This window comes from Amborella trichopoda, chromosome 13 (assembly GCF_054954075.1).
Source record: "Amborella trichopoda isolate Santa Cruz 75 chromosome 13, AtrichopodaSantaCruz75HAP2 v2.0, whole genome shotgun sequence".
Lineage (NCBI taxonomy): Eukaryota > Viridiplantae > Streptophyta > Magnoliopsida > Amborellales > Amborellaceae > Amborella > Amborella trichopoda.
In genome coordinates, this window is record NC_142348.1 from 50290858 (window position 1) to 50362946 (window position 72089).

The window sequence follows — 72089 nt, forward strand, 5'->3', positions numbered from 1 at the left end:
CCTTATACTATAGATAAATGGTCTCATTGTATACAATCCCTAAAAATATTATGTTAGATTTGAAGTTGTAACATATTATTTTAGAACCTAAATATTGTGATGACCAAAGTTGAAAAATCTAAACCTTCTCTTTGTTGGATTTGTCACTATACTATAGATAAATAGTCTCATTGTATACAATCCCTAAAAATATTATGTTCGATTTGAAGTTGTAACATATTATTTTAGAACCTAAATATTGTGATCACCAAAGTTGAAAAATCTAAACCTTCTCTTTGTTGGATTTGTCACTTCTTTTTTTTATCCTTTTTCACGATTCTTTAACTAATTCAATGAATTTATTTAAGGGTGTGGTTTCTATAAGGTTGCAACCTCAAACAATCCAATTAAAGTGCACCTCCAACTTTTATCATAACAAGTAATTTTGGTGCAGAAGATTCATAAGATTATCTGATAATCTATTTTTATATTTAATTAGAAAATTTTAAATTTCAAAAATTGTTAAAATCAAGTAGATCTATAATATATGAAAATCTTGAAAATGGATGGTTTAGATAATGTGTTGCAAGTTATACTATTTCTGCAACTCAAAACCTTTTTTTTTTTTTTTTTCATATCCATATATCTTATTGTCGACATTAAAACAACCTATTCCGATGAATTTTTTAGGCGCATATGTAATTCTACATTTTAAGGTTGCAACCTTATATAAACTTATTTAAAGGTTGCAACATTATATAAACTTTTTTTTTTTTTTAATATGTTTAAAAAATAATATGATCAATTAGACTATTAGTCAGACCAATTTTGAGTGGACCTTGTCATTTCATTTATCAATGGTTATCAATGGCTAGCCAATTTTGAGTGGACCTTATCTTTTCACTTATCAATGGTTATCAATGGCTAGCCTATTCATTTTTTCGATCAGAACAAACACCCGTGCCCTTTTTCTCCATTGGTCCACTTTCTACAATGCTTCTATAGTAGGATGTTTCTATTGAGCACACTATACATTTCGATTGTATTTTTACGGAACTTTAAATATGTAATACCCATAATTTATAACTATTGAAATATTTACATAGCTGGATTTCCACAACTTGAGGTGCAGCATGTGATAACACACAACACAGTCATTTTCCCAGACAACTTGTCTCTCTAAGGATGGGTTTGTATGAGTCAGCCGACTCATATGTACACGTGCACACCCCCTCTAAAATTCACCTTACAGATGGATATTTTATCCAAAATTTTAGGGATTCATCATCTAAGCTAAGCAGATCATAAATATGAAAAAAAAAAAAAAAAAAAAATTTGAACTTTGAAATGTGCTCTTTTTTAGCACTGTCCGTACTTGATTTGACCCATGCATTTTACAGCAACACCCATTTTAAAGATGGACGTTGAAGAGTCAGCAGGCTCTTGCACCAACTCATAGAACAATTTTCCTTTTTATTTTTTTAACAATGAAAGAGTAAAGAATAAACAATTTTCCTTTTTATAATGATATTTTCGGTCCAACTGTGTATTATCACATGTTATTCAACTGTTTTATTGTCGTTATATATAGAGTTTATTTTCTATTTTATATTACTTTTTTCATTTCAATTTTAACTAAAGTTATTATGTATGCAAATGTAATTTTTCTTTTTCCGTTTTGGTAGTTCTGGATTTGAACCTGGACATAATGTTGAAATGGTGTATCATCATAACAAGCCCAAGCCCAAATCCTGCAACTACATCTGTACCACCTTTTTGTGTACTTCCTGAGGAATGTTACATAAATTTCTTGAATCATTGCTAGCATAATAAGCATGGAGAGAAAAATGCCCTCTCTCTCTCTCTCTCTCCCTCTCTCTCTCCATGCTACTTTAGTTCCTTTTGCTTGGAGAATTTTATAAGGTTACTATTATTTGTAAGAATGGCCATCTATCATTCAATTTTGTGCATTTTATATGTCCCTTGGAGAGATTAATTAAGTAAATTGCATAACCATAGTTGGTTATCTTAAAGGAAACTTGGTAGGTATGCACTGATTTGATCTTTCAACAAATCTTTTCACTCAAAGGGGACAAAAGCATTGTTGAAAGAATGGGTGTTTGTGCAATACAATAGGTACACATGGACACAAAGTGTTCAAACTTCATACTGTTCCTTGTAAAAGAAAGAGGCATATTAATTGTTGCTTAAAAAATCATACATGATTATATAATTTGTTGGATGTGGAATGGATCACATCACCCACTTCTCTCTCCTTTGAAAATTTTCACATTATTCCACATTTTATGGCCTCATTATCTCTCTCCCTCTCTCTCTCTTCTAATTGTTATGATCCTTAACAATCTCTCTCTTCTAATTGTTATGATCCTTAAAAATCTATCAGTGCAATCAAATTCGCTGTCTTTGGCATTTCTAGAGGAAGTCTTCAGGTTAGGTTTCACATCTAGATAAAAGCACACAACACACTTACTTCCTCTAGTAAATGACTACCTTTAGGTGGAACGTTTTTATATGAAATTTTGGGATTCACTTTAGAATCACTAGATAAATAGTTAAATGAAAATAAAGAATAGAATTAGAGTTCTAAACATTTAGAACTGATTGTCCAAAAATTACATTGCTTAATCATAGGGATTGTACACTATGAGACCATTTATGTTTGATATAAGGAGGTCACAACCACTTTGTAAAATTCAATAGATGAAAGTATATCACCTTGTTAGAGAAATTTTATTGTAGACTTTGTGCTGAAACAAAGACACATCCTTGACTATCCGATTAAAAATCTAAAGGTCAATAACGACTATGACCTCCTTGTATCCAAAGTACATGGTCTTATTGTATACATTTTGTTAATCATATAATGTTATATTTTTCAGGTGTATATAGCTTCCGTATGAGTTTTCATTTTTAGGGCAAGAAGAGAGACCCCCATTTTAACCGCCCAGAGCTCGTCTTCATTGATCTTACATGAATGGAGGGAACCCAAATAAGACCAAATAACGAATCCATTATGGTCATGGAGAAGCTCACCGAAACCAAACCGAGCCCCCTTAACACTCCTATCAAAGTTCAATTTAAACAAACCAACCGAAGGTTTAGTCCATACAAATCAGATTGACGGTTGACGGCAGCGTTTTAAAAAACGCCGAGTCGAACCGGACTCGCCCGGTTCGACTCGGAAATAGTGAAAAAGGAACCGGATCGCCCAAAAATCGGAAATCGTCCGGTTCTAGAGAGAACCGGACGATTCTGTACAGTGAATCGCCGATTCACTGTACGGAATCGGCGAGTCCGAACAGTGAATCGGCGATTCCGTACGGAATTTATTTATTTATTTATTTTTATTTATTTTTATTTTTTTTTTATTTTTTTTTTATTTTTTTTTTTTTTTTTTTTTTTTTTTTTTTTTTTTGGTAATCCATGATAGATTTTTTTGTAATCCATGATCGAATTTTTTGGTTTTTTGTAACCCATAATAGAATTTTTTGTAATCCATGATCGAAATGTTTGTTTTCTTTTCTTGTAATCCATGATCGATTTTTTTGTTTTTTTTTTTTTTTTTGTAACCCATGATAGAATTTTTTGTAATCCATGATCGAATGTTTTGTAATATATGATCGAAATGTTTGTTTTTTTTTTGTAATCCATGATCGAAATGTTTGTTTTCTTTTCTTGTAATCCATGATCGATTTTTTTGTTTTTTTTTTTTTTTTTGTAACCCATGATAGAATTTTTTGTAATCCATGATCGAATGTTTTGTAATATATGATCGAAATGTTTGTTTTTTTTTTGTAATCCATGATCGAAATGTTTGTTTGTTTTTTTTTAATCCATGATTGAATTTTTTGTTTTTTGCTTTTTTTGTAACCCATGATAGAGTTTTTTGTAATCCATGATTGAATTTTTTGTAATCCATGATCGAACTATTTTTTCTTTTTTTGTAATCCACGATTGAATTTTTTTGTTTTTTTTGTTTGTTTTTTTTTGTAATCCATGATCGAATTTTATGTAATCCATGATCGAATTTTATGTAATCCATGATCGAATTTTATGTAATCCATGATCGAATTTTATGTAATCCATGATTGAATTTTTTGAAAATTTGTGATTTTTTTTGTTTAATCCATGATCGAATTTTTTTTTGTAATCCATGATAGAATTTTTTGAAAATTTGTGATTTTTTTTATAATCCATGATCGATTTTTTTGAAAATTTGTTTTTTTTTTTTTTTAATCCATATTATTCAAAGAGAAAACGAGAGAGATGATGATTCTGAGGCCACCCTATCCCAGCCATATTATTCACATATCGAGTCCCAACAGCAACAGTGTAGGGATGAGCACGAAATACTGTAAATTAAATGCTGAATGGCGGTTCATGCAGGGAAAGAACATATCAATATTCGCATATTCATTCAAAAACATGAAAATTCTTAATGGAGTACCCTCATTTTTTATTGAATTCCTAAAAACCAATATTTATAATGAATTTTAATAATTTTTTCGGATTTTTTTGAAGCTTTATTCGGACCGATTCACCCGATTCCGATCCGGATCGCCGATTCGCCGATCCGGATCGCCGATTCGCCGATCCGGATCGGTTTTTGAAAAGCCCAATCCGGGTCACCGATCCGGTTTTTAAACCATTGGTTGACGGTGTTTGAGAAAGAGAAGGTCTTTGAAAGAAGAGAAAAGACGGAGAATAGGAACAATAAGAGGAAGAGAAGCGTAGGCCCACATGATGGCCATGCGCTGAATATCCGAAAGTAATGATGGAATATCCCTCGAACGACCCTCGAAGGTCTGCAAGTTTCCCTCTTTCCATAGCCAAAGAGAGGCAACAATTGTAAACTTCCAAAGGTTACATCCCAGAGAGGCAAAGGGGGGTTTACAAACCTGTTGAAGACAAATATTGGCATCTTGTGACAGAGCAGTCGAGCTATCAACCTTGGAAGCATCATACTTGCATCTAAGAAAGATGTAGTCAATGGTTTCCTCATTGTCCTTACAAATCTAACATACATTGGTGATAATCATACCTCTTCTACAGAGTTGATCAACAATGAGCAATCTCCTGTAAGCAAAAAGCCACAAGAAAGATCTAACTCTGAGAGGCGCCTTGCAATTACAAAATTTGGCGAGATACTTTTTATCCTTAATGTACCTATCCTTCCCAATTCTCTTTATAAAGAGATTTAATAGAGAACGATCTTGAAGACTCAAGACTCCAAATCAACCGATCTCTCTTCCACGGGATAAAACAAAAGGATTACAAGGAATCCATGAGGGTCAAGAATTGGGCTTCAACCTGATGATCCACCCTTCTGATAGAAAGTGTGACGTTCCAAACAGGTTTTCCATGAATAAGAGAAACCATGTCTGCAACCATAGCTCTTTTCTAATTGGACTTATTACAAAGATCTGAAAACATAAGTTTAAGAGGATAGTCCCCTAGCCACTTAGCTTGCCAGAATCTATTGTTCTAACCATCCTTAACCAGCCACCTTGAATAAGCCATAAAGAGGACTCTGACGCCTTGGATAGCTTTCCTGACCCTGGAAAGGTTACCAAAGCTTGATCTTCTCATCGCATAGGGACCATCAGGATCCAATCCATACTTGCTCAGAATAACATTAGCCCAAAATTGGTCTCCATGCATGGACAACCTCCACCACCATTTGGTGAGCAAGGAATCGTTGACTGCCCTGAATCTTCGGATACCGAGCCACCTAACGCTTTTGGTTGGCATACCGAGTCCCATCTGACCAGATCCATCTTTTTTTTTATTCTGAGATCTACTCAAGAGAAAATTGCTCATTAAAGCTTCAATTTTGGCAATAACAGACGCAGATGCCTGAAAGAGAGATAAATAATAAATAGGGGTGTTAGAGATAGTAGCATTGATCAAAGTCATTCTGCCAGCAAAAGACAGGTATCGGGCTTTCCAGCCATCCAATTTCGTCTGAGACCATTGAATGAGCGGATCCCAAAGGGATCTCAGGGCACTGCCATTAAGAAGAGGCAAGCCCAGATACTTGGTGAGAAATTGCTCCACTCCGCATCAAGCCAAGAAGCCCAGTTAGAAACTAACATGGTGTAGCAGTTAATACCAAAACGTTTGGACTGGTCCATATTATTACGAGATCTAGAGATTAATTCATAAAGCTTAAGGAAGAGTCAAATATTGTGGACATGATCATCAGATCCTTCCAAAAGGATTAGAATGTCATCCGCATGTTGCAGGTGGCTAATCAACAAACCATTAGGCCAAGTCAGCAAGCCCTTAATGCAGTTAAAGTCCACCAAACCCTACAACATTTTACTAAAAGCTTCAACCACTAGGGTAAAGAGGAAGGGAGAAAGATGATCCCCTTATCTAAAGCCCCTAACAAAAGTAACATGATAGAAAAATGAGCAGAAGAAAGACAACCCCGAATCTATCTTCTTCATCTCGAGACAAAACCCATGAGAGTCATAATGTTATCAAGGTAATCCCACTCCACTTGATCATAGGCATTTTCAAAATCAATCTGAAGCAATAAACCACCAAGACCCAAAAAATCAGTGGCATGGATGGTCTCTTGAGCAAGCAAGATACCATTACTAATATATTTATCTTTAATGAAAGCAGTTTGTGGTCCCTCGACGGCCTCATTGATCACCAAACGAAGACGGTTAGCCAGAACCTTAGCTAAAATCTTAAACAAACTTAAGAGAAGGCTGATAAGCTAAATATCTGTAAGGGAAGCAATAGGTCATTTTTTAGGGATAAGTGAGATAAAAGTGAAATTAATGGCATGGCACACGATCCCATCATTATAGAACTGGTTTGAACCAGTGAAAAATGTCGCTCTGAAGGATCTCCTAGTAACTTTTGGAAGAAAGCTACTGGGAAGCCATCAGGACTAGGGGCTTATCCCTAGGCAATCCAAAAATAATCTTTTTGATTTCGTTAAGGGAAAATTAATATTCTAGACTCTCAGCAGAAAATTCAGAGAGAGCCTTAACAGGCACATCTCCAAAGTCAAAGGGGAGCCTAGGCTCGGACAAAAATGGTTAACAATGTCATCATTGATAGCCGATGGATTATCCATCTCAACACCCTGGATAGATATTCTAGACAGACAGTTGGATCTATTCCACGAATTAGTAGTAGCATGGAAATGCTTGATATTATTATCTCATTTCTTAACCCACTTGGATCTGATATTGTAAGGAGTTTTGACTCTTTTTTTTATCATCATCAAAACCTTACCCCAACTATTTGGGATCGTTTACACGATACAATTGGGATAAGGCCCTAATGATGATGATTAAAAAGATGTTGAAAACCCTCACAATATCACTAAAAGAGTCAAAAACTACAAATTACATACTTGAAGGTATGATTTTAAATTTCTATCAAGTACGTCCCAAAAAAGAGCAAAAATGAATTTGATATTTTCAACATCTTTTTTATATTTTACCTAAATTAGCATAAAATCCAAAAAGAAATTACCAAAATATGCTCTTTCAACCCAAAAAAGAAATCTGTCTAAATTTCTGACTTTTGGAAAACACATACATGATTCAAGCCACGTGCAACCTCTTAATCCTCATGAGAAAAGCAAAGCAGAAGCACACGTAAGAAGAATATTAGGATGAGTGGTGGTGGGGGCAAGGAATATATGGTTAGGAAAAGGAACAAAAGCTAGGGCGGCTATGCATATTCCTTGTTTTTATTTATTAGATTTATTGCATCCAAAATAGTATTTATATCTAATATTTTTAGATGGTAATGACTATAATGCCCTTATTTTATTTTTTATTATTTTATTGGAAACAGATCGTATAGGCCGACATGCTTTTAGTAAAGTATAGGCTAGATGGTCTAGATTGAAGGAGAGATATGAATGGCCAAATTATGTGTTATTAATTATGAATTTTTCAACTTTTTTTTCGAGGAAGTAGCTGATTGATATCAAAATCTAAAAGCATGTTCTCAAATGTAATTTTTCTATCTTTTTGCCCTTTAGTGATATTGTAAGGATTTTAATCCCTTTTTTTGATATTTTCTTAAAGAATTAAGGATCCAGTGGGCTCCAAATTTTTCACGCATTTAGGTGTCATAGGCACTCAAAAAGGAAAAAAAAGGATTCCAACATCATTTTGGGTTTAGATAATCTCTTCTCTTTCGATCTGAACCCTGTGGCTTATATGTCTCTCTATATTATTTCAATTTTTTTTTCTTTTTGCAGTATGCTGGGGATTTGTGTTCCGTTTTGGAATATGAAATCTATTCCCAAGCTTGTGCAAATAAAAATTTAAAAACAAATAAAAGAAAAGAAGAAAAATAACTTTTTGTTAACTAATTGTGGAATGGTCCCCCTACCCGTGATATGATAAGAAGTCAAGAAAAAGGAAAAGCATATGTACAATGGTTTTCATTTTGTGAGTTTCTTTGTGGATTTATCATGTACTTTTATTCCCATACATATTGGCTACATCTATATTGAGCCTACGTTCTTAAAATGAGCCTCCCATTGGGTTCCCACGCCATTCTATTTTGTAAGTTTCTTTGAAGGCAGCTAAAGCTTTTCTTGTTCTTATTAGAGACTATTGTCAAAGGTCAAGACCCTTCCACGTTATTTTCACATTAAGATTCTATGTATTTGCTACCCAAAACATTCTCAATTTATACATAAGGTTGTAATATTAAACAATCAAAGGGCACCTCTAAATTTTATGAAAAGATGTATTTTTGGTGTGAAAAATTGTTTGGGTGGCTGAAGAATCTATTTTTATCTCTAATTATAAAATTCTAAACTCAAATAATAGTTCAAATAAAATAGTGAAAATAGACTATCCAGATAATATGCTGTAAGATGTATTATTTTTGGGATATGAAATCCCCTTTTTTTTTATATATTCATACATATCGATGTCGAGATGAATAATTATAGGGTTTTCCAACATCCAAACAACCTTATGGATTTTTGAGGTGCACCTTAATTCTACATTTTAAGATTGCAACCTTATATAAACTTTTTCCATTTATATTTATATTACATAACTCTATTATTTTCAAGGAAAAAGATTATACAAGCCAATGAGCTTGCAATGTAGCATAAGCCACTTTGAAAGCAGGGATACTATCATAAACTTTGTGCACGTCTCATCTAGGTAATCGAGAAAAGAAAAGAGAACAAATTCAAATTGTACAATAAGCAAGGGAAAATGAATTTTCTATTTTTGGTTGTGATTCTCGTTGAGTATAGGTTTTCTAGATGATGGATCTAGGCCTTTTAAGAACTCAAATATTTAAAAATATTTAAATCTTATATCTCAAATGGAAAATGTACAAAAGTTCAGTCCAATAATAAATAAATAAATACTCTTAACAATATGTTTTAGAGCTCAATATATACTGTAGCGATGAGCAATGGATTATAAATACATTATAAGACATGCTAATGTTAAGATAAAGGTCAAAAAGAGTGTTCTTAAGTTGACTCAATTCATTTCCCTTATGGTCCCTTCAGGAATCATGTGGTGACGGTATTCTAAAGCCATGTAAGGGAACCTCAATTAAATAAGAAAAAGGTTAAAATAAGGCTTAAAAACAAATCCGCATCTCAAATCTTACTTAATTACGGTATTGAAAAACCTTAAAATTGATCATCTCAACCATGATTATTATGGAAGTAAAAAAAAAAATTTTGAAGTCTAAAAATAGTCTATATTATAATATTTTATCTACACTGTCCATTTTTAGGAGCTCATATTTATGTGAGATCTATACCATTTTTGGGCTAAAAAATTTCATAATCGGTAGCAAAAAAAGATTTTAGAATCAGGGGTTTCCTATGACCCGAAGGTTTTTCTAAATAAACTTTCGAGGTGAAGCTTTACTCTTTTTTTTTTTTATAAAGCATACAAACTACATCCATTAAATAATAACATAAACATTTTTACTATTACCCAAGAAAACAATTTGAACATTTTGACTACTCAAGTAAAACGTAGATTTGAAACTAAAGTTTATACTATGCACTTACACTAATCAAAGAAATAAGGCTTATTTGGTGGTCCTGCAGGAGCACTGTGTAACTTGATTCCACTGCCCAGTCACCTAGTTAGAAGTAATTTTATTAAGCTAAAAATTTCAAAATCACAATTTTGGAAAGATTGATTTTGAGTTCAACCAGATCAAGGTCTAACTATCCAAATTTTATTTGGGAGGGCATTCTTAATTGAGGGATTCACACTTTTCCAACTCATTTATTTATTTTGAAAAATACTGTTTGAGTCGATGAAAGTCTTTACAAAATTATTAAGTCAAAATATACCAATGATGATTTATTTTTTTATTTTCATTTCATTCAAGTATTGTCTAAAAAAAATATTTTAAAAATATCCAAATTGCCCTTATTCAAGGTTCCATGTTGAAAACCCCAAACAAGAAAATATTGGTATCTCTTAAATGGATCAAATTACTAAAATTGCTTACTTATTCATGGTTCTTACTTCCCAAGCCTGAAAAAGGGTAGCTTAAGTATTTTTAAAATTTCTATTGAAAAGATACCCAAGTGAATGAAAGTGAAAAAGTAATCTTCTAATGATAATTTAGATATTTTGACATTGGATAATTAACGTTAGAGGTTATGACCCCTTAAATGACATTTTCCCATACTTTTAAAGGGAGAGCTTTCTATTGTGACCCTAACAACTTATAAATTATGTGTGACCCCACGTCTCAATCATTGGATTTGAGTAGACAGCTACAATTGTTCATGCCACAATGTCATAGTAACAACCTATTTAGATGAAATTTTGGGCATCCTATCATAAAATTATGGCAAAAAATAAAAAATATTTTTCATGAAAATAAATAATCAAAATATCTCTAAAAGTTTTAAAAGTCACCAAAAATAATTTTTATTTTTTATCATTTGTACCCTTGTCAAATCTATGCATGCTCCAAATTTTGATTCAAAATGAATTACAAAATAAAAATTACGAATAGAAAACTTGGAGCTGTGGAAGAGCCAACTTATGGCATTGTGACTCAAGCCATCTCGGCTAACTACTCAGATCTACCCCCACTATCTTGGGTCACATATACTATATATGGGGTGGGGTCATATAGACAGCTTTCAATGATATCTACTTACATGAATATGGTTTGAGAGTTTTTGGGTTCCAATAAATAATCCCAGGTGTTTGAACCGCCTGACCAAATACACAAATGGGATTTTGGAGGAGCACTAGAGCTTTTGCAACCAAACATTATGATGAAAACAAATGGTTAGGTAAATGAGCATAGATCCCTTTCTGGATTCTGAAATTTATATCGAGCAAAAAGAAAAAAAGGTCCTTCTTTTTTCTTGATTCTTACAAGAACGATTTCCAGTTTTCAACTTTCGGATTGGAAATTTCGATGAGTCTTGGATGTCACTCCTGAACCAGTAAATTCTTTCTCTCTCTATCTCTCTCTCTCTCTCTCTATATATATATATATATATATCTTATTTTACTGTTTTATGAGGTGCTATTGCATTACCGGCAGTGGTAGTCTTATTAAAATATACTAAATGGGCAGATTTAACTATTCAAACTGCGAAGACCAGGAGGTGGAATTTGCCTTGAGGGTTGGTAATTCAGGTATTGACTACCTGCAACTCCTTGGTTCAATTTTCATGACTTTTAGACTTTTTTTTTTCCTCCATTTTTTTGGTTTTTACTCGTCATCTTTTGGGGCGGCGTAAAGTCGGGGAAACACTTACAAAAAGTCCATCGAATCAATTTTATTGTTTTTTTTTTTTCGAACTTTTTGGAAAAATTGCATTTCGGTGTTGGTTTCATAGTAGGGAGGAAAAAATAATCAGGACCCACATGCAAAAGGATCCATAAAATCAATTTTACTGTAATATCCTTTCCGAATTTAATCTTCTTTCAATTCTTTAATGATTTTTTGGAAGACCCATTTGGATTTTTGATGGTAATTTGCTTTTGTGAATATGGATGGATGTAAAAAAAAAAAGGAGTTTTTGGGTGGTACTGGTGTTTGGCCCCCTTTTGACCTGGATATACGTATTTAGGAAGTCCTCTATGTGGTTTCTTCACTATTGAACCAACCCCAATGAATAGAAACTAAAAAGGACCATGGAATTGAAGAAAGTTCTTCTCTTTGAACGATTATTGTGAGAATTTTGTCTCTTTTTTCTGGGCTTTTCGGCTTCACCTTTCGATCTTTTCTTGGAGCTGGCTTATTTGTGTTTCTTTTGTTTTCTCTGGAGTTCCAATCTGTTTCAGGTGAGTATCATTTGCTCAGATAAATTTATCTGATCATGGGCTCCTTTTCTTTGGTGGGTTTCTTTTTCTGTTGTTAATTTGCCTTTTTTTTAAGAAATTGTTGCATCTATAGAGCTGGAAGAATCTTTGGCTTTTCGGGTCCCCTTTTTTCTTTATTTTTCTGAGATATTTATAGAAGGTTTTGGGGATTTATGCATCTTTCGTTTGAAATTTATTTAGATATTAGCAGTGGTGTATTATCTTTCAAAGTAAAAGATTAGAATTGGTATCCTGGCTAATGTTTTTGGAGAGACGAAGCAATCATCTTTTGGAATTCTGTATGTGTGGTGGGTCATTGTGGGGTTTTTCTTGTTCCTGAAGTTGTTTTTATCTATTCAGTCTTTTTTTTTTTTTTGGTAATTTCCTTCTGGTGAACTCCGTTGATTTATATTTTGTTGGGTTAGATTTGGAAACTGATGATGAATTAGTATCTCACAATCTGATTAACTCTATTTCTGAATTATATTCTTATGTTTTGGTTAAGTGACACTTCCGATTTGGGTGATTGTTTTGAATGGATGGTATTCATCATTACTTAAACATGTTAGCTTTCTTGAATGGAACAAATTTGTGCATGAAAACTGCAACTGATTTGTATAAAAAATTTTTCCACTTGTTTCTTTTCTAAAGCCCAACTTGTGCTTTTTATGGATTAAAGATCACTTTCAGGCCTATCTTCTCAAGAGTATTTGGAAATTGAAATTTTCGAGGTAGTTTTTTTTTTGGGTAAATAATTTCAAGGCAGTTGTTCATTAGATTTCTGTATACTCAACGGCATTTTGCATTCCTTTTTTTAAATAAATAGCAATTTTGGGATGTATTACAATTTTATGAAGCTTTGAAAATTTGTCTGAGGAAGCTGTTGCTACCAATCTTGGTGAATTGTTTGAGTTAATGCATTGATGTTATTGGATTTGTTTCTCTCATTATCTTGGTTGGTGACTGAATATAAATGCTTTTGTTTGCTTTGGCTGACTTTGGAAACTGCATTCTGTATCGACAAAAGCAGGAAAGAAAAATAATCAGGAAGGATTCTGAGAAAAAAAAAGTGTAGTTTTCGAAAATCAATTGTAACTGCTAAAGCACTTGCATCAAATCTATTCTGGTTAAATTCAATCCACTTGACAAACTAGAAAAATGGTTAAATTCAATCTATTCTGGTTAAATTCAATTTAATCTCAAAACACCAATAAAAAAAACACACGATCTTGAGTTGGTATAGTTGCAAATGGGTAGAATATTAAATAGTTCATGTCTTATGGGCATATTAACAATTTTCCCTATAATATATAGGATGGCTTAGAATCTCAGATTTGAGAATTGAGACTCACCCAAGTTGGTCATTCTCTTTGGAGAATTATGAAATTGCAATAATCACTGGCATTAGAAAAACGAAACCATGGTGGAGCATCACAAGCTGCTTTAAAACCAAATATTTTACTGAATACTTGGTAAAAAGAAACCCTTTAAAAGCAACAATACTTAATTAACTAGTGAAATTAACTGTTGCATTAACTAAATAATGTGTTAATGCACAATGTCAGACCCATATGTGATACATCGGGTCATGGTTACAGCTGTTAGATCTTGTATGAATCACAATGAATGCATTTTTAACAGAACTCATGTGGCAAATTTTGTTACTTAATTTTAAAAGGAAAAAAAAAAGTGGTACTTAGATATATGGATCCTTGTATGGTATTTCCATACCTGCGTAACCATCTTTTCTTCTGATGATAAATTAATACTATTTAATTTTGTGGTCATGGATTTAGCACACCTTGTGTGGATGCTCATCTGGATATTTTTTCATGGTCCATGAAACCTCTTGGCATGAGGTTTATCTTGTTGTTTTGCGGTAGAAACAAGTTTTGTAGCATCTCATTTGGTGTCTCTCTGATCAATTATGGGACATTTTCCTTCGTTTAGTGTGCCTTCTACTCTTCTTACTAGAAACATTTTATCTATTGAGTAATTCGGCATTCTGTGAATGTAGTTCTAAATTACTAAATACTAATTGTCATTGTTTCTCTTTCTATGAGTTTTTTTATGATGATCACACCTTGGATCTGGATTCACCTTTTTTCCTTATTTATTTATTTATCTTTCTCTAGTTTTGTCTAGCATGTTACCTTTATATTGTTCTCTATTTTGCCTTTAATATTTGGGCATACTTGTAGGGAAACTCGTGCAGGAGCATGATCAAAGGACATATCGCTTCATGGGGTGGCTGAACAAAATATTTAAAGGTTCTTCAAGCCATAAAATTTCTGAGGGTCAATATCAAGGGATTCTTGGAGACGACAAGCATGTTTGGAATGAAAATTCAAATTCCTGGGTAATGGCTACTAGCTTTATGGTTTATTGGATTTCTGTAGGACTTGATTTTGTACATTATAATTTGTTGTTCCATGACTAGAATGTGACAATGTGGACAAGTTACCTTTTTCTAGCAAATTTATGAAGATCACATTATTGTTTTCTTTTTATTTATTTTTGAATTGTAAATGAAGGCATAATTAATTAAAATTACTCATGGTGTTCCCATGACCACCTTGTCTAATGCAATGACCAAGTTCATACCACTGCTCCATTATTAAAGGTCAGAGATTTCACGCTGAAGCTCCATAACAAATTTATTAACAATTCCTCAACCAACATTGCAGTTATGCTTCTTTACATCTTATACTTCTCGATACTCTTTTCCATGCATTTAACGTTCATAATCTTATGTAGACACTCTAATATTGGCTGCTTTAGTGAAAGCGAAATGCTTACAATCACACAAAGAGTTACTCGTCACTCTCAAACTAATCTTTGCACTGAATTGGACCCTAATGAGGCTGCCTCCTAGTCACAGAGTTTATGAGGCCAATATCAGGGGATTTTGGGTATATGAACTACGAAGCGCATTCAGAAATAAAATTAGTTCTTGATAGTTCTCATGGTGGGTGACTAGTAGCATTATGAGTATTTAAATTTGTGGTGGTATTAATCGACTATGTGTTTTTTCTGTCAAGCACACTTATCTATTTCCACTGATAGTACCCTTTACCTTATGAAGGATTACTTGATACATATCCATGGATAATATCTAGAGTGTTGACATTACAAACTTTCTCATTTTCCTGTTCATTGTTAGCATACATGATTAGGAATTGAGGTTGGATATGGTTATCAGATAGGATTTGGCATGGGAAAGGGAGATGGCTTAGGAATAAAGTTGAATCTTGGGTTTCTGGACTGGGTTGGAAATAGTTGGCAGCAAGATACATGGCACATGTGCCATTGGTTGGACTTTCGATACATAGTGATGGGTAGTTTTACTTTGTTCCCTGTACTCAAATTCAATATTCCATGTTCTGTTCTGTATATCAGCATCTTCACGGTCATAAATATTATCAAATTGCATGATAAGCTTTTTGGCCGAAGTTCTAGATCTCCAATTGCACTTTCTTTTGCTTCCTACATATAATTTTGATATATATTGAGTAGTTTTTAGTGTTTACTGTTACTTCCTGCTGCATGCTATTAGATTATATTATTGGGTTTCTTTGACTTGCACTTTCTAATGAAGATTTTGAATATAGGATGAGCAAGCAAAGTATGAGAACGAAGAGCTAGATCGTGCTATTGCACTTTCTCTATCTGAAGAAGAGCAAAAGAAGGCAAATGGAATCAGTATGTCTGTCTTTGCATTTCACATATTTTTTGTCTTTTTTCATGAGCAGTTTTTCCTCTTGTTTTGGTTTGATTTTGTAATCCTAACTCATCTGACCTAATAGAGCATGCAGTTATGGATGCTTGGAAATATGCAACAATAATAGTTTATTTGCCTACAGCTTATTCTTGCCTATTGTCACATTCAAGCTATTTGGAAACTTCATTGATTGATCTTTACAAAATATGCGAGAATATGAAACTGCAGTAATAAAACTCGGATGTGTTATTTATCATGCTCCGACCATTCTCCTTTGCCATATAGTATTGATATTTAACTCATCAATTATTGTAAGAAAACTAACGTGTAACATCCTGTCATCCTCTTCTTTTTCATGTATTGGGTGGTTAATTTATCGGTGTTATATAAGATTGCAACCTTATCTGTAGAAGGAAGGTTCCAATGTTCGATACTGTCCATTTTAGTTGGACAGTCTAGATTTGACACGTCTTTTAAGACTTGTCAAAAAGTGGCATGTCTTTTAAGATTGTCTCAAATCTACACCATCCAAATAAAATTGATAGTACAGAGTACTGCAAGCTTGCTTCTACAAGTAAGGTTGCAATCTTATATAAATTTGTTCCTAACTTATTTTCCTTCTTATAGAGAGCAAAAATTGCTATATTAAACTTTTTCTTCTTGGAGTTATCTTTGTTGTTTTTTTGCTATATTTCAAGATTTTTTTGTTGCTTCATATGTATAAATGCTACCTTATGTTCTTATCCATGGGTGCATCTGTGCATGAATACTCAAGTGCATTTTCTTTTTAAATTATTAGATGGAAAGATTCCTTGAACTTTGCATGTGCATAGATATGTTTCTTCTAACTATATAGGTGGCAGATGGTAGGTTGTACAATCGAGCTAATGCATGCATGGAATTCCTTTGTATGATTTGCATGCTGTGAATGAACGCATGTATTAATGAATTTTTTTATCAGATTGTGGGTATTCATGGATGCGCTTTTCACCTTTCTTTTTATGTAGGTAATGGGTCCCATTTGGATGAAGATGAACAGCTAGCAAGAGCTCTACAAGAAAGCTTGAATTTGGAATCACCTGGGTCTGAGTCTCCTCCTCATGCAATTGAACCATCATATCAGCCTTCATCTTTTCCTTTCTCCACAGGGTTCAGGTATAAATAGTAAGTAGTCTATGATACATGCTTCAGTCATGTACTTTAGTCTTCCTTTTAACATTTTCTATTTCTGGATTTATACTAAAGCCTGCAGATCAGAGAAGCATGACAGATGACCTTGTCTTTGTTACAGATGCCTACTCATGTTTTGCCATAGTATTTCTTTCTATTCATTACAGATGTCGCATGAATATTTAAGTGTGGCTTCAATAGGCGTTAAGATGCGGGAAAGTAGGCTTAGGTGGGTTGGAATCGGTTAGGAGGTGCAATTTGGTTCAAGTAAAAGGCTGTAAAAGGGCAAGGGGAAGGCCCAAAAAGACATAGATATAAGTAGTGAGAAAAGATATGATGACTTTTAATTTTACTGAGAGTATGACCCTTGATAGAAAAGATTGGAGGAATAGGATTCATGTAGCAAACCCCAAATACTTGGGATAAGGCTTGGATGATCATGATGATGCATAAGAACTCCATCCTAAAGCCTATTTATGGTTGAGGGATGGCAATGGATGCTTGAACATGATTTTCCAATGTGATATTTTTTTATTTTTTGATAAATTTGATTGTTTCTTAGTTACCATTTGGCCAACGAACTCAAGAGTCATATGACATGGAAACTGGTTCCAACTCTATCCACAATTCCACATTTTCCCTGTAATACTGACATACCTGATCCATCTCTTGGACAAGTCCCAAGCCAATTACTAGTTCTATAGTTAGGTGTGGTGGTCAATGAACCTTGGAGACAAGGGGAAGGATGACCAATATTTTCTCAATTAGGTTGCTGGAAAGTAAATGTGTCTGAAATGGATATGGTGGGTAGCCAACCTTTTGACTTTCCAAAAAAAACCAACATAGGAACAATAGATAGACAGCAATGTCGCTCCTAAAGAAGAGAGTACTTCAAGTTTGATAGGAACATTGCATAAATGTGCAGAAGGACCCAAAAAACAAAAAAGAAAAAAAAAAACCAAAAAAGCAAATGCCCAGTCCCCTCCATGGCTATTGATCTTTTTCTGAAGGCCCAGAGGAATTCATTCTATTTTTAACAGCTTTTGTGTAGTTGACTTGGTGATGTACATTGTAGGATATGTGCGGGTTGCAACAGGGAGATTGGCTATGGACGCTTTCTTAGTTGCATGGGTGCAGTTTGGCATCCACAATGCTTTCGTTGCCGTGCTTGTAATGAGCCAATCTCCGAGTATGAGGTATTAATAGTAAATGTTAATTGACGACGGCACTCTCTTTAAGTACTAATTTGTCCTCACTTTTAACAATTTATTCCTGTGCATCTGAAAAAGTTGATAATTGAGCGATTTCTTGTATAGTATTTGAACAGTCTGTTTCAGATATGTATATCATCTGTCCTATACATTTTCTGGGCATAATTTGATGGTTTTCTTTTTTGCAGTTCTCCATGTCTGGGAATGATCCTTATCACAAGTCCTGCTACAAAGAACTTTATCACCCGAAATGTGATGTTTGCAAGGAATTTGTAAGTATCTCAGTATTAATTTTCGACTGTTCCTGCATTGATAACTGATTTTGCAAATCTTCTAATTTATATGTTCAGCAAGTTAATTTTCTCTCAAACATCTTTCATCCATTCATGCTAATTGGTTTCTCTAATTTTCTGGAAAGATAAGGAGTATGCTTGATGTAGTTTCTTGCAGTTTGTTCAGTTATTGGATCCTTTGGATATTCTTTCGACTTTCAGCTTCGAGTCTTAATTTGGTAAATATTATTTTATACAGATCCCAACAAATAGAGCTGGTTTAATTGAGTATAGAGCTCATCCCTTTTGGGGGCAGAGGTATTGTCCTTCACACGAGCATGATGATACACCTCGATGTTGCAGTTGTGAACGGATGGAGGTTAGATTGACATTGGCCATACTAGGTTTCTGGTTCATTTTCTTCACTTTTCTCAAACGTACTATGATTTTCTTGTGGTTTACCTGGATGTTCTGATTACAAAATGTTATGCTAATTGTGTTCCTTACATTTGCTCAATTTTCAGCCTAGAGATACGAAATATGTTACCCTAGATGATGGAAGAAAGCTTTGTCTTGAATGTTTGGATTCATCCATCATGGATACAAGTGAATGCCAACCTCTTTACATGGAGATACAGGACTTTTATGAAGGCTTAAACATGAAAGTGGAGCAGCAAATTCCTTTGCTGTTGGTTGAAAGACAAGCTCTAAATGAAGCCATGGAGGGAGAAAAGAGTGTAAGGCCCTTTCATATAGGCATCCTTGCAAAAGAGAATCTGTGGATTATCAAAAGAAAGAAGCACTATTCTAACTGCGTCTTCTTGAATTCTAATTGAGATGTAATTTGAATTTTTGTTTTTATATATCTTTTACTTTGAGCAGGGAACTCATCACTTGCCTGAGACAAGGGGCCTCTGCCTCTCTGAGGAGCAGACAGTCAGCACTGTAAGGATGCTTTTGTAGTGTTCTTGTGAGCTCCATTTGTTATTTTAAAAATGTGGGTAACCTATTGAGAGATTTATACTCATGTCCCCTTAAATTACCATTAATATAAAAATCACCTCCTCTTTGTTTTTTTTTTAACTTAACATTCGTACCCCTTTTTCCCTTTTATTGTTTTTCCCAAAATGCCCCCATGTTGGACCGAAGGTCCTAAGTGACGACAACTTCTGACCGAAGTCTAGAAGAATTCTTTTACTATAACTTCGGACCTTCAAGGTCTAAAGTGATTGGACTTCTGACCTACGGTCACAAGTGAATGACGTGCTCTCTAGAACACCTTCAAAGTCTAAAATCAGGAATTTTTCATTTCAGAAGTGGGGGTGTTTTGAGAAAATCTAAAAACCACAAAAAATGGGTATGAACCTACAAATACAAAAATCTGGGGAATTTTTATAGTAATGGATATTTAAGAGTGTAAATTTCTCTGAACTATAATCTACTATGAAAAATAGAGTCAGTCTGATGAATTAATGGTCAGTGATGGAGTGAATAAGACCCACGTTCTATCCATCACTTAATTGGACAGTGGACCACAGTTTTTGCAGTGCATCATGTTGTGGTATTATCTCTATTGGAAATTGGAAGCTGGTGAAGTGAAAATTGGTTTGTGATTTAAGTGCCATTTTCCCTCTGTGAATGTTAGATTCTGAGAAGGCCAAGATTTGGGATGGGAAACCGCATTGTGGATATGATAACAGAGCCATATAGGCTGACTCGCCAATGTGAAGTGACTGCCATTCTGATTTTGTATGGTCTTCCGAGGTACTAATTTTTTCCATTATGTTCTTTTTCATGCGATCTTCTCTGCTCTTTTCACAAAAGTAGCTGGAGTTAGGCCTAGTACTACTAGGGAGACTCCATTAGTGTAGTTCTTTTCTGCGCTTTCATAAGAGCAATTTTTTATAATTTTTTCATTATTTCTTTGATTAGAGTAACCAATGAGAATATATTGAGTTTTTGTGCCTAATTGGATTTTATCGTCATATACAGATTACTTACTGGGTCCATCCTGGCTCATGAGATGATGCATGCATGGCTGCGGCTTAATGGTCCTCCCTCGCTCCATGTTCCTGAGGCTTTTTTCTTGTTACGTAGTTATTATACTTGTGGGCATTGTTTTGGGCATGTAATTGTGTTTTGGTATTAGTTCATCTTAGTCATGGCAGTGATGAATATCAAAAGTTCATTGCTTTAGTCATTGTATGAGTGGGTGTGCACATGCTTATGTGCACTTGACCATGCCCGTGTGTGTGTGTGTGAGAGAGAGAGAGGTACAAGTTGGGCACTAAGTTCTGCCTTTTTTCACTTTTTTGACAGGGTACCGCACTCTCAGTCCTGATGTAGAAGAGGGCATATGCCAGGTATTGTCTCACATGTGGCTTGAGTCCGAGACCATGTCAGGATCAGGCAGCAATGTGGCTTCGTCATCATCAGCATCCTCCTCCTCCTCATCATCAAAGAAAGGTACAAGGTCTCAGTTTGAGAAGAAACTTGGAGATTTCTTCATCCATCAGATAGAGGCCGACTCTTCGCCAGCTTATGGTGATGGGTTTAGAGCAGGGAACCGTGCCGCGCTCCGCTATGGTCTACGGAGAACTCTGGACCATATTAGGTTGACCTGTAGCTTTCCGTACTGATGAAGTTTGGAGAGTGATTTGATACAGTGGCTCGGTAGCTTGGCCCTTGTGTTTGAGTTTAGGGCCTAGCATATAATTGGATATGAGAAAAATAGAAGGCAATAATGGTTTAGGGGGAATTGAACTGTAGTATTAGCGGTCCTGACTTTTTTGCAGCTGTTAGTGCTACTCAATGAAATTGTGGTATAATTGTTATACATGAATCGAATAAATTGGATGTTATAGTGAACTTGATTCTTGCAGCCTAGAGATGGGTTATATTTAAAGTTGTACTTTTGCATAATTTGCTTTGGATTGTTTTAAATGCTCAAAGTTTTGGATGTTTGTATGCTTGCTGAAGGGGGAATTGGGACTCTCTCTCTCTCTCTCCCTCTCTCTGTGTAATGTGTGTTCACATGCTCACCATCTATGCACTTGTACATACATCTTTTACATGTGCATATTCTTGCATACATGGCAGGGACTGTCTGAATACAATCTTGTTTTATGCATTGAACGGATGTATGTGTGTGTCATTGCACGTATTTCATTTAGCATTGCACAATTACATGGCCAAGCATGCGTGATTTCCCCATGCATGCTTGTATCCGTGCATAAATGGATGTGTAAGCCATGAAGCAACTTCATGTACATGCATGCATGTGAATTTGCATTTGTATTCTATGACAATAAGGCATGTATGAGCATGTTGTTAAAACATATGCCATCCAAATTCAATGAAGACAGTGCTACAAGCTAAGTCAAGCTGTACATTACATCAGCACGTCATTCTTTATTGCTGATATGTAGAAACACCAATTCTTTGACCGCTTCCATATTGCTCAAATCATCAGCTTGGCTCAAGCCAACCTATCTCTTCTCCTGGCTCATTTGATTCAGATGCCAGTCCCTGAATTTTTTCAATGGCAACAAGAAATCACATAAATGGAAAAGAAAATCCCATTTGTAATTGCAACTAAAAAGAAAAGTAAGTTCACTTTGAGATTTCAAAAAAAGGAAAAGAAAAAGGAATAGGAAAAGGAAATCATGACTTTATCAAGCTGCAGGATTGGGCAACAAGCTAAGCAAGTTTCACAATTTTCTTCACTGAACATAAGCAACAGAAAACAAAGAATCTTCATGTTCAGGTGCGTATCAGAGAAGGAAGCATTTTGTGAGAAAAGCGTTAATCTTAAACATATTAAAATGAAAATTAGAACCAGCAGCTGAGCTTACGGCTCAATGCAGGGATATTTTTGATGCAGAAGAAGCCAAAGAGAAGATTCCAAAACAAGCTTATATTTACACAAAAATTCATAACCCAAATACTAAAATATCCTCAGTTTTTAAAGAACTCTTCTTCTGAAAGCTACATAGTACTAAATTAAAAAGCAAAAATCAACTAACCAACACCTGCAACTATGAAACTCCGAGGGCACCCATATTCTCTTAGGTATTTTATCCATGGCAATCTCGTGCTTCCTTGTATTAGTGTTTCTTTTCTCCCTCTTTGCTTTAGAAACCCAATCCCAAACACTCACTAATCAAACTGATTTCTCCTGCGACTCAACAGAAAGCTGTCATACTTATGTCCTGTATCGTGCCCAAGTGCCCGAATTCTCAGACCTTGGAAATATCTCTGACCTCTTTGGAGTTAGTCGCTTATCTATCATGAGAGCAAGTAATCTCACCGCAGAAGTTGTTACTCTGTCACAAAACCAGCAGGTATTTGTTCCCATACTTTGTGGGTGCACAGGAAACCACTCATATGCCAATATATCATATCAGATCCAAAAATCTGATAGTTTTTACTTGGTTTCCACCTATAAATTTGAAAATTTAACAGATTATCAAGCAGTGGGGGATTTGAATCCAAATTTGAATCCAATCAATTTGTGGGTTGGAACCGAAGTGATTTTTCCAATCTATTGTAAGTGCCCTTCAAAAACCCAGGTGCAAAATGGCACAAATTTTTTGATTACTTATGTGTGGCAAAAAGGAGATAATATAGTTGAAGTGAGCAAAAGACTTAATACTTCAGTTGAAAGAATTGAAGACGCAAATAAATACAGGAATTTTACAGCTGCTATGGACCTTCCTGTGTTGATTCCAGTCGATCAATTGCCAGTTTTATCTCAGCCTCCTTCAGGTTCTACTCCTGATTCTTCCCTCTTACTCACTGATAACCATGATGACCACCAAGTTCTTATCATTTTTTTATCAGCTATGGTATCTTTCCTTGTACTAGTTTTGGGTTTTCTTGTTTTCCTAATTTACACACAGCATAAAAGATCAAAACCCTTGGTTCTTGAGGGATCGAGCTTTGAATCAATGATTCGAAGTAATCTGAAGAAAAATAATAAAGTCGAGAATTTGAGCCCAAGAACCCCAAAAGAAAAGAGATTAGTCGAAGTCTCAGACTGTTTTGATAAGCCAGTTGTGTACCAGAAGAGTAAAATTATGGTAGCAACCATGAATTTGAGTGAGGATTGCAGGATAGGGCGATCAGTTTACAAAGCCATAATTGATGGAAAATGTTTTGCGGTTAAGCAGTGCAGAGGACATATCACAGAGGAAATCAACATTCCACAGAAGTTTAACCATGTGAATTTGGTGAAGCTTGCTGGTATTTCCATGGAGTCAGAATGGAACTGCTTCTTGGTATATGAATTTGCAGAGAATGGGTCACTGGATAAGTGGTTATATCAGACGATCCTATCTCCACCAAGCTCTATAAGCTTCCTTTCATGGAGAACCAGATTGACAATAGCATTGGATGTTGCTAATGGCCTTCAATATATGCATGAACATACCAGACCAAGTATTGTTCATAGGGATATCAAAGCAAGAAATATTCTACTCACTGATCAACTTAAGGCCAAGATATCAAATTTTGCCACGGCTAGAGCTGTGACAAGCTCTGTGACCCCTAAAGTGGATGTTTATGGATTTGGGGTCCTTTTGTTAGAGCTTCTTTCAGGGAGGAAGAACATGGATACCCAAGAAGAGTGTGAAAAAGTGAATTTATTGAAGGAATTAAGAGGTATTTTGGAAGTTGAAGAGAGGAGAGAGGAGAGGTTAAGGCAGTGGTTAGACCCCAAGTTGCAGGGCTTTTATCATTTTGAAAGTGCTTTAAATTTGGCCACCATGGCAAGGGCATGTACATGGGAGAAAGCTTCTGAGAGACCAAGCATGGCAGAGATAGTTTTAAATCTCTCTGTTCTGATCCAGTCATGTCCTGATTCATTTGAGGCATCATGGGCTGCTCAAGAAGAAGCTACAGAGGACGATGAACACAATATCACACCAGTCAGAGCTCGCTGACAGAGACCCCGTTTCCAGATCTATCTGATTCATAAAAGAAATAATCTCTCTCTCTCTCTCGCTCTCTCTCTCTCTCTGCATGTTTATACAAATTAAATTTATCTTGTGTGTTGCTTCAAGGCTCTACTGGATGGGGGATAAATATGTAAATGTTTAGTTCCTGCAATATTATACTATGGAAAAGTTATTTGTTTCGTCTGTATGCAATTTATACCGTCAGATAGTGTGGATATTTGGGGAGAGCAGCCTAGGTTTGTTTCCGCTGATTAATCTTTGTGATACTATTCAAAATAAATCTCGATGAAATTTCATCATGAGCTAATATGAATATGTTACACTCAATTGATGAGACCTTTTCCTGGGTAGTTAATCAATGAGACTTTTGAGCAAAACCTGTTCTTCCTGCCAATAGCTTCCATAATTGAACCACCTGATCCAATTAAACAAAATTCAATTCAAACCAAATAATAGTCTTGTTTTTTGGGGAAATTTAAAGCAAAGGTATATTTAGACACGTATGATACGAAAATTACAATTTATCATTGAAATCAGGTCGTATTCAGTACACAAATTGAATAAATTTTATTCTTGGTTACACAAAACAAGTTTGAATTTCGACTAATCATCTCATTTAACTTGTGATCATTGGTATCTCATGCTACCAGATGAATTATTACACAATAACCATGAAGCCACATAGATTTTGGAAAGACACTGGAAAACCCCATTCATGCTTGGACGTCTTTCTGGTTCTTGCCTCAAACAAGCACCAATCAATTGAACCATGGCGAAAGCCAAATCCAATGGATAATTCCCATCCATCACAGGTTCCATCCATCCTTTAAGCTCCTCTTTGGCATTATCGTGCTCTATTAATTGGATTATAACCTCTGATAAGAGCACTTCTCCTTCTTGATGCTGCACAATTGACTCTCTCCCTGTGATCAACTCCAGTAGTACTACTCCAAAAGCATAAACATCCATCTGTGGAGTCACCAGCCCATTCTGCAAATGCTCAGGTGCCATATACCCTCTTCCATCAATGGCATTTCTCGCCTTCTTGGATCCTGCCAGCCTACAATCTGTGATCTTAGCCCTGAAATTTGTATCTAAAAGTATACTACTGCTGTTGACATTACCATGAGGATAAGGAATTCTTGCATGATTGTGGAAATACTGAAGCCCATTAGCCACATCCAAAGCAATTTGCACCCTTTTCATCCATTTTAAAGTCTTTGACCTATTTGGTTCATGGATCCAGTCACTTAAAGACCCATTCTCCATTAACTCATAGACAAGGTAGTAGCTGTCTTGGTTGAAACAGAGGCCTAAAAGCCTGACAACATTGAGATGGTTTATCTTTTCTGTCTTGATGGTTTCCTTTAAATCATATGTATTCACCTTTTTAATGGCCAAAACCGTACCATTTACATTGCCAAAATACACAGACCCCTTGATTCTGAACTCAGATGAGAACCCATTTGTAGCAGCATGAAAATCTCGGTACCTGTACACTTTTAGGCCATTATTGGTACCGAGATCATCCAAAAATTCTGTGAGTTTCTTCCTCTTTGAGCTCTCAGGCTTTGATGGATTCTCTTCATCGATAGCCTGACCTGATCTTTTCTTTCTATTATAGAAGCAAAAGAAATGGAGAAACACACAGCAAAGAATAAGGAGAGAAATCCCAACTCCTACTCCAAGCCCCACATATCACCCAATTCTTGAGATTTGGGTTGTGGAAGGAGGAGAGAGAGTAGGTGGAGGGGATATGATTCCATTAAAGAATGGCTCATCCTCTAAAGGAATCAAGAGTGTAGTGAGAGGGTAAATATCGGAGTTTTCCTTAGAGAGCTCATTGGCATCAAGAATACTCTCATGGATAACACTAAATTTCAAGCTCACACTAGAAATACTGTCACCCTGAATCACCGGATAGCTCAACAGATACTTCACACCTTTGTCAATTTACTTATTGCTTGGACAAGCACATTTCAGAGGAACCTTAATCTGTGAACCATTAGATAACTTTTTAGGCTCGACCTTGTAATACATATCTGAACAATGACAATTCACAGGGATGATCACCTCTTTTCCATCTTGAAAGATGGCAGAGAGAGAAACTGAATTGATACGAGCCAATTCATTGGATCAGACCCATAAAGCTCAGAAATGGCTTCGACTGAGTCATGGGGTTTTCAGGACCTGAAAATTTGGTAAGAATCGCAGGAAGGCTCTGCGTCAATGCAAGTGTAGCCATTGTTTGAAGAAGAATTGTTAGGAGAGACTTCTCCGTGATAAGGTTGCTGGGCTAGCAGGCATGGCAGAGAGAGGATGACACAGTGGAGGCAAAGGACGAGGCAATGGTGATCCATTTGGTGAAATGGGCTAGTAATTGGATCTTGTTTGACAAGAACTGGTGGATCACAAAAAGGACCTCTCTCTCTCTCTCTCTCTCTTGAATTAGCCTGTCACTGCTCTCTCTATCTCTCTGGTGAATTGTCACTGATATGGTGCTCACAAGGAGTGTATACAATCTGTGTCTTCGTTAGAATTGAAGGCGTTGGGATTGTGCCCATAACAAAGGTCGGATTAGCAAAAGAACTCTCTCCCCTGAACTGAGCTCCTTATCAGTAACCTTGGGTGGCAAGAAACCTGAAATCTCTCTCTCTCCCCGCTTCTAATTGATTCTCTTTTTCTCTCTCTAAATGACAAGGAACAGGAAAGCCTCCTCTGTTCTTGAATTTCCAAGGAAACAAATGTGGAGGTCTTTGCATGGGGATTGAAGGGTTTTCTAACGTGGGTTATAAGGGATGTGTTGTTGACTTCATCAAATCATATGAGTCGTTACATACAAAAAATTCAAAAAGATGAGATGAGAGAGAAACACAGAGAATAATCAGAAGGTGAGAAGAAAGAGAATACAGAGAAGAGGCCGCCATTCTATGAAACAGTCAACAACCAAAAAAAACTTCGTCAAGGCTTTTAATACTGTAGCCGTACCATCTAACTCGACATTGACTCCCAAGTACAAGTAGGTTTCGGAAAGAGGGGCTCCGTCGTGGCGGTAAGCACCCCCACACTTGGTTACCACCTTGTGTTTTCAATCCATTGACACCACTTATTAATATTTTTTAAAAAAATAACTTCTCGTCTATTTGAAAAAGCGGACAGGTCTTCCCCTCTAAATTACACAAAATAAAATAAAATAAAACCATACAAAGTTGGTTTCTCATCACCTCAAATTTTACAGGTCTTGTGGGAAAATGCAGTTTTGGTGCTATAAAACTAATAAATATCATCTCGATCTCGACAATAAGAGATTTGAAAAGAAAAAGAGTTTTTAGATCTAAAACTAGCCGTTTTAAAATATGTTTTCGAAGTTGTGTTCATAAGTAAGACATGTTTGCATGCCTTCAAATTCCATAATCATGGTGGATATAAAAATATGTTTTCGAAGTTGTGTTCATAAGTAAGACATGTTTGCATGCCTTCAAATTCCATAATCAATGGTTGATATAGATATGTAGGTCATCATAAGAGTTTATAGGCCTTAGCAGTATCTAAGGCAGGATTTTGCTGTGTAGCTGTAACATCGTAAAGAAACGGGCCTATCATAAAAACTAAATTTTCCTACTTTTTAAAAATTGCTGTGTAGCTGTAAAATCGTAAAGAAACGGCCCAATCATAAAAACTAAATTTTCCTACTTTTTAAAACTATTCTTCAAATTCTTCTTTGAGATGGGCATATCATAATAACCAGTTCTTTACACATAATAATAATAATGATAATGATAACGATAATCATGATAATGATGATGTTGATAATGATAATAGTAATAGTAATAATAATAACAATAATAATAACAATAATAATAATAATAATAATAATAGAAAAGTTTATATAGAGCCGAGGCTCTAAACAATCAATTTAGAGCCCACCTCACTAAAAGAGGTTGTTTTGATGCCCAACTATCATCAAATTGTTCATCTCGACACCAAGATGCATTGAGATGAGAAAAAAATTAATTTTAAGTTTTGAAAATGATGCATCTTGTAACACATTTTTAAACTGTTAATTTTCAAGATTTTCAAGTGTTCATATATCAGCTCGATCTACATTATTTTTTAAAACTTTAAATTTTATAATTATAAATAAAAATATATTTTAAAGTTATCACAAAAATTTTCAATATTAAATCTACTATTTGAAGGTGGGCTCTAGTTTGATTGTCTAGAGCCTTGGCTCTGTCCAAACCACGCCCATAATAATATGACGGGCATTATGAATGCAAATCCCTTATAATAAATATCCTTTTTCCTCACTTCCCTTGCACGTGTGAAGACTGCATGAGCAAAAGCCCCCTGATCCATTTGTGTGCTAGAAAATCTCAACCACATATAATAGAACTCAACCTAGGCCTCTAGAACTATCTTATTTTTGTCTATAGTGTCTTTCCAACTCCTGGAAAAAATAACATAATACCCATAGATGGCCTCTAGAACTATCATACTTTCGTCAATTATTTCTTTCCAACTCTTGGAAAAGATTAATGTAATACCAATATATGAAAGTTCATGGCATCGGTGATCCAATCGGAAATCGAGCGATCTAGATCAGGTATCGATTGTACTATTTCGGATCCACTAATAAATGAGATCCAAACAATTTGTTAAAGAAAATCGGATTGATGATGTCATCACCCGACGATTCGCTACAGTGTAACGTCATGGCCGCGAGTCTCTACAAAAAACCGGAGTTATTGAACAATATTGTTATAAAATTGTATTGGCTGGATCCAATTTACATCATCCAATAGGCGCTTCCACCGAATGTCACGCTCACCTCAAGCATTTCTACTTTCTTAGTACTGTTGAGGTCACCATTTTATAATGGCATAATCTTTGGATTTGGTATTACTTTTAGCCGTCTACATTTCTTTCCAAGAGCAAGTTCGTCATTGCTTCATTGGATGCCCCACGGTGGTATTGTACTTATTTTAGTTGTAAGGTCCTTTAATAGGCCATTTTGAGTTTTTTTTATTTTATTTTAGGTGAATAAGTCATTTTGAGATGGAAAAGGGTAAATGCAAAAATCCTAACCAGATCAGGGCGATGCCTAAAAGGAAAAGGGCTGGGCCTGGGCCCGGACCAAGTCTGGCCTGGCCCATATCCAGGTTTTGTTTTAAGAGGTGTTATCTGCATCAATTGACACACCAAACACTTTTTCTTTTGTGTGTTTGATAACTAAAGATTTTGGACGTGGGAGTTAAACCTCCCACTTTTGCATTTGATAACAGGGAGATTTCGAAGGTGGCACTCCACGCCCTTCCAAAACCCATTTCCTCATCGTTAAAATGCGTTGATTTTTCGAAGGCAGCCCTCCATTAAAAAAAAAAAGTTGAGGGAAGGGCGGTCTTCCACAGATGGTCTCCGTTTTTTTTTTTTGTGAGATTTAAATCAAGGATATATTTACACACAGAAGATATGAAAATCATAATTTATCATTGAAATCAGATCGTATTCAGTACAAAAATTCAATAAAATTTATTCTCGGTTATACAAAACAAGTTTGAATTTCGACTGATCGTCTCATTTAATCAGTGTTTATTTGTGTCTCATGCTTCCAGATGAATTATTAGACAATAACCATGAAGCCGCATAGATTTTGGAAAGACACTGGAAAACCCCATTCATGCTTGGACGTCTTTCTGGGTCTTGCCTCAAACAATCAGCAATCAATTGAGCCATGTCGAAAGCCATATCCAATGGATAATTCCCATCCATCACAGGGTCCATCCATCCTTTAAGCTCCTCTTTGGCATTATCGTGCTCTATTAATTGGATTATAACCTCTGATAAGAGCACTTCTCCTTCTTGATGCTGCACAATTGACTCTCTCCCTGTGATTAACTCCAGTAGTACTACTCCAAAAGCATAAACATCCATCTGTGGAGTCACCAGCCCATTCTGCAAATGCTCAGGTGCCGTATATCCTCTTCCATCAATGGCATTTCTCGCCTTTTTGGATCCTGCCAGCCTACAATCTGTGATCTTAGCCCTGAAATTTGTATCTAAAAGTATACTACTGCTGTTGACATTACCATGAGAGTAAGGAATTCTTGCATGATTGTGGAAATACTGAAGCCCATTAGCCACATCCAAAGCAATTTGCACCCTTTTCATCCATTTTAAAGTCTTTGACCTATTTGGTTCATGGATCCAATCACTTAAAGACCCATTCTCCATTAACTCATAGACAAGGTAGTAGCTGTCTTGGTTGAAACAGAGGCCTAAGAGCCTGACAACATTGAGATGGTTTATCTTTTCTGTCTTGATGGTTTCCTTTAAATCACATCTATTCACCTTTTTAATGGCCAAAACGATACCATTTACATTGCCAAAATACAAGGACCCCTTGATTCTGAACTCAGATGAGAACCCGTTTGTCGCAGCATGAAAATCTTGGTACCTGTACACTTTTAAGCCATTATTGGTACCAAGATCATCGAAAAATTCGGTGAGTTTCTTCTTCTTTGAGATCACAGGCTTTGATGGATTCTCGTCATCAATAACCTGACCTGATCTTTTCGTTCTATTATAGAAGCAAAAGAAATGGAGAAACACACAGCAAAGAATAAGGAGAGGAATCCCAACTCCTATTCCAAGCCCCACATAGAGCCCAATTCTTGAGATTTTGGTTGTGGAAGGAGGAGGAGAGAGAGTACGTGGAGGGGATATGATTCCATTAAAGAATGGCTCATCCTCTAAAGGAATCAAGAGTGTAGTGAGAGGGTAGATATCAGAGTTTTCTTTAGAGAGCTCATTGGCATCAAGAATAGTCTCTGGGCTAACACTAAATTTCAAGCTAACACTCGAAATACTGTCACCCTGAATCACTAGATAGCTCAACAGATACTTCACATCGTTCTCAATTTGCTTATTGCTTGGACAAGCACATTTCAGAGGAACCTTACTCTCTGAACCATTAGGTAACTTTTTAGGCTTGATCTCGTAATAGGTATCTGAACAATGGCAATTCACAGGGATGAACACCTCTTTTCCATCTTGAAAGATGGCAGAGAGAGAAACTGAATTGATACGAGCCAATTCAGAGGGATCAGACTCGAAAAGCTCAGAAATGGCTTCGACTGAGTCATGGGGTTTTCGGGACCTGAAAATTTGGTACGAATCGCAGGAAGGCTTTGAGTCAATGCAAGTGTAGCCATTGTTTGAAGAAGAATTGTTCGGAGAGAGTTCTCCTTGATAAGGTTGGTGGGCTAGCAGGCATTGCAGAGAGAGGATGACACAGAGGAGGCAAAGGACGTGACCCATTTGGTGAAATGGGCTGGTAATTGGATCTTGTTTTACAAGAACTGATGGATCACAAAAAGAACCTATCTCTCTCTCTCTCTCTCTCTCTCTGAACGATTCTATTTCTCTCTCTAAATGGCAAGGAACAGGAAATCCTCCTCTGTTTTTGAAGTTCCAAGGAAACAAATGTGGAGGTCTTTGCATGGGGATTGATGGGGTTTTAACGTGGGTTATAAGGGATGTGTTGTTGACTCAATCAAATCATTCATAAAATTCCAAATATAAGAAACGCAGAGAATAATCACAAGGTCAGTGGAGAGAGAGAGAGACAGAGAAAAGTTCCTCGTTTTGTAAAAGTCAATAAAGAAAAAAATTCGTCAACACTGAATATTCTAACGTACCCCTAAGTACAGAGTTCGTTTCGGGTAATGAATGGAACGACAGAGCGTGCACGCTGACGTTTGTTTGACAAGGGTGCCTAAATCCACATAGGATTACTCTGGTTTACGAAATTTATAAAGTTACACTTTTTGTTTTTGACCCAATATTAAAAATCCAATATTTTGTAATCCCACAGAACAGGAAACTCTAACATAGCAGTCACCAGTACCATTTACCAGGTTATGGTTTTACCATTTACACTTTCAAAAAACAAGCTAACTCCTAATCTATTTGAAAAAAACGGAAAAAGTTCTCTACTAAATTACCTAAAAAAAATACAAAGTTGGTTTCTCAGCACCTCAAAATTCTCTGATTTTGTGGGAAGATACAGTTTCGGTGCTGAAAAACTAGTAAATATCATCTTGATCTCAAAAATAAGGGATTTGAAAGGAAAAAGAGTTTTTAGATCTAAAAATACCCATATTGAATATGTTTTCTTGGTTGTCCATCCAAGTGTTCATAACTTTTATATATTTTCATCATTTTAACGTGTCAAATTTCATAATCAACGGTGGATACAAATATGCATGTCATCATGAGGGTTTCTAGGTTGCTGAGTTGCTTTAATATCATAAAAGCAACAGCCCTATCATAATAACTAAATTTTCCGACTTTTTAAATTTATTTTTCAAATTTTTCTTTCCCATAGCCCTATCATAATAATTTATTGTTTACACATTTTTAAAATGTTTTCCTAACTCTTCTTTTGTAAAAGAATCAAGAAAAATAAATAACAAATGGGTAGTGATTTACAATAATAATAATAGGACGGGCATTATTATTTATAGAAAAAAGTTTATATAAGGATGCAATCTTATAATGTAGGACCACGGACGCACCTTAAAAATCCAGCGGAAAAAATTTTAACCATTTTTTAAGGTTAAAATTTTATAATTAAAAATAAAAATAGATTTTGAGATAATCCTAAGAATATTTTATATCAAAATTATATACTATGATAAAATTTAAAGGTTCACCTTACTTCTACACCTACGGATGTCTCCGTTTGCCAACTGCACCCTTATTTATATGCATTCTTATTTACATGGATGAAACTATGTCAAACTTTGGTTTTTGGTATCCCACCGATGTTTTAGGTGAGAATAGCAAAAAAATGGTCCTCTAAAAGCCTTCGGAAAAAAACTAATCTTGCAGTAAAACCGTAGGAAAAAAACTAACTCCTAAACTATTTAAACGAAAAAGATAGGGGCTGTTGTCCCACCGAATTACCCAAAAAAAAAAAAAAAAAAAAGCTATGTCAAATTTTTTGATAAAAATGACTCCTGGGAATTTCCCCGCTTCTTCTTCCTTTGTCGTCATTTCCCTTGCACGTGAGAAGACCGCATGAACAAAAGGTCCTTAATCTGATCAATCCATTTGAATGCTGGAAAATCTCAACCATGGCCCACTGGTTAGTGGGAAAACCAAATATAGTACACCGCAACCATGGCCTCTAGAACTATCTTATTTATTTTTGTCTATAGTGTTTTTTTAAAACTCTTGGAAAAAAATAATACAAGACGAATAGATAAAAGTACATAGAAATGTTTTATTTCATTTTGATCATGCTTCATTCGGAGGCAATATCCACGGCCAATTGTAAATAGATTGTGGATGTATCAGGTAGCAGTGGCAATGGTTTGGGCGATCGGTCCGACCCTAAAAAAGAAGGGCCTGGGCCAGCCCAAGAGCCGGACTAGGGCTAAGGCTAGGACTAGGGTCAGTGCCAGCTCAATTCGGCCTGGCCCACTTTTTTTTCTTTTGCTCTCCTTCACTTATTTTTGGCCTGACCTAGCCTGGTCCTAACAAGGCCAAAGCCGTGGTTGGGCCGACCCTCTAGTGACAAAGGCTTGGCCCGTTGCCACCCAGGAGGCGTTAACTGCATCAACTGACACACCAAACACTTTTTATTTTGTGTGTTTTGATAACTTGAGATTTTGGATGTGGGACCTCCCACTTCTGCATTTGATAATAGGGAGATCTTGGAAGTGTAGCACTCCAAGCCCTTCCAAAAGCAATTTCCTCAACATTAAATTTGTTGGTTTTCGGAAGACTGCCCTTCATAAGAAATGATGGAAGGGCCGTCTTCTATAATAAGTGGGACACTCTACCTTCCTCTCCCAAACAAGGCGTGCATCAAATGCACCCTAACATTTTGACAACGTGAGCCGAGCCGAGCGATCTCTTTAGCAGATTAGGCATGCCCTATTGAACGAGGCTTGAGCATGCCTTTTAATAAGTTAGATATAGGACACATGTATTTATTTAAGACACATATGCGAGTATAAAAAATGTAAACTCTAAATATTATCTAGACCTAATACATCCATATAATACATAGGGGTGTTTGCATGTATTAAATTCTTTATATAATTTTTTATCCTTTTTCTCAAAGGAAATTGACTCTTTTGCTAATCATGTTTTTTTTATCAAGACGGATAGTACGTACCACATATAGTAATAATTAAATACATGAAGAAACAAGAAAAAAGCATTAAGGACAAGAGACCATCAAGAAAATTGAGTTTATATTTTATAACCAACTACTTTTTATTCGGACAATGCAAGAATTATAAACTTCAAAAAGAAATATTCATTAGGACGCCGTTTGGATACCTAGAAATATATTGTTTGTGAAATATATTATTGGTGTAATATATTACTGTGTAATACATTACCTACAAATGGATTGTTACTGTTTGGATAGTATTTAGATGCAACCTGGGAAATACAGGCCTACTATTTGGCTATGTCAGGAAGAAATATGGGAAATGCATTATCAATATTTTACTAGCACTTACCTAGAAACTATCATTTTTTTTTTTTTGGTCACAAAATTCCACTAAAATAAGAAACTAAAGTCATCATCACATCATTCTAAAAATATTTTCTAATAATAACATTATCACCATACCAAAAATTTTTTCAACTTGTACCATTGTAAAGTCATCATCACACAATTTCTTACTTATTTTGCATGCTTTTGGCACTTACATAGAATCCCATGTCTTCTAACATGATTAGACTTTGGAACACGATAAGTCATCGGAATAATATGATTGGAATAACATGTTTTCATTGTGATAAAGCTTCTTTTTATTTTTATTTTATAGAAGTCTTTCAAATGTCTATCTATATAATTCCAAATAAACAATAAATTTATGATACCAAATTAAAAATCTTTATGGTACGAGTTACAAAATGGGAATAAGTTTGATTAGTAAACTATAAGGTTTGGTAATTGCAGGAGAAAATTTTGAGGTATTCGAGAAAACTAAATAGGTATATTATTTCAATTGAGGTTTTACTAATCTATTATAAGGATTATGTTGGGTGAAATTTTTTATTATAAATGTGTTGTGTAATTTCTTATGTTGGGTGAAATATTTTATTATAATTATATTGTGTGATTTCTTATTGATTAGATATGCTAAGGAGAGTGGATATGCTAAGGAGAGAGGGAGAATGGAAAAAATCCAGATGAAAGAGTAAGGGGGTTTTAAAAATAAAAATAAAAAGTCAAGATGAGAGGAAGAGGTTTAAAGATAAAAAAAGGTTTAACAAAAAAATACAGATGAGAAAAAAGGATTAAAGAGAGAGGGAATACTTTATGCAAACCAGTTATTAGGGTTCAAGAAAGAGGGGATAGGTTTAGAAAGGGAGGAAACCAAGTCGGTGGTTGGCATTTTATTAAGATGGGATAAGGCAGAGACCCACACGAAAGATTTATAAATATTATCCGTCAAGCCCTTACTATAAAGAAAGCACCATGGGAGGAGAATACAAGCATGAGGAAGTGTTCTGTTTGTCAAAATGTTGGGCATGATAGACGTACTTGTCCAACTTTTAGAACTCAAGGATAAAAATATAATTATGCTTACAATTACAATGTAATATTATTATACTTCAATATTGTCTTGTGAATTTGAAATAATGCATCATCTAATCACTATTTTGCAACTTATGCAGGTCTGACATGGAAATTCCCACAATGGAGCCTGAAGCTTAGTGAAATCATATATAGACTTCGCTATGTACACGATTGGAGTTCTTTTTACAAGCCCAATGGTCAACCTTCAAGTTCATCATCTAAAAAAAAAAATTGTAAGCCCAATGCTTAACAATCAAGCTCATCATCTTAGAAATTTTTTGCAAGCCCAATACTAGTGGAGAAGACCTTGTATTGGAATGGAGCTTTGAAATGAAATTTTTGTATAGCTTCCATATGTTGCAAAGTGCATATTGAATAGCTTCAAAATGGAATTTTTGTAAAGGTTTCCATTTTGCAAATTGATGTTGCAAATCAAATTTTTGCAGAGCTTCGAAATGAAAATTGTGTATAGCTTCCATATGTTGGACCCATTAAGGGGAAAATTCCTTTTATGAATTTTTTTGGACCTATTGGTTCCCGCATTTTTCTTGTTGAATCTTTTTTAGGGGAAATTTTTGTATAGCTTCGAAATAGAAGTTTTGTATAGCTTCTATACGTTGCAAACAATATGTAGATATCTCACGCTATCCCATGACTTAGCTCTTTCTCTCTCTCTCTCCTACGAACTCTCTCAATAGTGTGCACTTTCAATAGTACTCTTTAGCTTCTAATACTAAAATAATAGTACTCCATATCAGTCACAAAAAAAAAAAACTCTTTATATGCACAATCATTTCATTGTCTCAACTCCCAATTCACCAGGAAAAAGACACAATGTGGGAAATAGAATTCATTTGAAAAATGTTATTGTCTTAAATAGATATTAATAATTTATAGAGTTTGATGGTAAGGCATTGCATCAAAATGTACTTGTAGAACTGAGTGTGTACATATCCAACTGCAAAAACTTTAATTACAAATATGTAAGATGCCCCTATCTAAGTACACCATTCTACTTCACCCTTGGTCAAAATTCCCATCTAGGTTCCCTAGGTATAATAAGACCGTGATACTGGTCTTCTCTGGACTTTGCTCTCCTTTTATCGTCTTCCTCGGCTTCACTCTCATTTCCTCCATTTTGCTCCTCACTATCCTTCTTGGTTTCACTATCCCCCTCACCCTTTCACTCTCCTTTCCTGCTTATGTGGTGCACACCAACCTGTTTTTACTATGCAAGAAAGAAAAGAGAAATATACAAGAAGAATCTATGCAATGAGAACTCAAAACATTAAAACTATTTTTACTCCGGACTTAGAAGCAATAGGAAGCACAGCATATGAACATCTGCACATTTGTGCACTATGCATGAATAAAGTAACAAACAGCAATAACATGCCATAAAGAGATGATTTTAAAAAATCATGCCATAAAGAGAGAGATGAGAGGTGGGTATCTGTTTTGGGCTCGAACAGTTATAGTTACTAGTTGATGATTGCAGCACTGCACTAGTTCATTTTTACCAAGGCTACTAAAATTTTTGGCAGCACTTTTCTTTTACTAATTCTGATTAGGATCAAAACTTTTTCATTCTAATTTTGTGGAATCAGAACCATTTGGATCAATTGAAAATCTTCGATCTGAATTTTGTGGCGTCAGAGCCACATAGGAGAAATGAAAAATCCAGGTGTGAAAATACCAATCTGATGTTTTTACTATCATGCACAACTATTGTTGGACCAAAACCAAGTGGCTACCAGAAATCTGCCCCATGTTATTGGCTGCTCTGATCCAACTCCAAAATTTGGTTAAAATTGGGTATTACCAGTTAACAATCCGGCGCAAACGGTGGCCCCTAGTCTAATGTCAATAGCATAGATTCCAATTGATAAAGGTTGGAAATTCAATAGCATTTATTCCAATTGAGAAAGGTAGGACCTTCTTCCAAGTTCACCTCTTGGTACATTAGTAATTTCCAGACAGTTCAAGGCATTAACTGGTGCAAAGACCAAACCCAATTTCCTTTTTTAACATAGAAATGGTATTACTTTGCTGAAATTTGAATCCTAACGTAGAAATTGTTTGCCTTTTGCAACACTAGGTGCATATGATAAACCTGGTTTAAAGACTGCTCCTTTGATGAATAGACAGCTTTAAATGAGCAAACTTTGTTGAATTGGGGGATTTGTTCAGGTGGGATAGAAACACTTGAGACTGAGACCTCTCTATTGCTTCATGAACAAACGAGGCTTCTTCAATCTGGTTTTTCTGATCTGTACACTGCATGCTCTCTCTTTCTATATCACTAATTTGTCTGCTCTACGTGCTCTCTCTCTCTCTCTCTCTCGTCCGAGAAGCCCTCTCTCCCACTGTACACTGTATGCTCTCTCTTTCTATATCACTAATTTGTCTACTCTGCATGCTCTCTCTCTCGTCCAAGAAGCCCTCTCTCCCACTTTTACCTGTGCGTATTCTCTTTATCTCTCACTGGTTTATCTCTCACTGGTTTCTCTGTTGTGCGTGCCCCCTTTTTCTTATCCCCTAAACTTTCTCTCTCTATTAGGGGCCATTGGTCTTTTGGGTTCCGATTGAGCCCGGGCCAAGTTTTGAATCTCAACCATCCATTTTAAAGTAGGTGAGTATAGAAAGCTTTCCCCATAAAATATACAATATCAAAAAAAAATGAAAATCAACCTACCTATGCAGAGCAAAAAAATATGATTGCCTTGGATAGTATTAGCATAGTCATATTTGTTGTATGTGAAGCACTTGTTAAAAGGTGAGAGAGAGATAATTGTGGCATATATGAGAGAGAGAGAGAGTTGTGACGTGCATGCATGTGAGAGAGAGTAATGTAGGTAAGAAAATTGTGGGAGGAGGAGAGAAAAAGTCGGAAGAAAAAAGATGAGAGAGAGATACGTAGGAGACAGGTATGTGGGACTAGAAGAGAAGGGAAAGGTTTCTATATTTCCCCAACAGCATAGAAGATCTATGCTTCCCCTGTCATCCAACTGTTCAATTTTGATCAAGAGAGCTACTCACCGTTTGATCTTAGATCCAATGTGTCAAAGTATTTTATTTTTATTTATTTTTATACAAATTGTATGAATATGAAATTTGGTACGTACCATCTTATCATTGGGGCGAACCTATAAAAAAATATTAAAAATAATTTTTCAATAAAATATAATGATCAAAATACCCCTTTAAACATTCAAAGGTATTTTGGTCATTTTATTTTATTGAAAATATTTTTTTGAATATTTTTTGCTAGTGCGAGTTTGATAGAGGATTGGATGTACAAAATTTGTTGTGAAAATAGTTTATAGCAAAAATTTTAAAAATAAAATAATGTAAAGATGTAGCATTGTGATTGGGGCAATCTTAGCCCTCCATTCAAAATGGACAGTTGGGGAAGTATATATGTTTTATTTTGTATGGTCATCTCTTTCTTCATGATTTACTCTCACTTCCTCCCATATTTATTTTTTCTTCCTATATTTATCTCTCTCATATTTCTCTTCCAGACAAGCTTTCTATGCTTCCCCTACCGTATAAAACTTATATACTTCACCTTATCCAACCGTCCACTCTGAACAGGGGGCTAAGATTGCCCCAATCACAATGTCACGTCTCTATATTATTTTAATTTTAATTTTTTTATATAAAATATTTTGACACCAAATTTTGGAGGTCCAATCTCTATTAAACTCGCACTAGAGAAAAATATATATGTATTAAAAAAAAAAAAGATTTATAGTCAAATAAAATGAACAAAATACCTCTTGAAATTATATTTTATCGAAAAATTATTTTTAATATTTTTATAGGTGCATCCCAATGAAAAGATGGCACATACTAAATTTCATAATAAAAAGAATTGTATAAAAAAAACTAAAAATAAAATACTTTGAGACGTCGGATCTAAGATCAAATGGTGAGTGGTTGATCAAAATTGGATGGTTGGATGGTAGGGATAGCATAGATCTTCTATGTTGTAAGGGAAGTATAGAAACATTTCCTTAAATTGGGAAGAAAAAAAAATTATTTAAATTGAAGAAAGAAGAAGATAATACATCACCACAATAAAAAACAGAGTTACCTAGAAGATAAGGTATTATCATACTAAAAAAGAAGTTATTTATTTTTGTACCTTTTGATGCATGTGGGAAAAAAGTATAATGAGAATGAGAATATAGAAACATGTGAGAGGAGGAAAAGACGAGTAAATTAAATTGGCTTTTAGTTGAGAAAGCGGAAATGAGGTGTCATCACACAAGCAATGGAGTTATCTGTTTGTATATATTTTCATGTATATAAGATAAAGAAAGAGCTAATATAGAAATGTAAGAGAGATGGAGAGATGACAAAGTGTCATCACACAACTAAATGAACTATCTATTTTTAATATTTGCATGCATATAGGATGCAAAGAGAGATAATATAAATACGTAGAAGAAATGGAAATAGTAAATTAAGAGAAATAAAAGAGAGCATATGTAGAAATGTGTGAGAAAAAAAGGGATAAGAATTGAATGAAAAAAGACAAGTGGCGTGATAATAAAAAGGGTGTTGCTCTCGTTTAATATATAATAGATAGTTAGATAGAAAAGATATTTTTCCTACAGTTAATTTTATATTTTGTATTTTATATGTGGCTGATTTAATATTGATTCTAATGAGAATTACAAATCGTGATCAGAATCGGTTAGGAGCCCTCCCAAATTTGTTGAATGGGCACAAAGTTGAGAATAAAATTAGATATGAAATTTGGCGGCTAGAGCATAAAGGTATGTCATTGGGTGGGCACAAAGTCGAAAATAAAATTTCTCTAACGATATGATATACTTTAAATTGTCAAGTTTTATATCTAATGGCTAAAGACAATTGTTCAGTCTTTGTGCTGAAAGTGAATAGTCTATATTATACAATCTCTTAAAATAAAGTATAATTAAGCAAAAATTTTTTTTTTCACTATGAAACTAATAAAATTGTTCAAATGGTTATCCAATGCATAGATGTAACCGCTCAAGTGATTCAGTATAAATCTTGGATCTCAAATTGAAACACAGAATCTTAATCCTTAAGTGATATTCAGCATTAAAAAAATAGAAGTTAGAAGTGTCATTTTCCTTATTTTTATGGAAAATAAAAGACTACCATGCTTTTAACTTGAGACTTTTGAGTTATATTATATGGAAATAAATTTTATTTACTAGGACTATACTTCTTAGGGATGACATATTTTTAGAACCCTAGTTTTGAAATGGCAAAAGAAAATCTCCAACAATAGAAATTCCTCATTAAAATTTTAAAAATTAAGATTGTGCATTCTTATTTTACTTAAATAAAAGATGTCCAAGATTAGATATTTATCTTAAGGCATGTTGGATGATAGTTTTGTATGGAATAAATTGTCTTATTTAAAATTAACATCATATGGATAATATTGTTTTGGAATTGCATATAAGGAGACCATTTACAGTTGATATAAGGACGTGACAATTACTTACAATTTGAAGGTGCACCTTCCTCTACAGCTATGGACGTATCCGCATGCCAACTGCACCCAATGTTAAATACCTTCTCTATCATCGGTAATTTCATATATTTCCTTTTTACTTACCCAAAAAAAAATTATATATTTCCCTTTAATTATTTAATTTTTCAACCATTTTTAGTTATTTTTGCTAGAATGCTATATTTAACCGATGGCTTTAAATAAATTTCTGGCTAGAATGCTATTTCAAAAAAATAAATTTATATGTAAAATTGATGTCAAATAACTTTATTATGGACACTACCATACTATAATTAATTCATTGCTAGAATAAATTTTATAAAAACAGCAAACTATCATTGATTACGAGTACATCCAAACATACTGTTAATCTTACATACTTATCTTAATCTTATGCATGGGAGGAAACCTTTTACTAATTTGTATGGATAGAATAAATATATGAAGGCCTTGTTAAATAAACAATGGAAAAAAATTGAGCTCATTCAGATTAGTCCAATTCACCTTCTTTTTGCTTGAGAGTAAGTATAGGATATGAGATTCTCACATCACATTTAAATTCACTACGGTTATTTGACATCATCCCGGGCACCAAGACGTCAACAGAAGAGAGTTGGGGTGATGTTAAAGAAATCTAGGAAAGTCAAGCACAAGAATTGTATGCAGTGTTCAAAAAAATGTCGGATCAGGTGCATTCACATCTGATGTGCATGTGCGCGTGCGTGTGCGTGAAAGAGAGAGAGAGGGTGTGGGGTGTCGTGGAAATCAGTTTAGAAGATCCCATATAACTTTTCCATTTTACTATGAGAATACACTATAAAGAAAACCAGGGTGCAATCACATTAGCCTGTAAGGAAAAAAAAAACTCTTGAGAGAGACGGAGTGCAACATGCTTAAGATAACAGTTAAACTAGTTCCACCAACTCAAAGATCCATGTGATTTCATTGACAAAATATTAGCAGGACACCAGAAATATCAGATTATAGCCAACATGGAAAACCCCAACTCAAAAATCCTGACATTCAAAAAGAAATGCACAAGAAACTTGGTTCGATAATCACAGTGAACAAATAAACTAAGGTGGCATCATACATAGCTAAGAACTGAACCAAATAATTTAGCAGAGGACCAAGGCGCTCAGGCAAGTCTAATGCCAGCAATGCCCGGAAAAAGCACAAGAGGGATGCAAATAATGATGTAAAAGATGCTTTGATTCTTCTGCAAGCAATGTGTGAAGCCCCCACTTCTGTGAATAAAGTCTAGGCCAACCCATGTTCCCATTGTGAGACAAAATACGACCCAACCGATGCTACCACGGAGTAAATGGGCTACCAAACTTGGTGCTACAACAAATACAGGGAAGCGTGATGCTGTAGAAATGAACATCACTTAGTTACCATAAGTACTATATGCTTTTGCAAAAAGGAAAAAGAAAAGAAAAAGGACGCATGATGTGGGAATATACAGCATGGTAGAATTTAGAGAGTATGGTTTTTTATCTGCAATGCCACAATTAGTGTTTTGAGTGTCAAGTTCCAAAATGAAGATGTCATGCAAAATCCTGCAAAGCCATGTAACCAGTTAACCAAATCTTAATTACCATGTTGTAACATTATTTACTTTTATGTGAACTCTTAAGATCTATTTCATTTGCAGGCCAACTCTTTCTAGGCAGTATTCTCAAGCATTTCACTAAATATTTCAATAGTTGCAAAAATTTCTACTTGCGATTGAGAGAAATAAGTGCAGGTATATGCACAAAACACATCTGATTCTGAAACCAACTTCACTATTTTCCAATTCAACCCAGAAACGCAGAGTTGGATTTGGCTACAAAACTAGGAGAAAAATGGCCGTGTTTTGTTTCACAACTCTTCACCATTTTGTGTCCAGAAGGTAAGAAAACTTTCCCAATATAAGTGTTCCAATTTTCAGTTTGAAACTGCGATTGCCCATCTATTATAAAGTTCTCTAGGATTCTACTCCTATCAATGAAGAACATAATTGTTTCCTCGGGTGCAGTTGCCCATCTATTATAAAGTTCTCTAGGATTCTACTCCTATCAATGAAGAACATAATTGTTTCCTCGGGTGCTCAAAACTCAAACCCAACTTGATATTTTCCTTGAAAATTGCTCAACCATTTCTTCTTTTTAATTCTACCACACTTTGTCTCTACATAGTTAGCTATTCTTAAACGCCATCATAGACATACCTCGAAAATATGGGGAACAAAAGAAGTGTGCCAGAACAGCTAAGAAAGATGCCCACATTCCAAACTCTCCTCTGCAATGCAGTAAAATATTTGTTATGATGGGAGCATTAACAAAGATAGCTGTGAATTGGGAAAATCAGCAAGACCATTTTGGATGACAAATGAGTACATACCGCAATATATTGAATAGAACCAATGGTAAACATGAGAAGATATAAACAACTAAAAGCGAAGTCTGCAGGTGCGACTTATGGCCCAAGTAGTTCAGTAATAACAAAATTCTGTCAAGAGAGCAAGGAGGGAAAATTAGGGTGGTAGACCAAGATACAAAAATGATGTGATGCCATTGTAAATCTCAGTTCTCAGCCATTCGCATCAGAAAATAGCATTATGATCATTCTAGCCAATATTGTGCATAGAACATGAACTTTTTAAATGCCGTAGTCATGCAAATTCCAGAGGTGAGAACAATTAGCTAGGCATGAATAAACTCCAGTTATCAGCGATTTCAAATAAGGAATATTCTTGGAATAGTGTTAAAGAGGGCATGAATTTTGAGATTGCTAGCCTTGTGGTACAATAAAAGCTCCTTTCGTACTTGGATTATATTGTCTCCATCCAAAGGAGAATTGCTTTTAACTACTTGTGAAACAGTTTTCAGAAAGTTAGATCCATTCATTTAGAGTATGGAATTAGGTTCAGCGTGCCTCAAAAGTTCTACGATAAAAAATTTGATGCTTTGATAAAAATAGGATAAGGATCAGAAACACTTTCAGGTACTTCAGCAAAAGGAAAGTCATTCTGGTCACTGCGGCCAAATTCAAGCATAGAACAGACAATAGTTTAAGCATTTGGATCTCACTTTTGGTAAGAAATGCATCATATACCATGTATAGGATATTAAAACCCCATCTTTCTTGTTTGAATGAAATTCCTAGGCCATAAATCTGGAGTTTCAGACCACGGAGGATTCAGTGCACTCAGATTTACTTACTTGCAACCCAGATATGATACCTAGTTGTGGCATTGAACCAAAATGAACAGAGAGACACATACAAACGCACAGAGACACACACGAGAGGGGGGGGGGAGGGGATCATCTATATTCAGGCATCAAGGAGCTTATGATATCGAAGTTGATTATTGTGATTGCTACTTGTCGTGTAGCACTAAACAACATGTAGGCGTGCAAGGTTTTGTAATCAACCTCAAAGAGAGTAAGGAAATGTGGTTTCCAAGGATATGTGATTTAGTGTGCACTGATTCATTTATGATTTATTTATTTCCTTTATAACTTGAATTCACCCAGTGGCTAGTTGTACTTCTTTCACAATGTTTTGAGAAAAATGCCATAAAAGGAACAACAGCCCTTGTAACACCTTACATATGCATCTCATCTGCTTCAACAGGATTACTGGGGCGCACCGGCCAATTACTTTTTGAGTTTATTTTATATCTGCTCTAATACCAATTAGCTACATTTATATATATTACACTACTACATTTTCAATATCTCCATATTCTATATATCTTTTAACATTAATGGTATGATTTTTATGTCTAACAAACAAAACTGATGATCAAAAATTATGTTTTAATGTTATGCCTGCTGCGAAAGCTTGGGACTTTAAGAAACCCTAACTAGGCTTACAAAGACTTTTTTTCTTCTCTCAATTTTTTTTTTTTTATGGAGTAGTTCAGCTTCAGGAATCAGTCTAACAGAGACTTCAACACATGGATCCTTAGCCTCTCTATTACATACTTTATTTGATAAAGTTTTCCTTCATAGGAAGCAATTCTGGACAAGAAATGCCTCTGTAATGGAATTCAAACACCCATTATCATGCATGTGCATTTATCAACCAATCAGTAGCATAAAACATCTTGAACTTCTCAGAAGGATGGAACAAGAGTACCCATTTCCTGAAACAATGAAATAAACATGCCACTAAAATTACAAAATATGCCCTGAAAATTGGGATCAAAATAACGAAATATTACAATATATAGACAAGCACACTATAAGAAAAGCTACAAAAAGTTTATGAACTTAAATACCCAAATCGCAAAACTGCATAAATCCTGAAAACATTAAACTAAATAACCCATTTCCTTGAAAGAGTGGAATTGAGATGGCAAAAGAAACACCCAAAACTGTGTAAAAAATTGCCCACAAAATCTTTTAACTGCATCAATCTAGTAGCATAAACCACCATACATGAATCAATAAATGGAACAAAGGAGAACACAACCATAAACAAGTAGCATAAACCACCATACATGAATCAATAAATGAAACAAAGGAGAACACAACCATAAACAAGTGAAAGTTTACTATCATCACAGAGATATTTTCGACAAACGGATTAAGGGATATAATGATATGGAAAATGAACTGAAAACTAGAGAGAGAGAGAGTTCCCAATAAAAGGAATAAGGAGGAAGATAAACTAAAAACTGGGAATTGGGGAAGCTTACACAGCAGCAACAGAAGCTCCCCAGTGGTAGAAGGTGTCGCCTTTCTCTGTGTGGCCTAGCATTAGGCCATGCATATCCATTGGGCTAACCCACCAAACTAAGATCGGGAATTGTAAACTTAGTTATTTGGGTATCAGTGGAAATAATAAAAATCCACAAAAAATAGTGCCTATTCAGAGAATTTCTCAAAGAACTGAACCATGCCTAATTCTGGAATTGGGGTTTTGGGGCATGAGTCATCACCACACTCATTTCATGTCAATTATGAATTTCCAATGCTTTCTATGTAAGTTTCATTTTCTAATGTTTTCCTGGAAATTTCATTCTCTCTCTCGCCCTTTATTTAATTCCTAGGTCCCTGTGTTCTCAACCCCAGGCACTTTTTCTTAGGGCATGACTGAGCATAGTACACTGCCTCAATTTCTCTCGCCTCTCATTGGTTACTACCGAGGCCAAGGCCTTCTCTCTCTAGACCATGGTAACTTTTCCCTTCCTCTCTCTCCCTGCCTATAGCTTACCCTACTTGGGCAGACTTTATATAAGAGTTTATATAAGGTTGAGGCCCTAAATAATCAATTTAAGTTGTACTTCAAATATTCATTCGAAAAAGTTCTTTTGATGTCAAAAAAAAAAAACTCTCAAATCAATTATCCCAAAAGATATAGATGTAAAAAAAAAAAGAAATTCAAGTCTAAAAAAGAATGCATTTTATAATGCATTGTATGGGCAGTCAATTATCAAGAATTTCAAGTGTTTGTAAATATACTCGATTTACATAATTTTTTAAACTTTAAATTTTATAACTAGAAATTATTTTTCAAATCATCACAAAGATGTTTGCTACTAAAAATCTTCTTTGGATACTATTTAGGGATCCACCTTACTTTGATTGTTTAGGGCCTCAACCTTATACGAACCATACCCATGAATAAGGTCACGCCTTAAAAAATAAAAAAATGTTGTTTTTTTTGTAGAAAAACTTCCTATGCTTTGAAATTTTAGTTTCATATCTAATTAGGAAATTTAAAGTTTTAAAAATAATGCAGATCTAGTTAATCTACAAACAATTGAAATTTTTGAAAATGAACGATTTTGGATAATACATTACAAGATGCATTATTTCTAGGACTTGTGTCACGCCCCAAGAATTTACAATACCGATATTCTTGATATGTGACAGTCAAAACATATATACATCTCTTGATAGGAAAAATTTACAGTGGTGAATTCTTACAAAGTAACAAAAGAAAGTTTAAGCACAACTATAATATCTTCCAAAGTTGATCCTGACGAGTACTAAAAATGAAACCGCAGTTATCCTGAAAAAATGTTTACCATAGTTTGATGAGTTTGGCTACTCAGTAAGTGATCATCATAATCCTAAAAATAATCATGATTGAAAGATATCAATATTTTCAAAAAGGAGATCTATTAACAGGAATGCATTAACAGTTTCACTTTAAAAAATGCATAATTAAGTATAATCCGAATAATTGAAATGCATATAACATTTAACATCAATACATAATTCAAAAGATTTCACAAATACCCTACTCGCGTCTCAAGCAGGTCACCTATATACCCCATCAGCATCCTGATGGATCCACTTAATCCCTATTGGCGTCCCAGATAGGTCCACTTAATCCCTGCAGGTCCATTTATACCTCACCGGCATACCGGGTAAGTCCACTTAATCCCTACCGGCGAACCGGATAGGTCCACTTATACCTCACCGGCGAACCAGATGAGTCCACTTGCATACTTAAAGTATTTCTAAATCTCTTTAAACATTCGAAAGCAGCAATATCATGTACTCAACTTATCACTGAAATCATTAATATGAATTTCACTGAAACCATTAATAGCAGTCACTTTCAATAACATTTCTAAAATAACCAGTCAAATATTTTGGGCTCAAATGAAGAAAGGTAGTAGTTCGTAAAGATATTCTAGCATAATTGCCAATCTAATATGTATAGAAAAACTCTTATAGAAATTCAAGAATACGGAATTATCACAATTTATGGGATGTCAATTCGCAAATAAACATTTCACAGACAATGCTATATTCAAATACAAAAATATCCGTTTTCAAATAATAAGGTAGTCATTTGCACATGAATTTTACAATGTCTAAATATTCAAAAACAGTGGAAAGAAATGTCACAATTTTACTAAAAGCAGAAATATCGCATTTATTTCTGATAATTTTACAGTATCTAAAATTTTCTAACAATAGACAAGAAAAATAAAGAAATTTATTTTTCTTAGAATTTACAGCATTTAAAATTTCTAACATAGATAAAATATCACAATTTTATTAAAAACGATTATTTTTCAAAATAATGAAGTTACTTGCGCATAAAATTTATCGCACCTAAAACTCATGATAATAAGCAGAAATAATTATTTCATTTCATTTTCATTTTTTTTTAAAAAAGAACGAACTATTTTTCAAGATAATGAAGTCACTTACCTAAAATATTTGAGAGGGAGCTTCCGATAAAAATTCAGCTAGAGAGAGGAGCTGTCACACCCCAAGAATTTACAATACTGTTATTCCTGAGATGTGACAGACAAAACATATATACATCTATTGATAGGACAAATTTACAGTGGCGAGGTCTTACAAAGTAACAAAAGAAAGCTAGCACAACAACAATATCTTCCAAGGTTGATGTTGACTAGCACTCAAAATGAATCCGCAGTTATCCGGAAAAAATGTTTACCATAGTTTGATGAGTTTGGCTACTCAGTAAGTGATCATCATAATCCTAAAAATAATCATGATTGAAAGATATCAATATTTTTCAAAATGAGATCTATTAACAGAAATGCATCAACTGTTTCACTTTCAATAAATGCATAATTAAGTATAATCCGAGTAATTGAAATGCTTATAACACTTTTAACGACAGTGCATAATTCAAAGGATTTCACAAAATACCCTACTGGCGTCCCAAGTAGGTCACCTATATACCCAATCAGCGTCCTGATGGGTCCACTTAATCCCTATCGGCGTCCCAGATAGGTCCACTTAATCCCTACAGGTCCACTTATACCTCACCGGCGTACCGGATGAGTCCACTTAATCCCTACCGCGTCCCCGATAGGTCCACTTATACCTCACCGGCGAACCGGATGAGTCCACTTGCATACTTAAATTATTTTTAAATCTCTTTAAACATTCGAAAGCAGCAATATCATGTACTCAACATATCACTTAAATCATTAATATGAATTTCACTTAAACCATTAATAACAGTCACTCTCTATAACATTTCAAAAATAACCAATCAAATATTTTGGGCTCAAATTTAGAAAGGTAGCAGTTTGTAAAGGCATTCTAGCATAATTGCCAATTTAATACGTATAGAAAAACTCTTATAGAAATTCAAGAATACAGAATTATCACAATTTATGGAATATCAATCCACAAATAAACATTTCACAACAATTCTATAATCAATTGCAAAAATGTTAAATTTTAAATAATAAGGCCATCATTTGCACATGAATTTTACAATGTCTAAATATTCAAAACAGTAGAAAGAAATATCACAATTTTACTAAAAGCATAAATATCACATTTATTTGATGGTATCTAAAATTTTCTAACAATAGCCAAGAAAAATAAATAAATTTATTTTTCTAAGAATTTACAGCATTTAAAATTTCTAACATAGATAAAATATCACAATTTTTATTAAAAAGATTATTTTTCAAGATAATGAGGTCTTGTGTGCATAAAATTTATCGCACCTAAAATTCATGATAATAAGCAGAAAAAATTATTTCATTTTATTTTTAAAAAGAATGGATTATTTTTCGAGACAATGAGGTCACTTACACATAAAAACTGATAAAATAAAGATCCTAGACGAAAATATCACTATTTATTAAAAATAGATTATTTTTCAAAAAAACAATGTCACTTACCTAAAATATTTGAGAAAAAACTTCGATAAAATTCGGCTAGAGAGAGAAGAGCGGTGAGAGCACCATGGGTAAAGTCCTTAGAGGAAGTAAAGCCGAAAGGCTTTTCGGTGACACTCTTTAGACCAAAGGACAACTTCTTTTATAAAACATACATGGCTTAACACGCATGATGCAAAACGTCACACATCATTTAAGTGTCTCAATAGAGGGTTAACTGCAATATATGGCACTGCCACCACACAATATTACAATTAAGCATGGACGCACGTCAACTTTACTTAGCAAGAAGAAAAGTTTTGGACGCTTGCATACAATTATGATAAAAGAGTTGGTGGACCAAAGGTCCACCTTAAAGGAATGGACTAGCAAAAAAAAACTATTTGAAAAATAGTAAACTATTTGAAAAATAGTAACTTTTAATTATTAATCAAATATCCAAGAAGCTTGGGTCCATATTTAAATTGAGGAGTATTTTTTTTTTTTTTTTTGTAAAAAATTTCAGCATTATTACAGGAGCACACTGTGTTTGTAAAAGGGAGAGTGAAAAAGGAGTTGGTAGGCGATATCTTACCTTTAGTCCTATTTAATTTCTTTAAAACACCTCCACCTCATATATGAGGTGTAGCATTAATAGTAAACCTCTAATGTTTACAACCCACATGCACTAAAGGACGTGGCAGAAGATAAGAAAACAGAAGGGTAAAGAGATATACAAGTAGTGATGGTCCCTAAAGACCATAATGCCTATATGGACCATCATACTATAAAGAGTTTTTTTTTTTTTTTTGAAAATTTAGGATTATTACTTTCTTTTCCCCTTAAAGAAATTTAGTCCTCTAAATTTGTGTACTTGATTACTGAAAAAGCTAGGGATTTTTTTCTCTGATATCGTCTTCTCGTTTCCAAGTCGACTCTTCTCTTGAATGGTACTGCCATAATAAACGAACCAAAGGAATCTCCTTGTTGCGCAACACTTGTACCCTTCTATCCAGTATCAAAATTGGCTGTTCAATGAAGGATAGGTCTTTCCTGATCGGTAAAAGTTCATATTTCAAGATATGGGATGGGTCGGGCTGATATTTTCGCAGTGATGATACGTGAAAGACATTATGGATGTTTGCCAATTCGGGTAGTAAGGCAAGTCTATAAGCGACACCTCCGATTTTTTTTAAGATTTCAAATGGTTCGATGTAACGTGGGCTCAGCTTTCTTTTCTTTCTGAATCTCATAATACCCTTTATTGGTTAGATTTTAGATTTTTTAAGAAAACTCGATCGCCTTCCTCAAATTCAAGATCTCTCATTCGGTTATCGGCATAACTCTTTTGCCGACTTTGAGCTGTCTTGAGCCTTTTTCGAATTAATGTTATCTTATCGGTGGTTACCTGGACAATTTCTGGCCCCAAAAGTTTTCTTTTACCAACCTCGTCCTAACAAAATGGGTGACCTGCATTTCCTTCCATACATGGCTTCATATGGTGCCATCTGAATACTGGCTAGAAAACTATTATTATAAGCAAACTCAATCAGGGGTAAATGGTCATCCGAGCTTCCTGTAAAGTCAATAACACAGGCCCTCAGCATATCTGCGAAGGTTTGGATGGTCCTCTCCGATTGTCCATCAGTTTGGGGATAAAAGGCAGTGCTAAAGGTGAGTCCCGTCCCTATGGCTGACTATAGCCTAGCCCAAAATTTAGAAGTAAACCGAGTATCCCTGTCTGATACAATACTGACCGGAACTCCATACAATTATACTATTTCTTCATGTACAACTGGGCCAGTCGATCCAAAGTGTACGTCGTGCAAATCGACAGAAAATAGGCAGCTTTGGTCAGCCGGTCCACAATGACCCAAATGCTATCTTGTCCTAAATTTGTTTTGGGCAAACCAGAGACAAAATTCATAGAGATGTGCTCCCACTTCCACTCTAGCACGGGTAAAGGTTGCAACAACCCAGCAGGCCTTTGATGCTCAGCTTTTACTTGCTGGCATGTTAGGCACTTAGACACAAATAGTGCTACCTCTTTTTTCATATTATTCCATCAAAAGGTTTTCTTCAGGTCCTGATACATTTTAATATTTTCAGGATGTATCGTATAACGAGAGTAATGTGCTGCTTCCAAGATAGCTTTCTTCACACTCTCATCATTCGGGACACAAACCCGACTTTTGAATCTTAACAAATCATTACTACATATAGAGAATTCGTCTCTTTTTCCCAGCTTCACCTCTTCTACAATTGTTATAAGATGAGGGTCTTTTTTTTGTACCGATAGAATCTATTGGATTAATTGGGGTTCTGCCTTAATGTTAGCAATCATACTTACCACACCATTAATGGACAGAGCCGGATGTCAATCCACTATTTCCTCTAACAATCTCATTTCTTGGATCATTAGATGAACTAAGACTCTCGTAGATTTTCTACTTAGAGCGTCGGCCACAGTGTTAGCTTTTCCTGAATGATAATGGATTGTACATTCATAATCTTTTAAGAAATCCATCCATCTTATCTACCGTATATTTAAATCCTTATGAGAAAAGAGGTATTTCAAGTTTTATGATCCGTGAATATTTCGAATTACTCACCATATAGATAATGCCTCCACATTTTCAAAGCGAATACTATTGCAGCCAGCTCCAAGTCATGAATTGGATATTTTTTCTCATATTCTTTCAACTGTCTGGATGCATATACCACTACCTTCCCATATTGCATTAATACACAACCCAAGCCTTTATGTGAAGCATCACTATAAATCACAAATCCCCCACTCCCCACAGGAATAGTTAAAATAGGAGTTGAAGTTAATCAAACTTTTAGTTCTTGAAAACTCTCCTCACATTCACTTGTCCACTCAAATTTGACATTTTTCTGTGTCAATCGAGTCAATGGGGTTGCGATTCGAGAAAATCCTTCGACAAATTTTTTGTAATATCCTGCCAATGCCAAAAAGCTTCGAACTTCAGTCACATTACTTGGTTGTTTCCAATTAACAACAGCTTCAACCTTTGAAGGATCAACTAATAGACCTTCCTTTGATATGACATGTCCTAAAAATGTCACTTGTTCAAGCCAAAATTCACATTTACTAAGTTTGGCATACAATTTCTTTTCTCTTAATATTTGCAATACCATTCTTACATGCTGCTCATGTTCCTTCTGATTCTTGGAATAAATTAATATATTATCGATGAATACCACAATAAATTTATCCAGAACGGGGTTAAAGACCCGATTCATCAAATCCATAAATGCAGCCGGTGCATTGGTTAATCCAAAAGGCATGACTAAAAATTCATAATGGTCATACCTTGTTCTGAAAGCTGTCTTGGGAACATCTTCACTTTTAATCTTAAGTTGATGGTATCCAGATCTAAGATCAATTTTTTAAAATACTTGTAATCCTTGTAATTGATCAAATAAATCATCAATTCTAGGTAATGGATACTTATTTTTAACTGTCTCTTGGTTCAATTATCTATAATCGATACACAATCTCATGGTCTCATCTTTCTTTTTAGCAAACAATACCGGAGCACCCAAGGTAACATACTGGACCTGATAAAACTTTTATCTAATAATTCTTCTAATTGTTGTTTAAGTTCCTTAAGTTCTGCATGTGCCATTCTGTAAGGTGCCTTAGAAATTGGGGTTACCCCTGGCAATAATTCAATAAAGAATTCAATTTTCTTGTAAGGCGGTAATCTTAGCAATTCTTCAAGAAAAACGTCGGGAAAATCGGAGTGGTATCCAAATTTATCTCTTCCTTCCTATTTTCTTTGATATAGGCAAGAAAGCCTTGACACCCTTTTCGAATGATGCGATTAGCTCGAATACAGGAGATTAAATATGATGGGGAGTCTTTTTTGATACCATTGAAATAAAATATTGGTTGATTCGAAATATTAAAGGTAACCATTTTTTTGCAACAATCAATACTTGCATGGTATGCAGAAAGCCAAGCCATGCCTAAGATTACATCAAAATCTTGAATTTCTAGGAGTATTAAATCAACCAACAGTTCCTTTTCTTCTATCTTTATTACACAGGATTTGTACACTATATTGGTATTACTTGAATTTCCCATCGGTGTGGCTACCTCTAGAATGTATTCTAATTGTTCTGGTTCTACCTTTAAGTAGCATGCAAAGTGTGGTGACACAAATGAATGAGTAGATCCAAGATCAATCAAAACATGAGCTACTTTTTTGAAGATAATAAGAATACATTGGATCACTGATTTTGAGGTTTGAGCGTCTAGCAGGGTGATCGCAAATACTTTTCCCTTCATCTGAGGCTTTTGAGCTATCTCTCCTTGCTTTGGAAGCTGTTGCATCTGTAAGCTCAGACATTCTCTAATCTGGTGTCCCAATTTTTCACATTTAAAATAGGTTCCAGTATTCCAATAACAAGGGCTCAATTCATGCTTTTTCCCACATTTTTTACATGGTTCTATTAGGCTTTGAAGTGGCAAGGGCATTGGCTTCTTGTTTGCCTGTTCAAACTGTTGTCGATTAGATGGTGTGTGTCTAATCAGACTTTTCTGATTTTTCATCTTTTGGTAATCTTCGAAATCTTTTTCAACAATTTGGGTTCGATCCATTATTTCAGCATAAGTTCTCAATTTTAAGACTGATATTCTGCTTCTAATAGCTGGTCTGAGATCCCTTTCAAATTTTTTCACATTTCGTGCCTCATTGTTAATCATATGTGATGCAAACCTGGCCAATTCAGTAAACTTGGCCTCGTATTGTGCTACTGTCCGATTTCTTTGGATTAATTCCATAAATTCCATTTCTTTTTTGTCTCGAATAAAATCTGAGAAATACTTTTCATTACATGCCTCTAGAAATACTTCCCAAGTCAAGGGTTTATTTTCTTTAATCAATACTCCTTTTGCCATTCGCCACCAATGTTGTGCTTCACCTTCTAATATAAAAACTGCCAAGGCCACCTTCCTATCATCAACACATTCCATTACCTTGAATATTTTCTCCAATTGCATAATCCATCCCTCGGCTTCCAGTGGGTTTACAGCACCCTTAAAGAAAGGTGGGTTCAATTTCTTAAATTGTTTGATATTACTCCCACTATTTCCTGAAACTGACTGCCGGGTTGGATTGTTGTTTTCCATCTGATGTTGCATTAGAGCAACCATATTTTCCAAGGCTTTGTGAATTCCTTCAATATTAGCTTCAGCTATTCTAGATCTTGACTTCGTCTCGGTCTGTACACACAATAAAATGTGATTTTAAGTACATTCTTTTTAAATTTCCTAAGAATCTTAAACCTATTGGCTTGATACCACAATGTCACGCCCCAAGAATTTACAATACTGATATTCCTAAGATGTGACAGACAAAACATATATACATCTCTGGATAGGACAAATTTACAGTGGCTAATTCTTACAAAGTAACAAAAGAAAGTTTAAGCACAACTACAATATCTTCCAAAGTTGATCCTGACGAGCACTCAAAATGAAACCGCAGTTATCCTGAAAAAATGTTTACCATAGTTTGATGAGTTTGACTACTTAGTAAGTGATCATCATAATCCTAAAAATAATCATGATTGAAAGATATTAATATTTTCAAAAAGGAGATCTATTAACAGAAACGCATTAACAATTTCACTTTAAAAAATGCATAATTAAGTATAATTCGAATAATTCGAATAATTGAAATACATATAACATTTTAACATCAATGCATAATTCAAAAGATTTCACAAAATACTCTACTGTCGTCCCATGTAGGTCACGTATATACCCCATCAACGTCCTAATGCGTCCACTTAATCCCTATCGACGTCCCAGATAGATCCATTTAATCCCTGCAGGTCCACTTATACCTCACCTGGGTACCGGATGAGTCCACTTAATCCCTACCGGCGTACCGGATAGGTCCACTCAATGGTTTAAAAAACGGATCGGTGACCCGAATCGGCCCGGATCGGGCACCCAAGAAATCGATCCGGATCGGCGAATCGGCGATCCGGATCGGGAATCGGGTGAATCGGTCAGAATAAAGCTTCAAAAAAATCCGAAAAAATTATTAAAATTCATTATAAATATTGGTTTTTAGGAATTCAATAAGAAATGAGGGTACTCCATTAAGAATTTTCATGTTTTTGAATGAATATGCGAATATTGATATGTTCTTTCCCTGCATGAACCGCCATTCAGCATTTAATTTACATCACACAAAAGGATAAACATAGAATTATCATGGAATAAGTATATCAACATACATGGACTAAAATAAAGCATAAAATTAGTAACATATGATCTAAAAATAAAATGATAGACGACGTTGTTGTTCTTCTTGGTCACGCTGGTGCCATTGATTGAATTCGTTTGACAATTCATTGATTCGATCTAAAAACGAATCATCGATATTAGCAGATGACTATTTTCAAATCCCTAAGTGTTAGTGTTTTGTTGTTTTCCCAATCCAAAATCCCCGAAGCTTGTCCATCCTTCATGCTCACCTGCACTGTCGTGCTCATCCCTACACTGTTATTGTTGGGACTCGATATGTGAATAATATGGCTGGGATAGGGTGACCTCAGAATCATCATCTCTCTCATTTTCTCTTAGACCCCCTTCCCACTCTCTCTCATTAGGTGCAATATCACCGACATATTGTGGATACGTTGGCTGATTGCTTCCTCTTTCATGTTGCTCATCACTTTCTTCAATATCTTCATCACCGATAGCCTCAAGGAACGCTCTCTTGTGCAACACTGGCTCCTCTTCTTCTACTACCCATTGGTCTGCTGTGTATGTGGCAAATATTGTGTCTAAGTCTATCGGCCCATAGTTTTCAAGCTTCCTTCTTATTTGTCGCTCTCTGAGGTTTAAATTATAATGAACGTAGACTAGTTTATGAAGCTTCTTAAAAGCGAGTCGATTCCTCCTAGTAGTGTGCAACCATTGGAACGTACTCCAGTTGCGCTCACAGCCAGTAGCAGAACATGTCTGGGAGAGCACCTTGATTGTTATCCTCTTTAGGTGAGGTGCATCAATATCATATATCTCCCAGCATTCAGCTGGATTAAAATGCAAAAAGCATTGTAAGGGCAAGAACAATTCATAAGATTAAATATATGAATGAACAAAATATTAGCGAGGGGATAACCTGGATCCATCATAGTTCGAGAATTTCTAGCAAGTCTAGTTCCGAAGGATCCTATAGCATCCCTATACATAGCAAGCTAAAACAAATATATTACGTTTTAGTGCATTATTCCTCATAAATATAACAACTCAATGAAGTTCTTACCCAAACAATAAATAATACCTCTTGTATTGCTGCTACTTGGTTTCGATGGCTTCTCTCCAACCTTGCAATAATGTATCTGACCCCATCCATAATCTTGTGGGGTTGTTTAGGTGTCAAATAGAAAAATTTTGGATTGAAGTAGTAACCTAAAAAATATATGGGTAGAAAAATGTTATTTACAATTTCATAAAAAAATGATTTAAATGGAAACATTGTAATGATATAAATATATATTTACCAGCATAATGAATTGGACGTCCAAATTTGGTGTTCCACCTCTTTTCTATAATCTCGATCACTTTGCTAGCAAAATTACACTTCTCCCCAATAGCTGATTTCGCCCTCTCAATACCTTCATAAAAGATACCTATGGTAGCTTTATTGTCAGCATCCACCATTCTTAACACCGTGACCAAAGGGGCAATGGCTTCTACAACACTGGAACATCGAGACCAGAACTGCCTATTTGAGATTATGTTGTCCACTTTTATACCGGTATTAGACTTCGAGAGGCGGTCATTTAACCACTATTCACAAGTAAACAATCTCTTTAATGCACCTTCAGATTCTCGAATGGAGTCCACAGCTAAGTAATCGGTCGCAAAGCGGGTTATGGCAGGCCTGATTATCTCTTTTTTCTTAGAGTGTTCTCTAAACAGAAATAAAATTTTAGAGTGGTTGTATATAAATCTCGACACCAACCTTGCTTCCTCTAGAGTCTCCTTCACAATTTTGATCTCACCGATCTCCTCTAACATAAGATTGATGTTGTGTGCAGCACACGGGGTCCATACTAGATGATTCCTCTTATCCATCAACTTGCTGCCCGTAGAAACACATGCACGCGCATTGTCCGTAATAAACTGGACTACATGCTTATCTCCCACCTCCTCCACTATCTGATCATATAGTCGTACGTAGAAGTTTGCATCCTTCTTCGTCCTTGATACGTCTTTGCTAGACAAAAAAGCTGTACCTTTTGGGGAATAGGCCAAGAAGTTTAAAAACTCCTTTTTGCTAACTTTATTCAACCAACCATCACTCATGAGAGTAATTCTTGTCCTTGGCCAACTCTGTTTATATTCTTCAATCCCCTTTTTAACTTCCTCCACCTCTTCATCTAATATTGGCCCACTGAGCTCATATGTCGTCATGGGTTTTACCCCGGGCCCGACTCTCTAGATTGCACTGACCATAAGTGGAAAATATGGGCTATTGGTTGCATCAAAGGGAATCCATTTATCGTAGAACCATTTACCAACATATCTCCCTAACATGTTTCTTGTACCTTTAACCATGCCTTTTAGGATCATCTGTTGTGACTTAGGCTTTGAGAGAAATGAGTCTTTACGAGCATGACCTACAATATTGGCACTCCTGGGTAACCTAGAAACAATTTCTTCAACAACTGATTCTCCTTGATACATATTGCCACCAACCCCTCCATACATATTTGAGCTGGGCCCGCCATACATGCTCGAGCTGGGCTCGCCATGCATATCTGAACTAGACCCACCATGCATATCTAAGCTACGCCCACCATGCATGTCTGAGCTAGACCCACCGGGCATTCTAAACCCACGTTCCCTCTGATATTGTTCATGTAAACTCAATCTTGTGCCATGTCCAGCTCATTATTATATTGCTCTTCTAGGTCATTATTATATTGCTCTTCTGTATCATTCCTGCTTGATGGTATATATAAACTAGCTATCTCCTCATTCATCCTATGTTTGGCAATTTTTTTACCTTTGTTAGCATTAAGAATTGCCGCCATTTGTTTTTTTACATTACTAGGGACACTAGTGCATGCAGAAACTTCTCCCTTAACCCCTGCCAAGTGTTGCTTGAACCTATGTACCCCACTACTTATCACTCTTTGACAGTAATTACAAATAATTTTGTCTTTCTTGTTGGAATCAAGTCTGACCCCATGTTGCCATGCAGGGTCTTCTGCAGATCTTGACATGATTCAACTATTTTAAGATGTAAAAAGTATAAAATTAATCTGACAGTTCAAAAAGAAAAATAATCACCATGTGTAGTGATAATATGTTGCGGTAGTTCATGTAGTCATATTTGTTGTTATTTGTGATTGCAAAATACCTTTATTGACAATAATATTTTTGTACATATCAATTACAAACATTCAGAATAGTATAATACAAAATGCAAGCTCCAAACATGGCTACAACTCAATTATCAAGAACATACATTTTTTGCATTAAAAAATTAATAATAAAAATAATTCTTCAAAGAGCCAGCTAACATCAGTCATTCCAACTAAAAAATCCATGAACAACAGATAAAAAAAATACAGTTTTGCATTAAAAATATAATAACATGCATTTTTTTACATAAATAATCCATCAACATACAATTTTCAACAAAAACTTTAACAATAAAAATTTAAAATATGGTTTAATACCTCATGATAATTAAAATCTTGTCACGATTTTTACATCTTTTCAGAAAATCATCATTTTTCAAAAAATTCGATCATGGAAAAAAAAAAAAAAAATTACAGCAAACTCAAACAATAAAAATTAAAAATTGGGTTTAATACATCATGATAATCAAAACCTTATCACGATTTTCACATCTTTTCGGAAAATCATCATTTTTCAAAAAATTCGATCATGGATAAAAAGAAATAAAAAAAAGTACAGCAAATTTTCAAAAAATTCGATCATGGATTAAAAAAAAATTTAACAAATTTTCAAAGAGTTCGATCATGGATTAAAAAAAAAAATCACAAATTTTCAAAAAATTTGATCATGGATTACAAAAAAAAATTCGATCATGGATTAAAAAAAACAATCACAAATTTTCAAAAAATTCAATCATGGATTACAAAAAATTCGATCATGGATTACAAAAAATTCGATCATGGATTACATAAAATTCGATCATGGATTACAAAAAAAAAAAAAACATAAAAAAACAAAAAAAGCGATCGTGGATTACAAAAACAGAAAAAAACAATTCGATCATGGATTACAAAAAATTCAATCATGGGTTACAAAAAAAAAAAAAAAATTCGATCATGGATTACAACAAAAAAAAACAAACATTTCGATCATGGATTACAAAAAAGTCGATCATGGATTACAAAAAATTCTATCATGGATTACAAAAAATTCGATCATGGATTACATAAAATTCGATCATGGATTACAAAAAAAAAAAACAAAAAATTCGATCGTGGATTACAAAAAAAGAAAAAAACAATTAGATCATGGATTACAAAAAATTCAATCATGGATTACAAAAAACACTATCACGGGTTACATAAAAAACAAAAAACAAAAAACAAAAAATTCGATCATGGATTACAAAAAAAAAAACAAACATTTCGATCATGGATTACAAAAAAAAAAACAAACATTTCGATCATGGATTACAAAACATTCGATCATGGATTACAAAAAATTCTATCATGGGTTACAAAAAAAAAAAAAAAATCGATCATGGATTACAAGAAAAAAGAACAAACATTTCGATCATGGATTACAAAAAATTCGATCATGGATTACAAAAAATTCTATCATGGGTTACAAAAAAAAAAAAGATCAAAAAATTCAATCATGGATTACAAAAAAAAAAAAAAACAATTTGATCATGGATTACAAAAAAATCGATCAAGTATTACAAAATATTCGATCATGGATTACAAAAAAAAAAAAAAAAAAAATTCTGTTCTTCACAGAATCATTTTACATGAGCCATTTTAACTAAAAAAACCACCTCTAAGTGAATAAATTACATCCAATTGAGTATATTTTTTGATAAATAACAATATAAGGAATCAAAACCCTAAATTTTTAACACATTATTTCTAATATATCATGAAAAAAAAATCAAAAGGCGGAAAAAAAAAAAAAACAAAGGAATTTTGGTTCCGCAGACATCTCTGTGTTCATCTCAAATTTCATACTGTAATTGACCAAATTACGTAAAATTGAAAATTTTAAATCATACTAGACACAATAAAGATTAAAAACCCTAATTATTGAACTCATTATGTTCAAAATATGCCATGAAATAAATCATATGGCGGAAAAAAAAAAACCCAAACTTCTTAATTGATTTTGTGAACCGGAGCCTTCAATCTCCAAAAAACTCTGTTTTTCTCAACGATTATCACAAATTAGTAACAAAAGGTTTTAATTCACAGCTTTACGATCAAAATGCCTACAAATTTTGAAAGATTCATGCCCTATTTAGCATGAAACTTTCAGAAAAGGTGGAAACCCTAAAAAAGCAAGTTTCGTGATCCAAAAACAACAAATTTTTCAACCATTTAATCTTTGTAACAGCTGAATAAAGCTGTTTACAGCCTGCAAATTAGATCACATGCCAAAAAAAACAAGAAAAATGATAAAAAATGACAAATTTCAAAGAATCCCGTGAAGAACACTGTGCAACCCGTGTTCTTCACGGACTCGCCGATTCCGCACAGTGACTCGGCGAGTCACTGTGCAAAATCGTCCGGTTCTTTCTAGAACCGGACGATTCCCGATTTTTTAGCCGATACGATCCCCCCATTGCGATTTTCGAGTCGAACCGGGCGAGTCCGGTTCGACTCGGCGTTTTTTTAAGCACTGGGTCCACTTATACGTCACCGGCGAACTGGATGAGTCCACTTGCATACTTAAAGTATTTCTAAATCTCTTTAAACATTCGAAAGCAATAATATCATGTACTCAACATATCACTGAAATCATTAATATGAATTTCACTGAAACCATTAATAACAGTCACTTTCAATAACATTTCTAAAATAACCAGTCAAATATTTTGGGCTCAAATGAAGAAAGGTAGCAGTTGATAAGACATTCTAGAATAATTGCCAATCTAATATGTATAGAAAAACTCTTATAGAAATTCAAGAATACGGAATTATCACAATTTATGAGATGTCAATTTGCAAATAAACATTTTACAGACAATGCTATAATCAAATACAAAAATATCAGTTTTCAAATAATAAGGCAGTCATTTGCACATGAATTTTACAATGTCTAAATATTCAAAAACAATAGAAAGAAATCTCACAATTTTACTAAAAGCAGAAATATCACATTTATTTCTAATAATTTTACAGTATCTAAAATTTTCTAACAATAGACAAGAAAAATAAATAAATTTAGTTTTCTAAGAATTTACAGCATTTAAAATTTCTAACATAGATAAAATATCATAAATTTATTAAAAAAGATTATTTTTCAAAATAATGAAGTTACTTGCACATAAAATTTATCACGCATAAAACTCATGATAATAAGTAGAAATAATTATTTTTTTTTATTTTCATTTTTTTTTTAAAAAAACGAATTATTTTTCAAGATAATGAAGTCACTTACCTAAAATATTTAAAAAAAAACTTCAAATAAAAATTCTGCTAGAGAGATAAGCTTACTGTGTTTGTAAGAGAAAGAACGAAAAAGGAGTTGTCAGGCGACATCTTACCTTTCTTCTTATTTAATTTCTTTAACACACCTCCACCTCATACATGAGGTGTGGCATTAATAGTACACCTTTAATGTTTACAACCCACATCCACTAAAGGACACAGCGGAAGATAAGAAAAGTGAAGGGTAAAAAGATATACAAGTAATGATGGTCCTTAAGGACCATAATGCTTATATGGTTCATCATACAATAAAGAGTTATTTGTTTTTTTTTTTTTTAAATTTAGGATTGTTACAACTTGACTTTTTTTTTTTTTTTCCATACACATATATCTCAAAGTTGAGATGTTTAATTGGAAGTTTTTTTTTTTGGCATCAGAACGATCTTTTCCCATCATTTTTTTGAGGTGCATTTTACTTCTATAGTATAGAGTTGGCACCTTATATAACTTTTTTTCATACAAGAAAATCCACAACAAACTCTAAAATTTCAGCAAGTATTATCCAAACATTCGGGGAATAGTATTCCTTGGATAGTCCGTTTAAAAGTATCATGTGATTCCTATTCAATTTAATTTTGTATTTTCTAATTTTTGATATTTTACTTCTTTCTTTTTTTTTTTTTATCTTGAGAACCGACCGATCGATATAAGTATAACAGAGGGCCGATTTATTGTCGGATTTCGAATTTTTGAATAGTATGGACTTTGAACCCTCAAGGAGAAGTATTTGGTGAGTCGGTTGGGGGACACATGTGATAAGTTTTAAGAATTAAAGTGAAGTAAAAAATACAACATACACATTTTTAAGGCTCAAATTTCTTTTTTCCAAATTCATTGTTGAGGGTGTCAATTTGCAAAATTTCGAATTCAAAATTTGTCTCCAAGATGGATTTCGGCAGAAATCGAGTTACGGTGATTTAAGATGTGTTTCTCAACTGACCGATTCACCAGATACTTTTCCAAGTGTAAATACTCAGAAAAACAAATCCTGACCTTCCTAAACATGATGAAATCATTTTCAAGCCCAAGGGCCAAGTATCAAGTACAACAAAGCTTTAAAAAATATAAAAAATAAAAAGATAAAAAATAAAAAAATAAAAAAATAAAAAAATAAAAAAATAAAAAAATAAAAAAATAAAAAAGTAAAAAGAAGAAGATTCATGCCTTTATATTCTTTGTATCCAATTGGAACAACAATACAAAATTTCAATATTTTAAGATGATGAGAAACACATGCCTGAGAAGCAAGGGCGAATATAGTTTACCATCTTCATCAAGTGTATTTGATTAACTATGATGTTCTCAACTACAAACTTAGAGAGACTAATTTACATTAGCACATGACCTACACTTTGGGCCACAGCTGGGCCGGGCCCTGTAAAGCCCAAATTTACTTTGCCCCAGCCCGGTAGATTACGCTCGGCAAGGCCCGAAAATTTCTCCCTCTACACTACCTCGAGAGGGAGAAATTTGGGAATTGGTTTTTGGCTATTCCATAGCGTGTCATTTCCCATGCCTTCTTTAATAATTCTATTGGCCATTAAGGAAGAGTTTGACTATAGAGCAATTGAATCGCTTTCATAATGCATTAATCTTATTGGTCTTTTATTAAATTGTAACAAAAGGTTGGTAACCATGGTTATATAGCTCAACCAAAGTTACAAATATTTATTATTGTTGTTAGATGGTAAAGATAAGCCTGGACATAGGTTTTGTATGGGAAATCTTCACAAAAGCTCATCTCATTTTCGAATTTCACATATCTCCTCCAAATATAATCCGAAAAGTTTTTCATGTGTCCCCTACTTTTCAGTAGTTTTAGAACTCAAAAATATCCCAAAAATCCATTTTCTCCTCAAATCTATGCAATAATAACTCAAAACATGACTACACAAATAGACATATTTAAGGCTTGAAATTTATTTTTTTCTTCATTTCAATGATCATCGACATCGAGCGATACATCTATAGAGTTTTAGATCCTCAATCTATCTCCAAGATAGATTTCACAAGGGTGGACCCATTTAAAAGGGGATGCACCATAGCCTCAACCTAAATAATTTCGGCCCATTAGCTTTATGTTAAAGGAAAATATACATTGGGATATTTTACCTTTGGTACAAAAAATTCCCCAACTTAGAGCTGAAAAGGACCTTGTATCAAAGGTGGACTGTCTTGTATAGTATACAGTTCTTTTATTTAAATCTCCTTTATGAAGTCAAAGGTTAAGGCATTGGTGCATGTTTTTTCTAATTAAATTATCTCGTAGGCCAAACGGGGCTTTGGACTTGATTCCAATTTTGATCGAAAGAACTTGGTTTGCAATATTACTATAAAATCCAGCGATCTAGATTAGAAATCACCAACCCAGAGGGACTGAATCCTTTTTGGGCTCTGAAAGTATTCGCACCTAAGGGTTTGTTCATGGGAGAAAATGTACATTTTGCTCCTGCAGATGCATATAATCTTTTCATAGAAATCAGAAACCATGTGTGCTCTAATAGCAAAAGTTTTATTTGCCACACAACAAAAAAAATAAAATAAATCCCTATGTTCTTCACAGAAAGGCTACCTTCATAAAAATTTCCAAGCAGCAAGAGGGAAGCAGAGGGCAACAGCAAGAGGATCCATCACGAATCAAGCTTTGAACTTGATTGCAAACTTTGTAGTAAATGATTTCAATACTGCTTCTCAAAACATGAAAACCATGGCTATGAATGCAATCAATTTCCAATCGATGCTATGGAGAATTATGGAGAGAGTATGTGTGTAACCCACTCTTTGGAGTCGTATCATCTCATCACCATCCAATGATCGATCGGAAACAACTGACCCTCGTGACTATAAAACACCTTTGGAAACAAGGATCCTATAATTATTTAAAGAATTGTTTAAGAAACTATTTACCATTAGTACAAGGAGGTCACAATCACTCTTAACTATTAGATGTCTTGGGATATGTCATGAAGTTCGAGATTGATTTTTTTTTTCTTGAACTTTGAATCAAGGTAATGGTATACTTACAACCACCTGATTTAACCTTGTACTAAAAGTAAATTGTCTCTTTGTATACTTTTTCATTATTTAAAACGAAAAGTTTATATAGAACCTAGGCTCTAAACAATAAGAGCCTACCTAAAAAATATCCTTAAATTGATCATTTCGACATCAAGGTGCATGGACATGAGAAGAAAATGGATGTCAAGTTTTGGAAGTAATACATCTTATAACGCATTTTTGGACCATCTTTTCAATATTTTCAGGTTTTCTTAGATTTGCTCAATCTACACTATTTTTGAAGCTTTTAATTTTATAATTAAAGATAAAAATATTTTAAGGCTATCACAAATATTTCCCGTATTGAAAGCACATTTCTCGATACAATTTGAAGGTGGGCTCTAATTTGGTTGTTTAGAGCCTCGGCTCTATACAAATCGCACCCTTATTTAAATATATGAGCTAATGGTTTAAAAAACGGATGGGTGACCCGGATCGAGCACTTCAAAAATCGATCCGGATCGGCGAATCGGTGATTCGGATCGGGAATTGGCTGAATCAATCGGATTAAAGCTTCAAAAAATCCGAAAAAATTATTAAAATTTATTATAAATGTTGTTTTTTAGGAATCCAATAAGAAATGAGGGTACTACATTATTAACTTTCATTTTTTTCATCAATTTGTGAATATTGAGATGCTCTTGTATAAACTTAAGTATTAAATTTGCATCACATAAAAGAAAAAACATAGAATTATCATAGATTAAATATATAATTATACATGGACTATAATAAAGAGTAGACTAAATCAATAAAAGAATGACCATTAATCCGCTAAAAAAACCCAAATTATTACAACCTAACTAACTATAATCCAAAATTATTACAACCTAACTAATTGTAATATTATATACTGAAATTATAATTATTAGTTTACATTTTATAATTATTTTATCAGACAAATAATAACAAATTAAAAATATTTTATAATATTATTTAATTTAAAATGTATTATTGACAACTATAAGAAAAATAGTACATTACATGATTTATAATGTAAAATTTAATAAATAAAATAAAAGATATGGTTATCAATGTAAAAATTAATAAAGTGCGTACACATTTTGGAAATAACACTTCAATTTTTCAAAAATTTATTTTTTTAGGTTTCTATAATAAATTTAGTGAAAGAGATTGTTAGTAGAAAGATGAAGATTTCAAATAGAATAAACTTTTTATTTTTTATTTTTTTATGCCTTGCATATTATTTACAAAAATAACTTACCACTATATACAACAAAAATTAACTGCTATACAAAAAATTAACTTTTTTATTTTTTATGCCTTTTATATTATTTACAAAAATATTTATACCACTATATACAACAAAAACTACTATACAACTAAAATGCAAAAACTACTATACAACTAAAATGCAAAAACTACTATACAACTACAAAAATATACAACAAAAACTACTATACAATTACAAAAATATTTATACCGCTGTCTCGCCGCATGTGATTATAAGTTGCTGATTAATAGAATATATTTACATTCCATTTTCGTTTAATGATGTTTGAGAATTATCCCACATCGAAAGATGGGTATTCAACTTTGGTATATAAATACCTATGTAATATGACTTAAGGTAATCGTGCGGAAACATTGGGGCAACCTCACACGTGATTTTGTCGCACCTGTCCGTGTTCGTATACACGTGTCCACTTGTTGCACGTGTTGGAGTGGTGACGTTAGAAACGCCGGTTGATGATGTCATCGGGCGGTTTACTATTTAAAACCACCCGGTTCTCTCTAAACACGGGTGGTTCCCGTTTTATGTGTGGAACCGGCTCGTTCTGTGGCGATTTTCGAGTTGAATCGGGCGAGTCCGGTTCGACTTGGCATTTTTTAAAACCCTGGTATGAGCCATTATTTTTCAACTTCAGTCTCCATCACTCAAAAGACCTAATTGGGAGGATTTTTTCAGTCTGAAATTTTGGGAACCACCTAAAAATCACTAAATGATTACTCTGTAAAGAAAAAAAATTAAATTTTGAGTTTTTTTGACTCCTGGATCTCGCCCTTCAAAAATTGGATCGTCTATGTTCAATCTTCTGATATTATATTCTTCTAGTACACAGAGGTTCCAATTCAGCCTTTTTCTTATGAGCTTAGTCTATAAGTTGAAGAGGTCATATCCCAAAATTTAGAGTCCTAAAATTGCACCTATATTGGATTTTGTATGGGGGAGTAAATAGATTCTATAATCCTCCAAGAGTATAAAATCTTTTGGCTTTGTTGAAGGTTGAAAAACTTGGTGTATTATTACTCCTTGGCTTTTCCAATTACTGAACCTTGTAAAGCGACTCTCATGGCCTAAATCACGTTTATAAAGGTTAGAGCCAAAATGGATGTGTAGCAATGCTTATCACGTTTCTATGACTTTAAATGGAGAGAGAGTGCAAAATAATAACACTACGAAAAAAGGAGAACTCTCTCTAACTGTTTTGAAAAGCTTTTATACAAGTATATAATTGAACTGTTTCATTTTGGTACAAAAAAGTCATAATAATTTTTAGTTATTAAATATGAAATCGGGCAATTGGGAATTCTACTGACAACCATGCATTCCTAATCATAAGTTTTCAAATTTGATGTCTAATAGTGATTATGACCATTTTTTTATTAAAATTAGTGATCATGTAGCATATAATATGTACCATTTATTATTGTCAATTCCACATATCTTTGTTCTTCAAGTAAAGCATATCTCGTCAAGGAGAATATCTTAATGATCCATATAATCATAGGAACAACATGGTCATGAGGTTCATCACCGTCCCAATGTGGGCAAAGGAGGTAGAGTCTATCCACCAAGTAGGTTGCTACTATGGTGTGAGGTGTAAAACCTATTATCACGCATTGCTATAATGATCATGACTGATACCTTATTTTTGCTTCTTTCTTCTTTATCTTTTTTTATTTTACGAACATGTCTCTTTTGAATGTTTAATTTGAAACCATAATAGGAATGTAACTTTGGATGTCATATTGTGCCACTTGCCATCCTAATCGTCAAAGCCCAGATTGTCTCTTTATAGTAGTTTGCATGCTGCTTTTTATTATGTATTATTATTATCATATTCACTTGACTTCTGCGTCTTCAATCAAACCATTCAATTTTTACATCCAAACATAAACCCAAGAATCATTGCTCATATATTTCAATGTATAGGTATTAATTTCAAAAGGGGCAATCAAGTAGTCACAGTTTGGTAAAGTTGCATCTACAATATTAAAAATTCAAAATAACTAACTTAGTGATGTTTGAGATTTCGAAAACATATTTCACATAGAATATATTAAAATTATTTAGTAGTAAATATTTCGAATATCTTTCTGTTTTTTTTTAAATTACCTCAAGCTCTTCTCGCTCGAAGTGAAGTGAATATGATAACATCTTCTCGCTCGAAGTGAAGTGAATATGATAACATCGGTGTGAAGTATGAAACAACAAATTTGTCATGTGAAAGCAATTTCGAAATCGATAATTCTTCCAAAACATTTAAAGAGTTCACATTATCGTTTTCACAAACAGCCATATATCCCATTCTACACGTTTCTGTAAATCTCCAAACGTGGGGTCCACTTTGCTTACTAAACGCAATGCATGTTCTGTTCATGAGAAACATCTAAATTGTGTGAGCACGCAAAGCCACCAACGTATCGACGGGCAGTGTGTGTAACATGTGGGAGATAGTGGCTTTCCGGGCCACTGAGGCTCTAAACAATCAAATTAGAGCCCACCTTCAAATAGTGTCGAAAAATGTGATTTCAATACTGAAATTTTTTTACTAGTTTTAAAATATATTTTCATCATTAATTATAAAATTTAAAGCTTCAAAAATAGTGTAGACCGAACAGATCTATGAAAATTTGATTAACTTAAAAGTTGATGGTCCAAAAATACATTACAAGATGCACTATTTCCAAAATTTGAAATCCTTTTTTTTCTCAAATATATGCATCTTGATGTCAAGATGATCAATTTGAAGATATTTAGGCATCAAAACAACCTTTTCTAGTGGAATTTTTGAAGTAGGCTCTAATTTGATTGTTTAGAGCCTAGGCTCGACATAAATTGTTCCCTAAAAAAAAATCTCATTTTATTATCAACATTAAAAAATAGTATATTTTATGAGATTGTCTACCAAAGGATCTTTTATCTTTTGAACATGAAGGTCACAATTATTCTTGCCCTTTAAATTTAAAGTCCCAAATTTTGATATTGGTTATTGTATTTTAATTTTCATCTATTTTCTTAATGGTTGAGTTCAAATCTAGGAAATTGATACTTCTCCAGTCCCACAATTATGAAAAATACCAAAAATATATTTTAAAATAAAATAGTAAAAATATCCTAAAATTTTGAAATTTTGTTGGAGTATTTAACTTAATTATTATTTTAAAATAATTTTTTTAACAATTCTATTATGCCCAAAATTTGAGCATATATGTATATATAGTAAAAATAATAATAATTAAAATACAGTATTCAGGACACAAGAATAAAATGTGGATGCGGTTTGTATAGAGGCGAGGCTCCAAACAATCAAAGTAGAACGTACCTTCAAACAATGTCGAGAAATGTGGTTTCAATACTGGGAATCTTTGTTATAGCCTTAAAATATATTTTCATCTTTAATTATGAAATTTAAAACTTAAAAAATAGAGTAGATCGAGTAGATCTATGAAAACTTCAAAATCTTCAAAATTGACAGTCCAAAAATTCGTTATAAGATGCACTATTTTTAAACTTGAAATCCATTTTTTTCTCTTGTCCATGAATCTTGATGTCGAGATGATCAATTTGAAGATATTTGGGCATCAAAACAATATCTTCTAGTGAAATTTTTGAGGTGGGTTCTATTTTGATTGTTTAGAGCTTCGGCTCTATATAAACTCTTTCCATAAAATATAAGATATATGAGTCCGTTTTTTAATTTTGAAAATTAAAAGGAATGTTTCTATTAATTGCCCCCCAAAAAAGAGGGAAACCATTTGGAAATTAAAAGGGGGAACAAAAACCAATAGATTGTGTGCTTTAATAGGAGCAAATCTTAGATTTGTATAAAACTTGTATATATTTTCTATGTTTAGTTTGTTGGGTTGGAGTCCAAAATATGGGTTCTCCAAATAAATTTAGGGTCCGGGTCGGTATCCAAACGGCTTCACCCCTACTCTTGAAACTAAATTTAGAAAATGTAGGTAAGATAATGAATAATCTACCTTTATTGCTTTCTCATAAATATCCTTTACAGGAGGAAGTACTCATGTGAAATGAATATTAGTCATTTTATTGATAAATTAGTCAGTCGGACTACTTTGGCCAATTTTTGATGCAATTCGGCCATCATTGACATTATTCTACAAAATTTATGGTACAATCTTTAACAAAAGGTGATATTTTAATAAAGTACCCACGTTAATAAAGCATATGTTTGAATTTTTTTAGAAGTTGTAGTTTTGATATTTTTAAAATTTTAAAAATATATAAAAATCTTGAAAATAGACCATCCAAATAATTTGTTGTAAAGTATATTATTTTTAAAATTTAAAATTATTTTTTTCTTTATACTCATACATTTCGAGAAAATCAATTGAAAAATTTTCTAACTTGAAAACGATATTTTCTAGTGTTTTTTTTAAAGCTTATAAAATTTTTCCTATACAAACAGGATAAAACTCTAATTCACTATCCTCCAAATAAGGAATCTAAGGACCTAAAAGCTATATCTGAAAACTCCAAAGGTAAAAACAGTAAAATCCATCTACCTTTGTCTTTTGTAATAACCGAAATCTTTTCTTTCTCTAATTTTGCAGTAACAAAGAAATCCACACGAGAATTACCATGTTCCACGTGTCTTATCGTATATCTGACATGTGGACCTTATCCTTTTCATCCACCGTTGATTTAT

General features: G+C 34.2%; 5 protein-coding genes and 2 long non-coding RNA genes across 11 annotated transcripts; 3 read left to right on the forward strand and 4 right to left on the reverse strand.

Annotated features, from left to right (window-relative positions):
• The first annotated feature begins 12108 nt into the window (after nucleotides 1-12108).
• Nucleotides 12109-21607, forward strand: LOC18445951 (protein DA1-related 1). 2 transcript variants are annotated; one of them, XM_088856836.1, is made up of 12 exons: nucleotides 12109-12349; nucleotides 14516-14673; nucleotides 15926-16016; nucleotides 17043-17190; nucleotides 18281-18401; nucleotides 18605-18688; nucleotides 18948-19067; nucleotides 19213-19425; nucleotides 19571-19633; nucleotides 20334-20452; nucleotides 20681-20739; nucleotides 21008-21607. In XM_088856836.1, the coding sequence occupies exons 2-12, from the start codon at nucleotides 14557-14559 to the stop codon at nucleotides 21325-21327; spliced, it is 1455 nt and encodes a 484-aa protein (XP_088712962.1). In that variant the 5' UTR covers nucleotides 12109-12349; nucleotides 14516-14556; the 3' UTR covers nucleotides 21328-21607. The 2 variants fall into 2 exon arrangements, with proteins under 2 accessions (XP_088712962.1, XP_011627716.1); XM_011629414.3 differs by having other exon boundaries at nucleotides 12109-12296.
• A 1040-nt stretch (nucleotides 21608-22647) lies between these two features.
• Nucleotides 22648-24830, forward strand: LOC18445950 (serine/threonine receptor-like kinase NFP). Its single transcript, XM_006856076.4, has one exon. The coding sequence runs from the start codon at nucleotides 22771-22773 to the stop codon at nucleotides 24628-24630; it is 1860 nt and encodes a 619-aa protein (XP_006856138.3). The 5' UTR covers nucleotides 22648-22770; the 3' UTR covers nucleotides 24631-24830.
• Nucleotides 24831-25148: 318 nt separating this feature from the next.
• LOC18445949 (protein LYK5) lies at nucleotides 25149-27721 on the reverse strand. Its single transcript, XM_088856837.1, has one exon. It carries the CDS (start codon nucleotides 25912-25914, stop codon nucleotides 25273-25275), a length of 642 nt encoding a protein of 213 aa, XP_088712963.1. The 5' UTR covers nucleotides 25915-27721; the 3' UTR covers nucleotides 25149-25272.
• Nucleotides 27722-30237: 2516 nt separating this feature from the next.
• LOC18445948 (protein LYK5) lies at nucleotides 30238-31965 on the reverse strand. The gene has a single exon (XM_006856074.2). The coding sequence runs from the start codon at nucleotides 31963-31965 to the stop codon at nucleotides 30238-30240; it is 1728 nt and encodes a 575-aa protein (XP_006856136.1).
• A 3617-nt stretch (nucleotides 31966-35582) lies between these two features.
• LOC148779315 (uncharacterized) lies at nucleotides 35583-36734 on the forward strand. The gene is made up of 2 exons (XR_016048421.1): nucleotides 35583-35667; nucleotides 36355-36734. It is a non-coding gene; the product is annotated as an uncharacterized LOC148779315 (long non-coding RNA).
• A 359-nt stretch (nucleotides 36735-37093) lies between these two features.
• LOC148779316 (uncharacterized) lies at nucleotides 37094-38760 on the reverse strand. Its single transcript, XR_016048422.1, has 2 exons — nucleotides 38370-38760; nucleotides 37094-37452 (listed from the first exon to the last, which is right to left on the reverse strand). It is a non-coding gene; the product is annotated as an uncharacterized LOC148779316 (long non-coding RNA).
• Nucleotides 38761-42685: 3925 nt separating this feature from the next.
• Nucleotides 42686-46846, reverse strand: LOC18445947 (cold-regulated 413 plasma membrane protein 1). Of its 4 annotated transcripts, none has more exons than XM_088856838.1 (4): nucleotides 46468-46846; nucleotides 44163-44270; nucleotides 43990-44060; nucleotides 42686-43118 (listed from the first exon to the last, which is right to left on the reverse strand). In XM_088856838.1, exons 1-4 carry the CDS (start codon nucleotides 46545-46547, stop codon nucleotides 42913-42915), a joined length of 465 nt encoding a protein of 154 aa, XP_088712964.1. In that variant the 5' UTR covers nucleotides 46548-46846; the 3' UTR covers nucleotides 42686-42912. The 4 variants fall into 4 exon arrangements, with proteins under 4 accessions (XP_088712964.1, XP_006856135.1, XP_088712965.1 ...); XM_006856073.4 differs by having other exon boundaries at nucleotides 42686-43145; XM_088856839.1 differs by lacking the exon at nucleotides 44163-44270.
• Nucleotides 46847-72089: the final 25243 nt, after the last annotated feature.

Bases quoted from the DNA above. Each gene is read 5' to 3' on its own strand.
- LOC18445949 (XM_088856837.1), bottom strand. From the start codon at position 25,914: ATGGAGAATGGGTCTTTAAGTGACTGGATCCATGAACCAAATAGGTCA.
- LOC18445950 (XM_006856076.4), top strand. From the start codon at position 22,771: ATGGCAATCTCGTGCTTCCTTGTATTAGTGTTTCTTTTCTCCCTCTTT.
- LOC18445951 (XM_088856836.1), top strand. From the start codon at position 14,557: ATGGGGTGGCTGAACAAAATATTTAAAGGTTCTTCAAGCCATAAAATT. The intron at 19,068-19,212 runs GTTAGATTGACA...CTCAATTTTCAG, and splicing joins GCAGTTGTGAACGGATGGAG to CCTAGAGATACGAAATATGT. The intron at 19,426-19,570 runs GTAAGGCCCTTT...TACTTTGAGCAG, and splicing joins CCATGGAGGGAGAAAAGAGT to GGAACTCATCACTTGCCTGA.
- LOC18445947 (XM_006856073.4), bottom strand. From the start codon at position 46,547: ATGGATATGCATGGCCTAATGCTAGGCCACACAGAGAAAGGCGACACC. The intron at 44,271-46,467 runs GTAAGCTTCCCC...CTCTCTTGACAG, and splicing joins GGAGCTTCTGTTGCTGCTGT to AATTTTGTTATTACTGAACT. The intron at 43,146-43,989 runs GTATGTCTATGA...TCATTTCTACAG, and splicing joins TTGTTCCCCATATTTTCGAG to CATCACGCTTCCCTGTATTT.
- LOC18445948 (XM_006856074.2), bottom strand. From the start codon at position 31,965: ATGGGTCACGTCCTTTGCCTCCTCTGTGTCATCCTCTCTCTGCAATGC.